This window comes from Pan paniscus, chromosome 23 (assembly GCF_029289425.2).
Source record: "Pan paniscus chromosome 23, NHGRI_mPanPan1-v2.0_pri, whole genome shotgun sequence".
In the NCBI taxonomy this organism is placed as follows: domain Eukaryota; kingdom Metazoa; phylum Chordata; class Mammalia; order Primates; family Hominidae; genus Pan; species Pan paniscus.
Window position 1 is genome coordinate 37,359,829 of NC_085927.1, and position 72,089 is coordinate 37,431,917.

Genomic DNA, 72,089 nt, shown 5'->3' on the forward strand with positions numbered 1-72,089 from the left:
AAGAGCTAAGGTATCCAATCATTCCAGTTTGCCATAAGCAAGATCCCAGGCCCTGTCCTCATGGAGCTGGGAGTCTAATGGGGGGAAAGAAAAGAAACAAGTAAGAAAATAAAATAGTTACCCATGATAAGTGATATGTTGGAAACAAAGAAAGAAAGGCCACAGAGTGGCCCAGGAAGGCTTCTCCAAGGCCTGACAAATGTCAAGTGTCCAGCCATTTGAAGAGATGTGTATGGGGGTTTGAGAGAGAGAGAAGTGGGAGTTCCAAGAAGACGCAGCAGCAAGTGCAAGTGTCCTGAGACAGGGCAGAGCTTGGTGTGTGAGATGTCAGAAGCCTGGCATAGACTGTGTTTGTGTGTGTGTGTGTGTGTGTACACAAATGTACACTTGCATGCCTCTGCTGAGGGCAGTGAGAGGAGATGGGGTCAAGGTTGAAGTAGTGAGCAAAGTCCAGACCATGCAGAACTCATAGACCATGATAGGAGTTGGAATTTTACTCTGAGTATAATAGAAAGCATTAAAGTGTTAGCCCTACTATTCCTTTCCCTAATTTCTCAAGTCAAATACATTGCTCATTACTTGTCAGTCATCCTCCTTTTGAAATAGATTCATTTTAGGTCTGTATATCTGCCACTAAGTGCAGCTATAGCTGCTTTGCATAATTTTTTTAACTAATAAACTTTACTGTGTTTTAGGATCACAGCAAAATTGAATGGAAACAACAGAGAGCTCCCATATGCCCCCTGTCCCCCACATATGCACAAGCTCCCTCACTGTTGAAATCCCCCACCACTGTGGTACACGTGCTACAATAAATGAACCTACATTGACACATCATTAGCATCCAATGTCCATAGTTTACATTAGGCTTCACTCTTGGTGTCAGACATTCTATGGATTTGTACAAGTGTGTAATGACATGTACCCATACCTGTAGTCTTATACAGAATGGTTTCTCTGCCCTAAAAATCTTCTGTGCCCCACCTATTCATCCGTCCCTGAGCCTACCCCATAGAAACCACTGATATTTTTAACTATCTCTACAGGTTTGCCTCTTACAGACTGTCATATATTTGGAAACATACAGTATGTAGGCTTTTTAGACTGGCTTCTTTCATTTTGTAATATGCATTCAAGTTTCCTTCATGTCTTCTTATGGCTTAATAGCTCATTTCTTTTCAGTGCTGAATAATATTTCATTGTCTGAATGTACCACCGTTTACTCATTCGCCTACTGACGGACGTCTCAGTTGCTTTCACATTTTGCCAATTCAGAATACAGCTTCTATAAATATCCATATACAGGTTTTCTGTGAAAAGTTTCTACTCCCTCAGGTAAAAGCCAAGGAGTTCAATTGGTGGATTATATGATAAAAGTATGTTTTGTTTTGTAAGAAACAGCCAAACTGTCTCCCAAAGTGGCTGTACCATGTATTTGCCTTCCCATCAGCAATGAATGAGAGTTCCTGTTGCTCCATATCCTTGCCAGAATTTGGTATTGTCAGTGTTTTGGATTTGGGTCATTCTAATAGGTCTGCAGTAGTATTTCATTGCTGTTTTAATTTGCATTTCCCTGATGACATACTATGCAGAACATCTTTTCATAGCTTATTTCCCACCTATACCTTCTTTGGTGAGGTGTCTGTAAAGGTTTTTGGGCCACTTTTTAATAGGGTTGTTTGTTGTCACGTTTTAAGAGTCCTGTGTATATTTTGGACAGCAATCCTTAATCACATATGTCTCTTGCAAATATTTTCTCCAAGCTCTCTTAACATTGTTTCTTGCAGGTAGAAAATTTTAATTTTAATTTTAATGAAGTATGTCTTATCAATTATTTCTTTCATGGATTGTGCCCTTGGTGTTGTACTTAAAAAGTCACCACCAAACCCAAGGTCATCTAGATTTTCTCCTATGTTATCTCTAGGAGTTTTAGAGTTTTGCATTTTACATTTAAGTCTGTGATCTATCTTGAGTGAAGGGTAAAAGATTTGCATGTAGATTGACTTTTTTTTTTTTTGCATGTGGATATCTTGTTGTTCCAACACCATTTATTGAAAAGAGTATCTTTGCTCCATTGCAATGCCTTTGCTCATTTTGTAAAGATCAGCTAACTATATTTCCATGAGGCTACTTCTGGGCTCTCTGTTCTCTTCCATTGCTCTAGTTTTTTTCTTTCACCAATACCATACTGTCTTGATTACTGTAGCTTAATAGTAAGTCTTAAAAGTCAGATAGTGTCAGGTCTGTTTGTTCTCCTTCAGTATTGAGTCGGCTATTCTGGGTCTTTGGCCTCTCCATATAAATTTTGGTTTTGTTGTTTTCTTTTGTTTTTCTTCTTGTAGAGACAAGGTCTTGCTATGTTGTGCCCGAGCTGGTCTCAAACTCCTGGCTTCAAGCATTTTCCCGTCTCAGCCTCCCAAAGTGCTGGAATTACAGGTGTAAGCCACTGTGCTCACCAGTTTATATAAACTTCATAATCAGTTTTCCAATATCCACAAAATAACTGTCTGGGATTTGATTGGGTATTACATTGAATCTTGATGGATCAACTTGGGAAGAACTGACATCTTGACAATATTGGGTCCTCCTATCCATAAACTTGGAATACCTTCCCATTTATTAAGTTATTATTTAGTATCTTTCATCAGAGTTTTGTGGTTTTCCTCATATAGATTTTGTACTTTTTTTTAGATTTATACCTAAATGTTTTATTTTAAATGGAAATAATATGTTTTTCATTTTAAATTTCCTTTGTTCATTGCTGGCATTTAGAAAAGTGATTGACTTTTGTATATTAACCTTGTATTTTGTAACCTTGCTATAATTAGTTCCAGGCATTCTTTTGTTGATTCTTTCACATTTTGTACATAGACAAGTCATGTCATCTATGAACAAAGACAGCTTTATTTCTTTCTTCCCAATCTGTATGCCTTTTATTTTATTTTCTAGTCTTACTGCATTAGCCAGGATGTATATTGAAAAGGAGTGCTGTGAGGGGATATCCTTGCCTTGTTCCTGATCTTAGTGGGAAAGCTTTGAGTTTCTCACTGTTAATCATGAGGTTAGCTGTAGCTTTTTTTTAGATGTTCTTTATCAAGTTGAGGAAGTTCCCCTCTTTTCCTAGTTTGCTGAAAGATTTTACTATGAATGGGTATTGAACTCTGTCAAATGCATTTTCTGCATCTATTGAAAACAAATTTTTTTCTTCACCCTGTTGATGTAATGAATTACACTAATTGATTTTTGAATGTTAAACCAGTGCCACATATATAGAATAAATCTCACTTAGCTGTGGTATATAATTTTTATATGTTGTTGAATTCAATTTTCTAATATTTTGAGAATTTTTACATGTACATTCATGAGAGATATTGGTTTCTAGTTTTCTTGTAATACTTTTTCTGGTTTTGGTTTTAGGGTAATACTGGCCTTATAGAGTTAGTTAAGAAGTAGTTACTCTGCTTCTATCTTGTAAAAGAGGTTGTAGAGAATTGGCATAATTTCATCCTTAAATGTTTGTTAGAATTCACCAATGAGTGTATCTGGGCCTAGTGCTTTCTGTTTTGGAAGGTAATTAATTATTTATCCAATTTCTCTAATAGATACGGGCGTATTCAGATAGTCTCCTTCCTCTTGTGTGAGTGTGTCTTTCAAGGTATTGGTCTCTTTCATCTAGATTATCAAATCTGTGGACATAGACTTGTCCATAATATTTCTTTATTATCATTTCCATGTCCGTGGGATATATAATGATGTTCTTTCTTTCATTTCTGATATTAGTAATTTATGTCTTCTTTCTTTTTCTTAGGCCAGGTGGAGACTTATCAATTTTATTAACCTTTTCAAAGAACCAGCTTTCGGTTTCATTGATTTTCTCAATTGATTTCCTGCTTTCAATTTTATTACTTTCAGCTCTAGTTTTTATTATTTCTTTTCTTCTGTTTACTTTAGATTAGATTTTCTCCTTTTTTCTAGTTTCCTAAAGTAGAAATTTAGATTATTGATTTTCAATCTTATTTTTAAAACATGCATCTATGCTATAAATTTCCCTCTAAGCACTGCTTTCACTGCATCCCACAAATTTCGACAAGATGTATTTCCATTTTCATTTATTTCAAAATAATTCTTAACTTCCCTTAAGATTTCTTCTGTGATCCAATTCTATTTTAGAAGTACGTTGTTTAATCTTCAGGTATTTGGGGATTTTGCAGCTATCTTTCGGTTATTTATTCCTAATTGTGCTCTGAGAGCAGACATTGTATGATTTCTATTGTTTAAATTTGTTAAGGCATATTTTATAGCCCAAAATGTGGTCTACCTTGGTGAATGTTACATATGAGTTTGAGAAGAATGTGTATTGTGCTATTGCAGGATAAAATTGTCTATAGATGTCAATTATATCCTCTTGATTGATGGTGCTGTTGAGTTCAAGTTCAACCATGTTCTTGCTGATTTTCTGCCTTCTGGAACTGTTCCTTTCTAATAGGGGGGTGTTAAAGTCTCCAGTTACACTGGTGGATTTATCTATATCTCCTTGAGGCTCTATTGGTTTGTGCCTCATGCAGTTCAATGCTCTGTTGTTAGGTACCTCTGTATTAACAATTATTATATCTTCTTAGAGTATTGACCTATTTATCATTATATAATGCCTCTCTATTCCTGATACTTTCATTGCTTTGAAGTCTACTCTGTCTGAAATTATTATATAGCTACTCCAGCTTTCTTTTGATTGGTGTTAGCATGAGCTACCTTTCTCTACTCTTTTCCCTTTATCCTATATATCTTTATATTTAAAGTGGGTTTCTTTTGGACAACATATAGTTGAGTCTTGTTTTCTGACCCACTCTGATAATCGTTGTCTCTTAATTGGTATATTTAGACCATTGACATTTAAAGTAATTATTGATATAATTGAATTAATATCTATTATATTTGTTACTATTTCCTATTTGTTGTCCTTAGTTTTTTGTTCCTAATTTTGTCTTCTACACTTTTTCTGACTTTTGACGCTTTAGTTGAGCACCTTATACAATTTCAGCCTCTCTCCATTCTTAACATATCGGTTATACTCATTTTTCAAGAGTTTGCAACATACATTCACAACGAATCCAAGTCTACTTTTCAATAACACTATAGCTCTTCACTGTTAGTGCAACTACCTTGTAATGACAAAATATTCCAAATTCCCCCCCCGACCCTGTATCATTGAAGTCATTATTTTCACTTATGCATATGTGTGTGTGCCTGTGTGTATGTAATCAAATACATTGTTGCTGTTATTATTTTAAACAAATTCTTATCTGTTAACACAATTTGAAATAAGAAAAACAGAAGTTTTCATTTTAATTTCAATTATTTATTCTCTGATGCTCTTTATGTAGAGCTGAACTTCTGCTACATTATCATTTTCCTTCTCTCTGAAGAACTTCTTTCAACATTTCTTTCAAGGCAGGTCTACTGACACCAAAATTTCTCAATTTTTGTTTGAGAAAGTATTTATCTCTCACATTTAAAGGATAATTTTGCAGGGTACAGAATTCTAGATTGGTGGGGTTTTTTTCTGTTATACTTTCACTCTCTTCCAGTTTGTATGGTTCCTGAGGAGACATTGGATGTAATTCTTACTTTGCTGCTCTATAAGTAAGGTGTTTCTTCCCTCTGGTTTCTTCAATAATTTTTCTAATTTTTGACTTTCAGAAGTTGGAATATATGTTGAGGTGTTAAGTTTTTTGGCATTTTTCCTGTTTGGTGTTCTCTGACCTTCCTGGATTTATGTTTTGATGTCTGACATTAATTTGGGAAGATTCTCCATTATTGCTCTAATATTGCTTCTGTTCTCTTCTCTTTTATTCTTCTGATATTGTCATTATGCATATGTTATTTACACCTTTTGTACCTGTCTCATAGTTCTTGGACATTCTGTTATGGGTTTTTTTTTTTTCAGTCTTTTTTCTCTTTGCTTTTCAGCTTTGAAAGTTTCTGGTGTCATATCCTCAAGCTCAGATATTCTTTACTCAGTCATGTCTGGTCTACTAATGAGCCCGTCAAAGGCATTCTTATTTCTGTTAAAGTGTTTTTTATCTCTAGAATTTTTTATTCCTTCTTAGAATTCCCATCTCACTGCTTACTTTGTTCATCTCTTTTTGCATGTTGTCTACTTTTTTCATTAAAGCCCTTAGAATATTCTAAAAGGCTTAATATCAGTTATAGTTTTTTAAAAATTCTGTTCTGATCATCTCAACATTCCTGCCATATATGATCTGGTTCTGATGCTTGTTTAATATCTTCAAACTGTGCTTTTTCTACTTTTTGTATGCCTGTAATTTCTTGTTAAAAGGTGAACATAATGTACTGGGTACAAGGAACTATGATAAATAGCCCTTTAGTAATGTGGTGGTAAGCTGTGTGGGGAGAAAAAGTATTCTATAATCCTGTGATTAGGTCTCAGTCTTTTGGTATGAATTTCACTAGTGCTGCTAAGTTATTTTCCCCTCTTAGGTGAGACAGAATTCCTAGAGGTAGGTGGATTTGGGTATTTGCCTTTCCCCACATGGAAGGCTAGAGCCAGCTGGAATAGGATATTTTCCTTTCCCCAGATTGGTTCGGTTCTTCTGAGGACAGGACTTGCTAAGAACAATCAAAATGGCAAAATGGGTCCTTTTCCACATACTCTGATGGAAGCATGGGAATATTTTTTTCCTATATTTACTATGAATTTACTATGAGAACCTGGCAAACTTCCTGGAGGTAAAACTCACAAACGTGTGGTAGCTCCCTATAACTGGATCCCCCAGGAGTTTTTAACTCTCAGATTTGTCCACACCAAGCATCCAGAAATTTGTCGATTCCAGTTTAGGTTTTCCATCTCTGGCACTGGTTCCCACTGAGGTTTCTGCTAATGGATTTCTGCTATGATAAATTGTGATTCTCTGTATCCACCTGTTCATCGCTCCAATTTTGGGGGCAGTGGTTTGCTCTGTGGTCTCTTTTCCCCCGACATGTTTAACAAGTGTTGTTAACATTTCCTTGTTTTCATTCTTTTACTTGTTGTTAGGACAGAGCAGCAATTTTTAAGCTCCTTACATGCTGGATTAAAAGCCAGAAATCTGTAATTGTTTTCTCTGTTTTTAAACATCATTCAAGACTAAATATTTGTGGTTAATTTCATTACAATGTCTTCTTTAATAATTGAATTATTTATACGTGTTTTAATACCTAAACATATGATAAGGAAAAACTTGTCTTTTTTTCTTTTTTTCCATTATGGTCAATGACAAAATGTGGATTATTTGAAATATACTGAGACTAGCCCTGTAGTCTGGTAAATGGTAAATATTCTATACGTAGTTAAAAATGTTTTGCATTCTCTAATCACTTCAGGCACACATCTATAAACACCAGTTTATAGAGTTTCATTACTCACAAGTTTCGTTATTCAAATTTCCTACGTCCATATTAACTTTTTGTCTCCTGGATCTATCATTTTCGGAGAGCTATGCTAAACATTTCTCATTACAATTATGAATTTGCCTATGTCTTCTGTCAATTTTTTAACATATACTTTGGGGCTTTGTAAGAGGGGACATATAGGTTCAGAATTGTCTTGCTGGCACATTTTGCCTTCCAACTTTACATAATGAGCCTTTCCCTAATGATTTCTCTACTTTATCTGATATTGCTACAGTATTTCTTTTCATTTAATATTTACCTGGTTTGTCTTTTTACATTCTTTACTTTCAGTAACTGGTTTTCTTTAGTCTTAGGTGGGTCACTTGCAAATAATATATACGTGGCCAGGCACAGTGGCTCACACCTGTAATCCCAGAACTTTAGGAGGCTGAGGTGGGTGGATCACTTGCTCTCAGGAATTTGAGACCAGCCTCGTCTTTTGGTGAGACCTCATCTCCACAAAAAATACAAAAATTACCCGGGCATGGTGGTACGCACCTGTAGTCCCTGCTACTCAGGAGGCTGAGGTGGGAGAATGGCTTGAGCCTGGGAGGCAAAGGTTGCAGTAAGGTAAGATCGCACGTCTGTATTCCAGCTTGGGCGACAGAGTGAGACCTTGTCTTCAAAATAATAATAAGAAGAAGAAGAAGTGGATTTTTTAAAAACTTTGTCCTTATTTAATCTAAATAAATGTATTTTCAGAATGACTTCTGATATATTTTAGCCTGCTTCTGATCCTCCCTACTCACTTCCTATTGTGTGATATTTTCCTTACATCCTCTCCCTTCTCTCTTTTATTTAACTCTACTGATTTAGAAGTTATTTGTTCTATTTTATTCTTCCAGTGCCAACCCATACATTTTTAACATGCAAACTTGTCTTGAATGCTAAGATTTATCATTGTTATTATCTTCCTGTCAAGCAATATAAGAATTCTAGAACTCCTAACTCTCTCCTTTCTTTCGTAACTGATATTTTAGTTTCATTTTTTTGAATTCTCTTAAACCATAGACATTATTATATCTATATTCTCTGTGCTGGTTTGGATTTCTTTAACATCTTCATCTATTTCTTTGCTCAGTGTTGCTTCTTCCATTCTATTTCTTCTCCCTACATTCCAATTTCTACTTATATCCTTTGGTAATTCTTTTAGTGAGTGTCTCTGAGAAGTAAGCTCTCTTCATTTTGTTTTAGAGTGTCTATATTTAACCTCCACCCTTTTATAATGGTTTAGTTGTGTGAAAGAAAAGAAAGAAAAGTTTAACCTGACAATCAGTTCCCTCAACACTTTGAAAATATTATATTTGGCCTCCCCGCATACACTGGTGCTAAATAAAAGTCCACTGTCAGTCTGATTCTTGTTCCTTCGAAGGCCACTTGTCTCTTCTGTCTAATAGTTTTTCAGATTTTTCCCTCTGTCTTTGGTGTTCTGCACTTTTATCAAGATGTGCCTTGGTCAAGACAGTTTGTTATTGATTGATTCATTCATTCATTTCTCTATTGAGAAGAAGGGCTCTGTGATCCACCAATCCGAAAACACACCTTTCCTCAGTTTTGTCTTTATCTCTTTGACTCATGCTCTCTGCCATCACCATTTTTCTGTTCTTTTGGAAGCCCTATCACACTTAAGTTGGATTCACTCATTCTGTCATCCATGTGTCTCAGTTGCCTTTCCATATGTCCCATGTCTTTATTTCTCCCTGACGTACCCAGGATAGTTTCTTCAAGCATATCTTCCTATTCATAATTTCTGTCTTCCCTTGTGTAATTTGCTGTTGGTCCTATCTATTGAGATTTTAATGATTGTGAGTAGATAAATAAATACATAAGGAGATAGATAGATAATTTAGAATAATAAATACTCAAATGCTCCTTGTTTCTTTTTCAAATCTGCTTTTTTTTTTTTTTTTTTTTTTGAGACAGAGTCTCACTCTGTCACCCAGGCTGGAGTGCAGTGGCACGATCTCAGCTCACTGCAACCTCCGCCTCTCAGGTTCAAGCGATTCTCCTGCCTCAGCCTCCTGAGTAGCTGGGATTGCGGGCACGCACCCAGCCTCAAACCTGCCTTTTATAGCATCCTCTTTGTTATTATATTTTCTTGTACTTTTTAAAATCTTTTTAATCCTCTTAAATATCACTTTTAAAAAATCTCCTCCAGACTACTCTATATGTTTGAGTTTTCCAGGTACTGATTTTTCATTAATCGCTCCTGCTGCTGGCCCTCCCCTGACTGATTTGTTTCCTATGCTTCTCTGTGATTCTGCTTGTGAGCTTGTCTTCAGCAGAACTGACTGTTCCGGGGGATTCTAGTGTACCCTGAATTACAGTACAATCCACAGTGAGGGCTTTCTGGCTTCCTACTTTGCAGTTCAAGAGACTTCTATTGTCCTGGGCCAGTTCTTATGTTACCATCTTATTTGTGGTTCCCACACTACAGAGGAAGAGGGCATCTGTACTCCACATCCATGCATAGGGCAGGATAAGGTTTTGACTTCTTTGGGGGAGATTTTCTTCTCTTTTTATGGTCCTTTGCCACTTTTTTTTTTTGTTTGAGACGGAGTCTCACTCTGTCACCCAGGTTGAAGTGCAGTGGATCAATCTCAGTTCCCTGCAACCTCCGCCTTCTGGGTTCAAGCGATTCTCCCGCCTCAGCCTGCTGAGTAGCTGGGACTACAAGAGCACGCCACCATGCCTGGCTACTTTTTGTATTTTTAGTAGAGATGGGGTTTCACCGTATTGGCCGGGCTTGTCTCGAACTGCTGACCTCGTGATCCACCTGCCTCAGCCTCTCAAAGTGCTGGGATTACAGGTGTGAGCCACCGTGCCTGACTGATCCTTTGCCACTCTTAAAGCCCCATATTGTGAAGTTTCTGCCTGCTGCTCTCGGCTGGAGGTAGGGGTGAATTATTTCAGTCTATGTGATCCAGGAGCACTTTACAGAGTGAGGGGGAGGAGGAGGGCTTGTTTCTGAGCCCTTTGCTTTGTGACAGATCTGGTTGCCCATGGTGCTAGGACCCCAGACCCCAGCCTCAGGATTTGTGTCTGCTCTGGCCCTGAGGCTGGGATCTGAGGTCTTAACACCAGCCTGCTACTCTTAACGTCAGCTTCTCTCACGGCCCCGGCTTGAACCTCTGTCTTCTGTCTTTGTTTCTGAATCCCGGGGATGTTCCTTCTTTTGTTCACACTGGGAAAATTTTTATAATTGTGTTTATTATTTGATTATATTGTATTCACAATTCTATGCATTTGTATTGAGAGAGGGGAAATGCTACACCAGCTCAGGCAACCATGATGCTGAAAGTCCTCCATGATTTACTATTTCTTTAGTGAAATATTTAAATTGATACATCACATGCAAAATCATTAAAAAGGTACACGTCATAAGGTGCAGCATGATTTACAGCTCAAAGAATCCTCATTTAAGTCAACACACCTGTGTAACTAGCACCCAGACTAAGAAGTAGAAAGCTATCAGCACCCTAGAAGCCACATTTGCACCCCACTTTACTCAACCCCCTCAAAATAATTGTTACCCTGCCCATTAACCCCCCACAGTAGCTTTGCCTATTCTTGATTTTTATAAAATGGAAACATACAATATGTTCTTTTTTGCATCTCACTTCCTTTACTCAACCCCCTCAAAATAATTGTTACCCTGCCCATTAACCCCCCACAGTAGCTTTGCCTATTCTTGATTTTTATAAAATGGAAACATACAATATGTTCTTTTTTGCATCTCACTTCATTTACTCAACATTGTTGATATGGCTTGGCTCTGTGTCGCCACCCAAACCTCAGCTCAAATTGTAATCCCCATGTGTCGGGGGAGGGGCCTGTTGGGAGGTGATTGAATCATGGGGTGGACTTCCCCTTTGCTGTTCTCATGATAGTGACTGAGTTCTCATGAGATCCGGTTGTCTGAAAGTGTGTGGCACTTCCCCCTTTGCTTCCTCTGTCTCCTGCCACCATGTGAAGAAAGTGCTTGCTTCCCTTTCACTTTCTGCCATGATTATAAGTTTCCTGAGGCCTCCCAATCATCCTTCCTGTTAAGCCTGCAGAACTGTGAGTCAATTAAACCTCTTTTCTTCATAAATTACCCAGTCTCAGGTAGTTCTTTATAGCAGCGTGAGAACGGACTAATACAATTGTGTGTTGAGATTCATCCAAACTCTTATGCACAGTTGTAGATCATTCGTTTTATTACTGTGTAGTATTCCATCATGTGAATAGACCATAATTTATGTATCCATTCTACTACTGATGGGCAGTGGATGGCTATTACAAATACTACTGCTATAAATATTTGGTGACCATATGGGCTCATTGACGTTGGGTGTGTACCTTGAAGTGGAATTGCTGGCTCATAGGTAAGTGCATGTCCAGATATACTTGCTTAGATCCTTCTTGCCCTCTCGTACTTGTCTATCTCCCCAGCTATGCTTAAGGGCCTCGAAGGCCAGGTCTCTGTCAGTATTCACTGCTCTCTGCTCAATACCTTGTACACAGTGGGTGCCTAGTAAATGCTTGCTGCGTAAATAAAGGCATCAGTGAGCCCAGGTGGCAGATCCAGGCCTGCCTATCAATCTCACCCCACCCCTACCTGCTCCCCCACACCTGGGGAGTCAGACACAGAAGGGGGATGACGTCTGGAGGGTAACCAGCCCTGCATATGAGGAGGACAGGGTTGGGGGATTGGGGACTGGTGCCAGGGGCAGGCACTTGAGCAGCTGAGCAGACCCAGCCTGGCACTGGCTGCTGGTGTCTCCAGCCTTGGACACATTCGCAATGCAGAGCCCCTCACCTTCCCATTGGGCCACAACATCTTTTGAAATAGCCAAAACGTGTGACCTTCAGCCATGCCACAGCAGAGTCTTGGCCACCAGAAAATTCAACTGGACATGTACCTTTGCTTAACGCAGGATTTCAGGGAGCCTAGAGAGGAGGTTTTTGTTCCCAGTCTCCTATCGTTTTCAGAAATGTCGAAAACGCTGACAGGTCTGGGAGAGGAAGCAACTCCCCTTTGAGCTAATCAATATAAGAGCCTCAAGGTGCCTCATGCCTGTGTCAAACATGGGGCTTTCAGCATCAAAGTGCTTGCAAGACTTGGTGAGTTCTTTTTTTTTTTTTTTTTCCTGTCTTTTTGGTCTGTCAGGTTGTAAGGACACTGTACCTTCAATACATACCAAAGTCACAATGTGTCTGGTTCCTGATCTCCTGCCATGTTCTCAAGAAAGTGTGTGTGTGTGTGTGTGTGTGTGTGAGAGAGAGAGAGAGAGAGAGAGAGAAGGAGAGAGGGAGGAAATGGGGAGGAGAGAAGAGGAGACAGGCAGGGTAAAGAGGAGAATAGAAGGAGAGAGAAAAGAAAGACAGACATGGAAACGAAATAGAGCAGGAGAGAGAAGTGGTAAGAGAAGGGAGAAGAAAAAAGTGAAGAATGAGAACAGACAGACAGGAGACAAGGAACAAAAAATTAGCAAAATGGCCAGAGAAAAGAAAAAAAAGATTGAGAAATAAAAGAGAAGCAAAGAAAAAGAGAGACAGAAAGGAGTGAGAAAATGAAATAGGCAAGCAATTCTCAAGACAGAAAATGGGAAAGGGAAGAAATGACTGAGAATGAGAGAAAGATAAAAAGAATAAAAAGATGAAACAGAAGGGAAATGCCTCAAGGGCCATGCCCAAGTGACTCAGAGACACCCATGTTTTCTCATGACCCTTCATGATGGCAGTTGTCAGGCAGACCCCAAGAAACCCTGAGACCAAACAGCAAGGGGAAGTAGCCAGGCTCCAGTGAATTAACCTTCTCTGCCCTTCAGCATGGAATTGGGATGACCTGAAATGCAGCTGAAAATTCATCCTGAGCTCCCCAGCAGCCCCAGAGAGGAGCTGAAGCAGCAGCTCAGCAGCAAAGAACACTAGGGGCTTTGCCTTTCTGTGGAACTGAGAGTGTCTTCAGGTTGGCTGGGTTCACACCCTCCTGGGTGCCAGGACCCCACTCTGTCCATATGAGCCTCTCTGCGTTCATTCCCTGGGCCCACCTGAAACCACAGGGTCCTCAGAGTGAAGGTGGCCTCTCAGCTTCCAGGAGATCTAGTGTTGTCTGTATTTTGCCATGTGTGAACTTCAAATGATTTCAGGGACATATTATGTTCCCATTTGAAAGATACTTCGGTATGGCACCTCTATTACCTAAGTCCTTAGTGCATTGTATGAAGCACAGTGGACAAACATTATGCATAAATACCAACCAAACTGAGCATTGCAAAGCAAAGAGAAATCTGATTCATTGTTTTCTACTTTTTCAAATAATATTCGTACCCCATAACATTTGGGAAAATAAGTTCAAAAACTTGTTTAGAAAAATAAGAAGAATCATACCATAGACTAACACAATGGGAATTCAAAAGAAGAAAAAAAAAGATCAAAAAAATGGATAAGAATGCTCTGGGCCTCTGTTCCAACATGGCCGAAAAGGAACAGCTCCAGTCTGCAGAGCCCAGCATGATCAACACAGAAGACGGGTGATTTCTGCATTTCCAACTAAGGTAACTGGTTCATCTTACTGGGACTGGTTGGACAGTGGTACAGCCCATGGAGGGCAAGCTGAAGCAGGGTGGGGTGTCGCCTCCCCTGGGAAGTGCAAAAGGTCAGGGGATTTCTCTTTCCTAGCCAAGGGAAGCCATGACAGACTGTACCTGGAAAAACAGGACACTCCCACCCAAATACTGTGCTTTTCCCAAGGTCTTAGCAACTGGTAGACAAGGAGATTCTCTCCCATGCCTGGCTTGGTGGGTCCCATGCCCACAGAGCCTTGCTCGCCGCTAGCGCAGCAGGCTGAGATGGAACTGCGAGGCAGCAGCCTTGCTGGGGGAGGGGTGTCCACCATTGCTGAGGCTTGAGTAGGTAAACAAAGCAGCCGGGAAGCTCAAACTGGGCGGAGCCCACCACAGCCCAGCAAGGCCTACTGCCTCTAGACTCCACCTCTGTAGGCAGGGCATAGCTGAACAAAAGGCAACAGACAACTTCTGTAGGCATAAACATCCCTGTCTGACAGCTCTGAAGATAGCAGTGGTTCTCCCAGCACGGCGTTTGAGCTCAGAGAATGGACAGACTGCCTCCTCAAGTGGGTCCCTGACCGCCATGTAGCCTAACTGGGAGATACCTCCCAGTAGGGGCCGACAGACACCTCATATAGGTGGGTGCCCCTCTGGGACGAAGCTTCCAGAAGAAGGATCAGGCAGCAATATTTGCTGTTCTGCAATATTTGCTGTTCTGCAGCCTCCACTGCTCCCAGGCAAACAGGGTCTGGCGTGGACCTCCAGCAAACTCCAACAGACTTATAGCTGAGGGACCTGACTGTTAGAAGGAAAACTAACAAACAGAAAGGAATAGCATCAACATCAGCAAAAAGGACATCCACACCAAAACCCCATCTGTAGGTCACCAACATCAAAGACCAAAGGTAGATAAAACCACAAAGATGGGGAGAAACCAGAGCAGAAAAGCTGAAAATTCTAAAAATCAGAGCATTTCTTCTCCTCCAAAGGATTGCAACTCCTACCAGCAATGAAACAGAGCTGGACAGAGAATTATTTTGACAAGTTGACAGAGTAGGCTTCAGAAGGTCAGTAATAACAAACTTCTCTGAGCTAAAGGAACATGTTTGAACCCATTGCAAGGAAGCTAAAACCCTTGAATAAAAATTAGACGAATGGCTAACTAGGATAAACAGTGTAGAGAAGACCTTAAATGACCTGATGGAGCTGAAAACCATGGTACGAGAACTTCATGACGCATGCATAAGCTTCAATAGCCAATCTGATCAAGTGGAAGAAAGGGTATCAGTGATTGAAGATCAAATTAATGAAATAAAGCAAGAAGAGAAGGTTAGAGAAAAAAGAAACAAACAAAGCATCCAAGAAATATGGGACTATGTGAAAAGACCAAATCTATGTTTGATTGGTGTACCTGAAAGTGATAAGGAGAATGGAACCAAGTTGGAAAACGCTCCTCAGGATACTATCCAGAAGAACTTCTGCAACCTAGCAAGGCAGGCCAACATTCAAATTCAGGAAATACAGAGAACATCACAAAGATACTCCTTGAGGAGAGCAACCCCAAGACACATAATTGTCAGATTCACCAAGGTCGAAGTGAAGGAAAAAATGTTAGGGGCAGCCAGAGAGAAAGGTCAAGTTATCCACAAAGGGAAGCCCATCAGACTAACAGTGGACATCTCAGCAGAAACCCTACAAGCCAGAAGAGAGTGGGGGCCAATATTCAACATTCTTAAAGAAAAGAATTTTCAACCCAGAATTTTATATCCAGCTTCATAAGTGAAGGAGAAATAAAATCCTTTACAGACAAGCAAATGCTGAGAGATTTTGTCACCACCAGGCCTGCCTTACAGAGCTCCTGAAGGAAGCGCTAAACACAGAAAGAAACAGCCAGTACCAGCCATTGCAAAAACATGCCAAATTGTAAAGACCATCAATGCTAGGAAGAAACTGCATCAATTAATGGGCAAAATAACCAGCTGACATCATAATGACAGGATCAGATTCCCACGTAACAATATTAACCTTAAATGTAAATGGGCTAAATACCCCAGTTAACAGACACAGACTGGCAAATTGGATAGAGTCAAGACCCATCAGTGCGCTGTGTTCAGGAGACCCATCTCACGGGCAGAGACACACATAGGCTCAAAATAAAGGTATGGAGGACGATCTATGAAGCCAATGAAAGCAAAACAATAGCAGGGGTTGCATTCCTAGTCTCTGATAAAACAGAATTTAAACCAACAAAGATTAAAAGAGACAAAGAAGGCCATTACATAATGGTAAAGGGATCAATTCAATGAGAAGTGAGAAGAACTAACTATCCTAGATATATATATATATGCACCCAATACAGGAGCACGCAGATTCATAAAGCAAGTCCTTAGAGACCTACAAAGAGACTTAGACTCCCACACAATAATAATGGGAGATTTAAACACCCCACTGTCAATATTAGACAGATCAACGAGACAGAAGGTTAGCAAGGACATCCAGGACTTGAACTCAGCTCTGCACCAAGCAGACCAAATAGACATCTACAGAACTCTCCATCCCAAACCAACAGAATATACATTCTTCTCAGGACCACATCACACTTCGAACAACCCCATCAAAAAGTGGGCAAAGGATATGAACAGACACTTCTCAAAAGAAGACATCTATGCAGCCAACAGACACATGAAAAAATGCTCATCATCACTGGCCATCAGAGAAATGCAAATCAAAACAACAATGAGATACCATCTCATGCCAGTTAGAATGGCAATCATGAAAAAGTCAGGAAACAACAGATGCTGGAGAGGATGTGGAGAATAGGAACACTTTTACACTGTTGGTGGGAGTGTAAATTAGTTCAACAATGGTGGAAGACAGTGTGGCAATCCCTCAGGGATCTAGAACTAGAAATACCATTTGACCCAGCAATCTCATTACTGGGTATATACCCAAAGGATTATAAATCATGCTACTATAAAGACATATGCACATGTATGTTTATTGCAGCACTATTCACAATAGCAAAGACTTGGAACCAACCCAAATGTCCATCAATGATAGACTGGATTAAGAAAATGTGGCACATATACACCACAGAATACTATGCAGCCATAAAAAAGAATTAGTTCATGTCCTTGGCAGGAACATGGATGAAGCTGGGAACCATCATTCTCAGCAAACTATCACAAGGACAGAAAACCAAACACTGCATGTTCTCACTCATAGGTGGGAATTGAACAATGAGATCACTTGGACACAGGGCGGGGAACATCACATACCGGGACCTGTCAGAGGGTGGGGGGCTGGAGGAGGGATAGCATTAGGAGAAATAATATAAATGACAAGTTGATGGGTGCAGCAAACCAACGTGGCACATGTATACCTATGTATCAAATCTGCATGTGGTGCACATGTACCCTAGTACTTAACATATAATAAAAAATAAAAATAAAAATAATTCAGAGGAAAATGGAATCAGCTTTAAAAAAAAAAAGAATGCTCTGGCATGAGAAATAAAATCTCACTTGGAACTTTCTAGAGGCCTGGGGAAAGGAATAAAAATAAAATTAATTAAAAAATAAGTTGCAAACCCTTTTCAGAAAATTTTCTTAATGTTGGCCAAATATGTCCTTACTCTCCATTTTGAAATAAATGTATCAAATGGGACTTCACTTAGAGACTAAAGATTGAATTTATGAACAATGCCTTCAAAGGAGCAACATTCGTAGTACTGTTTTAAAATGGCATCACTTCAGTAAATACAATTCTGCAAAAATATATCCTTATGTGATCTAATTCTGTTCCTTGCAAGTATTTGCTAGAGTGCTTTTTCTTGTTGCTTTGTTTTCAGTTGCTGAACAATCTTAGTTTTGCGATTTTGGGGGAGAGACTGAAGACAAACTGTTAAGAAACAGTGAGAAAGACACATATTTGTACCTAGCAGTTAAAATCTTACTTAAGGATTTAAAATACATTTTATAGTCCAGGTGCAGTGGCTTATGTGTGTAATCCCAGCACTTCGTGAGGCCAAGGTAACTGGATTGCTTTAGCCCAGGAGTTTGAGGCCAGCCTGGACATCATAGCAAGACTCTTTCTCTTAAAAAAAATTTTTTTTAATTAGCTAGAGGCTGAGGCAGGAGGATTGTTTGAGCCTGGGAAGTCAAGACTGCAATGAGCAATGATCACACTGCTGCACTCCAGCCTGGGCAACAGGGTGAGACCTTGCCTCAAAAATAAGATAAAACAAATCTTATAATATATGTAAAATAAAATATATTATGTAAAATATATAATAAGATATATATGTGGACATGTATTTGTGTAGATGTGTATGTTTTGTTCTTGAATGTTGCAATTACTCATTCATTATGGAGAACTCGATTTTGAACAAGGAAAGGAACCTTTCGTGAAAACACATATTAATCCTTCAATTAACTCTGCATAATGATAAAGGCCTTTGGCTGGGCAGACCATACACCCTAGGCCTGCTTCTCCCTGTGCCAACCATGCCGACTCCAGGCAAACGAGTTCAACCTGAAGCCCAAGGACGTGCGAGCAGAAGTCGGCTAAGTGTCTTAGAGCAGGTGTTTTACCTTTAATAACTCCATGGCGTAATTATGCAGGAATTTGTCCAAGCCTTTTTGAAACTATTTATACATTCAGCATTTACCAAATCGGGGGGGGGGGGGTGAAAAAAAACAGAGAGATTTTAATCTCATGCGATTTTTTTTTTTTTTTGTCCTAAAATGACTTAAAGAGAAACGGGGTGGGTTAGTGGCAAATTGTCCTGCGCTGAGAGCATGCTGTGTGCCAGGCACCACGCTGGGGGCTTCATAAACAGCCTCTCATTTAATCCTCGTAACACCCCTACATGGTAGGGATCACCATAACATTTCACGGATGAGGAACTGGGCTCAGAGAGGTCCTGGCAGTTGCCCAAGGTCATTCAGCTTTCACAGATAGGGTTTGAAACCTGGTGTGTTTGCTCTCAAAGCCTGTGGCTTTTTGCCTGACACCAGCTGTTCCCTGGGTGCCAGAGGGAACAGCAGCACTGCCTCCTTGTAACAGCCTCGCGGGAGCTGAGGTCATGTGTGTCGTCTCAAGTATCTTCTGCAAAAAGTACCTTCCCATCTAAATTCTCTCGCTTGTCCTGCTCACTCCCCAAACTCCAACCCAGTTTTCCTGGAGTTTTCAAAGACAGAGAAGTTTGGGAATATAAAGCTGTATGTTGAAGGGATCTCCCAGCTCTGAGAGTTTGTGAAATACTCAAGAAACCACAAGGACTTTCATAAAAAGGCAATTTCTGTAGCACGCGGTGGGGGGGTGAAAGCCACGATATTTTCCCATTCCTTGTCTTCAGAACTTGATGAAAACATGAAACCATCCACAGGCAGGAAGCAGAAAATGATCATTTCACAGCAGGGGGCTGCTGCGGCTGTACACAGTGCGTTGTCAAGTGGGAGGGGGGCCGTCTGGGCTGGTGCCTCTGAGGGATGGTCTCTCCACCGCCTGGCAGGGCCGCTTCCCTCTGCGGGCCCTAGCACCCCCATGATCGCTGTCTCCGGGACCTCCTTGCTCTGATGGTCTCGGATACCCTGAGTTCCCTGGGTAAAGTCCAGGCTCTAGGTGAGCCATGCGCTTTGCTGTGGGGGCGTTAGGAGTTAAAGAGGCCAAGCAAATGCCTTCTGATTTCTAGCAGGAGAGGATGTTCAGGGATGCTAGCAGCCCTGAGTTCATGTGCTGCTCCACTTCTTACTAACTGTTTGAACTTGGGAAACAGCATACCTCTGGGAAGGAACATTGCCCCTCCACCTGCCGCCACTGGGCAACAGGGGCAAGCCTCAGACGCTCGTTCCCACCTCAGACAAATCGTTTGGGCTTCTGTCTTACAGGAGGGTCAGGTTTCTGCAAAAGATTGTTTTTGCAAAAGAAGCAGGTCCAGCAGCCACTGGTGCCACAGAGGAGAGAAGGATTGGAATCCACAGGCTGTGTGACCTTGAGCAAGTCACTTTACCTCTCTGTTTCCTCCCCTGCAGGATGGGAATAGGGACATCTGCTGCATTTGGCTGTTGGAGAAACACGAGGAAATCATGGACAAGTGCCAGGTGTGGTGACACTCGTCTGTAGTCCTAGCAGCTCAGGAGGCTGAGACCGGAGGATCCCTTGAGTGCAGGAGTTTGAGGCTGCAGTGAGCTATAATGTTACTACTATACTCCAGCCTGCACAATGCAACAAAACCACATCTGTAATAATCATCATCCTGATCAGAGCAAACCCTACTCAGTGGCTCACCCCAGCGTGTGATCCTATGGGTTAATTCCCTCCTATACATGAGGGCTACACAAGCTCAGATGGGCTTATTCTACTGAAAATTCAGATAAACATGGAGAAAAGGTGGGAAGGCAGGTGGGCTGGAGAGGTGCAGTAGGGCAGTCCGGAAGAAGAGGAGCAGCACGTGGTGGAAAAAACTGAGATGAGCCCTAAGTCTCAGCAGGGCCAGGTCACTGGCTTGTGACCTCTGCAGTCTCTCAGAACCCTGAAGGCCTGGAGCTCTGTTTAATGCTCTGTCACCTATGGTCATGAAATTCTTATTATGGGATAAGATCCCTTGTCCAAACAAGGGTCTCTGCATTGTCATTTTGCACTGGGCCCTGCAAGTTATTTGCTAATCCTGAGTCTCAGCCTACGTAGCCCTTCTATGACTGCATTTCGGCTTCCGCATCTGCAAAACAGCTACATTAGAAGGGGACCGAGCGAGGCTAAGGGTGATGCCTGCCCACCTCTGAGAGCCTTCCTGAGCTATTGGTAAGCACTTCCCTATGCCCAGCGAGGTGCTTGACACTAAATAAATGTTAAGCACCCCAGTGAGTTTTAGACTCAATGATGCCCAAATGCCTAGCTGTAGAATAGTGAGGAGTTAAATCAAAGGAATTTGGAGCCAGGCAGACGTGGGTTCAAATCCTAACCCTTCCACTCACTGGTCATGGGACCTTGGGCAAATCCCCGTACTTTTCTGCAACAGGCTGACTTCATCGCTAAAAGGAGGATGATAATAGTCTCTCCTGCCTAGGTTGTTGGGTAAGCGGGGGAGTTACGTGAAATTATGTGTGTTAAGTACCATGCTGGGCATTTAAACAGTAACTGCTAACATTCGTTTACTTACCATCTGAACACGTACTTTGTGCCAGGCACTGTGCAAGTCTTTGAGGATACAGTGGTAAACAAGACAGTCACAGCCCTGACGTGGAGGTGGAATGTAAACAAAAAAGCAGGCAAGGGTGGCAGGTGCCTTCAGATGGTGGCACACACACTCTAAGCATCTTAGTAGAACAAGGGCAAAGAGTGGGGCTAGGCTGCGGGGCGTGTGACAGTCCCTTCCCATTCAGAAATTAAACTCTCTGTGAGCTACAGCCAAGGATTTCAATCCCACTCTCCAATGCATCTCTGTTGTAGAAGAGAATTATTTTCCAGAAATTCCCAGATGATTCCCCCACCTCTGTGTCTGGAGATGGTGCTAGGTTTCTCCCATCTCCAGGAAGGCAAATGACCTCTCCCCCAGAACCCCAAACAAATTCCCCTCACCAGGAGCCCTCAGACACCACCCTGGAGCTTGTGAGCGCTAAGAACGAGCAGAAAGGGAAATGAACAAATTATCTTGATAATTTGTTTAAGAAGGGGAAAAAAAGTCACCCAAGAAAAATGATATCCAATAAGACGGTGGGTTTCTAATGAATGTATGGGTAATGAAATAAACCCGTTTAGGCCACGCTTGGCCCTGATCTTCCCAGGCCTAGATTAAAAAATGGAACATCTGTGATGATTTAATTTACATCTTAATAACAAACAGGCCTCGAGAAACCCGCGGATAAATGCCTTTTATTGCCGGCGTATCTTTTGCAGTGCAGCTTGAATGAAAACTCTGGTAATTAATTGTTTTAAGCGATTCTATTAAAAAGTGTCTGCAAGTGCTGCGTGCCGAATGTTTATGTGGGCCCGGCTGCCGACAGGAATACAGACAAGCCCAGAGAACAGGCGCAGAATGAGGTACCTTATTTTTTCCCCCACATTCACTGCCTTAAAGACACGCAGTCCTTTTATTTATTGTTTTCAAAAGAGTTAGATGCAAGGCCTGCTAATTTCTCTTCTATTATTTTTCAAATCTTAATTGTCAGTCTTTGAATTGACAAAATGAAGCTCCCCTCTTTATTCTGATGTTTACTTAACTCTTCTCCAATCCACACTGGGAACAGCACCCAAGATGCTTCTATTCCGAACACACTGGGATTCCTTATCTGGAAAATGGGGACAGTACTGTGACCCATCCGTCTTTTTTTTCTTTTTTTTTTTCCCAGCCATTTGGAACTACTGGAAGGTTCTCAGACGTAGTGTAGATTCTGCAGTGGCTGAGTTTTGCAAGTCAGGATTTTCTGTTGAAAAATCATTCCCCAAATTAAGCATCTCAGATGTGCCAGACCAGGTGCTGGGCTCTGAGGGTGGAGCTGTGGTTTCTGTCATTTGTGAAGCTGACATTGGGGAGGAAGTGAGTGGGACAAGTCAATAACTGAGCAATAAATAAGCATCTCAAACATCCGTGGTCTTGGCCCTGGCTGCACATTAGAATCCCCGGGGGAGCTTTCAAAGCGTAACCCAGGCCCCCATGCACCTCTCAGAGGTCCTGATTTAATTAGTCTGGGGTGGGGCCCGGCCATCAGTATTTTTAAAAGCTCCCAGGAGGATCCTACAGGCAATCAAAGTGAAGAATCAGTGGCAGGCAGAGGCTCCAAGGACATTTCCAAGGCAGTCCAGTGCCAGGAAGAAAAGAAACAGGGTCTCAAGAGGGAGAATGTGAGCAGCAATCAGGACAGCCTCCTTGAGGTGGTGACATTCAGCCCTGTGCGGATCTGGGGAATAGCATTCCAAACACAGGGAACAGCATGTGCCAAGTGCACTGAGTGGGTTTCAGGAACAGAAAAGTGGGTGTTCCTGGAGATGCATGAGATGGGAGGTAGGGTAGGAGATGAGGCTGGAGAACGCAAGAGGGCAGAGTGAAGGAGGCTGGATTCCTTTAGGGTAGAAGGCAGACTCCCCCTGTAGGGGAGTGACAGGATCCATCACAGAGTATGTGGCTGCTGTATTGGACTGACTGACTGAGGCTGGACTCTAGAGGTGCTAGAATGGCCAAAGGAGGCCAGTGGGGAAGGCTCTGGTCCCATCCCAACAGGTGATGGTGGTAGCCAGGAGCACCTGCTGTGGGGAAGCCAGGAGACAGTGCCTCCCCAGACAGCTGCCTTCCCCCAACCCCAGGCTGGGTCAGAGACTGTCTTGCACCCGTCCCTCCCAGCCCCTGGGCGAGCCTCGTCCCAGCCCAGAGCACAGTGAAACATAATTGCCTGGCTCTGTACTGGAACGGGGAGCGGTCTGAGTTCCGGATGACAGGTGGGTCTCATCCCTTGAGGAGCTCACCCTCTCGGCCCCAACCCAAGGGCCATCTGTGTGTGGGAACCCCTCCCCACATTTGAGTCTCCCCAGCTCAACCTCGGACCCAGTACCCACCCACCGCCCCACCCCCTACCCACAGGGCATCAGTGCCTTTTGCGTCCACAGAGGGGAGTGAGATTAGCCGATGAGTTTAACGGACAAGCTCAGGGTCCGTTGCCTGGTTTCTAGATTTCACCTTAATTTCTTGCTTCTGAATATTTTTCAATTCTATTTTAACTTTAAGAATATTCTTCCCATAAACAGAGTCTTTACAAAAGTGGAAATGTATCTGGTTAACAAACATATGGGGAAAAGCTCAGCTTTGTGGGAATCAGAGAAAAAGACATTCAAGTGAGGAGATGCCGTTTTCACTTAATTTTCTAACAGCACATTGTTGCTGCTGTTGTTCAGGTTATGTGTCCATCACCTGAACCAGGATGGGTGAGAAGGGCCCCCTCGTTTGCTGCTGGTGGTGAGGGCAGCGCGTCTTTGAAGCAACGTGGTGCTACACCTCAAGCTCTTTACAAACACGCGTTCCTCGGACCTGTGTCCCAGCTTCTATGGAACATTCTAGATATTGAAGAAAACGACACACAAGGAACGATGCTCCCTGTGACATTAAATATGAGCCCTCAAATGGGCAGCGACCTAAATATCCACCCAAGGGAAAATGAAAAATGAATTATGACTTGTCTATAGGAGAGGATATTACACAGCCGTTCCAATGTTGACAAAAATGAATAACAACATGGAAACATAATTGTAACATAATAGTAATTGAAAAGACAAAAGAGAACAAGACACAAAATGACACAGCAAATATGATGCCCAGTATTAAAAGGAGAAAAAGAAAAAAAAGAATGCAAACGACTCTGAAAACAACAAAGCAATAAAATACCCTCTAGTTGCATTGATGGGAACGGGAATTAAGACATCTCTTCTGTTTGGTTTTGTGATGTTTTTTTCCCTATGTAGTCCATCCTTTTTATTCCTTATAATAAATTATGGGGGCCGGGCGCAGTGACTCACGCCTTTAATCCCAGCACTTTGGGAGGCTGAGGCAGCCGGATCACGAGGTCAGGAGTTCGAGACCATCCTGGCTAACACGGTGAAAACCTGTCTCTACTAAAAATACAAAAAATTAGCCGGGCGTGGTGGCAGGCGACTGTAGTCCCAGCTACTCGGGAGACTGAGGTAGGAGAATCACTTGAACCTAGGAGGTGGAGGTTGCAGTGAGCCAAGATCATGCCACTGCACTCCAGCCTTGGCGATAAAGTAAGACTCTGCCTCAAAAAATAAATAAAAGAAAAGGAAAGAAATTATGATGTTTTCCCCACCACTTAGCCCCTTTCCACACAGAGCATAGAGGTAAAAGGCTCAGTCTGGAGCTGAAAACTGGTTCCTGCATTCATCAGCCTTGTGACTTTGGACGAATTACTCCCTTGTCAGAGCCTCAGTTTTCTCATCTGTAAAATGGGCCTAATCAAGCCTTGAAAGGCCATGGTGGGGCAATTAGGGCAAAATCAAGGTATAAGGTTCTTCCTTGCTTCTAACCTGAGCATTGGTCAGCACATATCAAATGACTGGCAATGTTATGATCATTTTCACTAAAATTAGACATTTCTGATCAAAGGCCATTCCGTTTTGTGCATGGAAAAATACACAGCTTTCTTAAATATTTATAATGGCTCTGAATCTGGGCCACAGACTAATAAAAGTAAGCCATGCTCAAATCCATGTCTCTTCCACACTTGCCCCGGCACCCCTGCATACTTCCTGGCAGAGAAAAGGATCCCTCTTCTCCTGAAGTCCTTGGTCAACCACGTGATGTCTTAAAGAAGCCCCTATTGAATGGGGACCTGGGACTGAGAGACGGAGTATATATGTAGGACCAGGCAAAGCTGTCCTAGAAGTCAGAGGTCTGCGTCAAGAGTCCGAGACCAATACCCTCAGTTTCCTGAGCTGTGAAATGGGCAGATTGGTCTAGATTGTTTTTTCCCAGCCTCTATTTCCTGGATGTGCATCTGATTCACCCAGCCCAAAATAATGCCCTCCTGAAAAAAATTAGTTTATTATTAAATGTGTTTGAGCATAAACATCCCCTCCAAGATTGTATTGTTATTGTTGTTTGGCTGCATAACTTTTTTTTTTTTGAGACAGGGTCTCACTCTGTCACCTATGCTCTCAGCTCACTGGAACCACCACCTGCTAGACTCAAGGGATCCTCTCGCTTTAGCCTCCTGAGTTGCTGGGACTGCAGGCGGGCACGACCACTCTTGGCTAATATTTTTCACATTTATTTGTAGAGACAGGGTCTTCCTGTGTTGCCCAGGCTGGTCTCAAACTCCTGAGCTCAAGTGATCCTCCTGCCTCGGCCTCCCAAAGTGCTGGGATTACAGGCATGAGCCACTGCACCCAGCCACATAATAATATTTATCAACCTGTCAAGAAGACTTTGGGAAGACAAAGCACAGATTACACACATGTGTATTGAGCACCTGGTGTGTGTCAGGCAGAGTGCTGGGTGCTGAGGACATAGCGGGGAACAAGACCCATAAAAAAATCCCTGCTCTTGAAGAAGCAGGCAAAAATAAACAAAATTAACATCGTAAATAAATTATAGAGTTTGATAGAAGGTGATACATTAAAAAAATGGCAAACAGGAAAATGCAGGGACAGGATTGCGATTTTCAACGTGGTCTGGAGGTGTGTCCCTGAGAAGGGGACATTTGAGCAGCAACTAGAAGGAGAAGAGGGAGGTGATTGTGCAGGTAACTGGAGAAAGAGTGTTTCAGGCAGGCGTTCTCAGTGCAAAGGCCCTGAGGTAGAAGTATGCCTGGCTTGTAAGAGACCAGGGGCACTGGAGCAGAGGGAGGGAGAAAGAATGAGGACAGAGAGGTGTCAGGGCCACAGCAAGAATGTTGGCTGACATCCTATGTGTTTTATACTGGAGATCTATACATTATGCTCCTCTTCCATCCATCCCCTTCCCGCCACCACGTGTATCCGTGAAGCGCAGCCATGCCAAAGCTGAGATGGCCAGGAAGGCTTCCTTCTCTACACCCACGCCCTTGATGGAGTCCCCCACACCCTGCAGGACCTGTGTTCCTGTTCCCCGTTTACAGACGGGCAAATCCAGACTGGCCAAGCTGGAAGTCTCTTGCCGCAGCCTCAAATCCCAGACTCAGGGAGAAGGCACAGACTCCTATCTAAGTGGCTCCATTGCAAGGCCAGCCCATCGTCACCGGCCACCCCTCAGAGAGACACGGGCTCCGTGACAGGGAGCCGGATTGGGGGGAAGACAAGTAACTTCTCTCCTCTCACCTGCATCTCCTGGGGACGCTCAAAGCCATTTTAGGAAAAATTAGAGTGCTAGAGTGCTTTACTCAGTGGGAAGTCAACGTATGAGCCTCATTATCCCAAGAGGTGGTGCAGGCTAAAAATATACGTTGGTTCACTGAGGGTTTTCACTAAAAGCAGGGATGACGGATTCAGAGAGTGCTGTGAAGGAAAGCTGGGAGAGGGAAATGGCCTAGAAAGAGCAAGCCACAGAGGGCAGGTGGGCCACCTGTAACCCACACCCCTTTAGGAGCACTCAGGAGGCAGCCCAGGAGAGGGGATTGGCTGACTTTGGAGCCCCAGCTTCAATGTGCGCATGCCCTGGCCAAGGCTTCCCAGCTCTCTGACCTCAGGCTCGTCTGTGAAATAAGGTGAGCAGTAAGCCTCGCCTCATAGAACTGACATGACGATTAGATGAGGTAATGCATGGAACCAACCAGCACGGTGTCTCTTAGCAGTGCATGTGTTTGTTCTTGTTCAGCGTCTGTCTCCCATAGGGCTGGAATCCCTGAGGGCAGGGCTGGTGTCTATCCATCCATAGCCTGGCACATTGAAGACACTCAGAGCATATTTGTGGATCTACACATCAGCTTCCCGCCTGGCCACAGGTATCTATCTGGGTCCTGGGCCAACTTCTTCATCTTCCTCAGGGTACTACAGTGGTCCTAGCAAAACCACATCAGCCTGGGGGAACCAAGAGGCGGGTCTCTTTCTCTATCTGGCATCTCACGCAACTAGTTCTTTGAGGATGAAGCTCCAGCCAGCAGCAGCAAGAAGAAGAAAGACTCTCAAGCCCTCAAAATCTGAAAAATGACTCCCAGTCCAGACAGACCTCATTGTCTGCCGCCTGCCCCCACAACCCAGAGTAGACAAGAAATAAAGTTTGAGGAGAGGGGGCCTTTGAAACCGACATCACCAACCCAGGTTTCGTTAACCCTCCCATTCTAAAAATTGTTCATTTCAGTGGGGTGGAACTTTTTATTCCTACAATAAAAGAACAATGAAGAGGATAAAAACAACTGCAGACAAGGTGGCTTCATGTCTCAGTGCAGTGAGGCTGATGGATTATTTCCTCGGTGACAGGGACAGGAGGAACAGAATACGAGCCACCTGTGTCATTTGTAATTTTGTAGAAACCGTGCTTTTAAAAAGTAAAAGGAAACCGTGAAATTAGTCTCAATAATATGTTTTATTTAACCCAACTTAACAGAAATACCATCATTCCAATATGCAATCAATCAGTGTTAAAAATGTTGAATTCAGAGAGTTGACATTCAGTCTTGGTACTGAGGCTTTGAAATCCAGTGTGTATTTTATAACACATCTCCATTTGGATACTATGGTTGAAAATGTGGATTCATGTGGATCAGTGATTCCAAACATACTTAAACGTTTCCCAATAACTGCATTTTTAAAATTTAAATCACTAAAATTAAATGTAACCCATTTTCCATTTAGGAAAAAAGAAAAGTGCAGCTTGCCACCAGCACAGTGTTCTTGGGGTGAAGAAGAAATGGGTTAATTTAACATTCAGTTCCTCAGGTAGGTACCACCAGCCAGATGCCACGTGCTCATTGGCCACATATGACAAGGGGTTACCCAAGAGGACTCTCAGGGGCAGGGAAGCTCCCACCCCACCCCCCACCCCCCACCCTACCCCTGAATCCTGCTTTCCCTATCTTTTAGTGTCTCCTGCCCCAACCCCCCAAAAGGCCACAGTCCAGGAGAGGTTTGTAGCACTAGACAGCCTCTGGCAGGAGAGGGTCAGGCTCCCTACCCACCCAGGAAAGCTCTCTTTTTCCAGGCCCTTCCACGGTGAGCCTGTACAGGCATGCACACAAGCACACACACACGCTCACAGGCAACACGAGTGCACGTGCATAAACACACACACACACCCCGCCTCTCCCTGAGCTCAGTATAGAAAAAAAAATGTATGAGAAAGCAGGCCCATGTGCAGAAGACCAGAGCATTTAGAGGGTCTCTCTGTGGGGTGGAGAATGCAGCCCCTTCCCCCAAGGCAAGCCCCTTCTTCCTACCAGACAACCCCTTCACCTGGCTTCCTCTCTTCCCCCCTCTGAGTTCTGTCTCTTGACATGGCTGTCTTGAGCACTGCCCCACGCTCCCGCCACCTCGGGAGGTGCAAAATAGTGCTTTGTTGGCCAGGGGGCGGAGGAACCCATAAGAGAAAGAAGGAGGAAGGGTGGAAGGAGACAGACAGAAGGAGGAAGGGTGGAAGGAGACAGACAGACACAGACAGAGAGGCAGAGAAACAGAAAAAGGCCAAGACACTGGTGACCAACTTGCCACAGGGACCGAAAGGGTCTCATGGGATGGGGGACTTTCAGTGCTAAAACTGGGGAAGTCCCCTGATCAGCTCACCAAGAACCACAGACAGCAAGAAGTGATGCTTGCCTGGATGCGAGGGAGAGAGGCAGGGAGGGGGTCACAAAGGGGCTGGCAGGTGCCTCCCTCCAGGCCATGCTTATGGATGGCATTGCCTCTGAGACCTGGGGCTCCAATCCCATAGGCCTCAATGAAGCTCAAAGAACCACCCCCCCACCACACACACAAAATGCTCTTGTACGTGACATTCCTCTTTGAACAGAGACAGGAAGGGAATACCTGTCCCTCCCTAGTGCCACCTCCCCTCACCCCACCAAGTGCTTTCAGCAAAGGAAACCACAGAGATTTCTCCCTGCCCCTTCAGGGAGCACAGAGACCTGTTCTCCACCTCCACCCGCCCTCTGCCCTCTCCCATCTGGGCCTCTCTCTCACACCCCTTCCCAGGTAGTCTTGAGGCTCCCCCTTTGAGTTTGCAGAATCCCAAACCCCACATGGAATCAGAAGCGTCAGTGGAATGGTGTGATCATCTCCCTGCATGAACCTGTGTGGTCTTCGGCAGGTGACTTGGCCTCTCTGAGCCTTCATTTCCCATCACAGTGGGGGTATAGCAGAGCTCATGGCATCACACCCACGCCATCATTCTATTCAATCCTCATTAGTATCATCCCCATTGTAGAGATGAATGGGCTCAGAGAGAACAGGTGGTGTGCCCCAGTCACACACCTCAAACTTGGCAGAGGCAGGATTTAAACGCAGGTCCACCTGGATCCCAAGCTGTAGCTTCCAGGCATGATTCTACAGGGTGACCTCCATGAGAGGCTGCTCTAACCTCCAGCAATAATTCTAAATTCCAGGATGCCTTCGGCGCGAGAGTCTCTGACTATAGGATCGTGGCTTCCTTTCAGCCTCCGCCAACCCTAAGCCATCTATTCCAAACCCAAGCTCTTAACCACAGACCGCGCCCTCCCCTAATGAAGTCACTCGCTAGGTACCTGACCCCTCCACACTCCCAGGTCTCCCCAGCTCAGGCTGCTGTGCTCTTCATCTTCCACCTGTTCAGCTGTCACCAAATCTCCTAGGCTGAAATATCCCCAGGTCTAGATGCCTGGTGATTTTTTTTCCCTTTTTTCCCTTTGCTTTAAAATGTTAACCACGAATGGATTTATTTCAAACCAAATCACCTTTCCCCGTTTCCTGGGGAAAGTGTGACAGTTTGCAAAGCCTGTAATTCTTCTCTCCCGAGTTAAGATTTGCTCGAGAGAAATGGTTTTCCCCCAAGTCGCACAAAGAATGCACAGAAGAAAGGAGGGGGCATTAAAAAAGAAAAGAAAAGAAAAGAAAAAACATTTGTCAGATTTGGAGTGCAGGCACTGTGTGTGTGTGTGTGTGTGTGTGTGTGTGTGTGTGTTTCCAGCAGTTGCTATTTCCCATAACTTTATTTTCACTAGTTGGTACAATTAAAATCACAAGGAGAAGCCGGGTGTAAATCAAATTTCCTTTAAATTTCACCAGAAAGATGTACATATGACTGTCTTTACTCAGCATGCACCAATAAAAGATATGTGGTCGCCTTTGGCAGGAGAGGCAGAAATAAGCAATTTAGGATCTTAAAAGATAAAAGATAATAAAAGTAATTAAGATAATTAACCACCCTGAAGAGAGAAGAATTTACTGCTGTAAATTTTGTATTTTGTTTCGCTTGGCAATATCACAGCTGCCACTCTGCTTAATATACAGCACATCAAGTATCTGAGAGTCTTTTGCTGTCAAAAAACATATATAATAAAAATTTTTTAAGAGAAAAGAAAGGAGGGGAGAAGGATGGGGATTGCAATTATGACACTTTAAAAATCTGGTTAATTGAGCTTAGGGCCAGGTGGGTCCCACAGTGAGGTGGCTTACACTGGCCTGTCTTGCAGACCTGGGAATTATTAATCTTTAGTCTCTCCACGTGTGATCTCTACAGTCATGCAAGAATCTTATCTGCGGCCCCTGGCAGACCTATCCCTCCTCTTGACTCCCAGTGTTACCACCTCAAATCAGCCCTCATTGTCCCCTCCCGGAACAGTTAGCTGGTCTCACTCCCGTAATACTGTCTTCACGAGCAAGGAAGAGATTACACCGAAATCTCAATATGACTGTGTCCCTCCCTGCATACCTCTGTCTCAAGTCCCCACAGGACCCTCAGGAATAATCCTAATTCCTAGTTTTATATTCAAGGTTCTCCAAGATTAGGTCTCTGTCTCAGCCCTGAGTCCCCTACCCTCCTTGCTATGTTGACACTGAGTACCGTCAAGCCTCCCTGAGTGATGTGATGTTTCTCTCCGCCAGACCCTTTCCCACGTGAGCCATCTGTCAAATTCCTGCTTCACCAGTCAGCTCAAGTGTCATTAGTTCATGGGAAATGCCCATGGCTGATCTCTTACCCCGAGACCCACCATGGGCACCCCACCCTCCTATGGCACTCGGGCCATGCACATGCACGGTAATATTTATCTCCCTTTGGCACATAGTCTATTCACTTGTCTCCACATTTAGTTGAACAGCTATTTCATCCCTACTATGGGCCAGCTACCGCACTAGCTATTGTAGATTAAAAGGTAAACTCATGCATTCATTTAAAAAATTGCTTATTGAGCACCTATTACATTCCAGTCACTGTTCCAGGTACTGAAAATAAAGTGTAGAAATAAAGAGACAACACATCTTATGCCTGTAATCCCAGCACTTCGGGAGGCTGAGGCGGGCAGATCACGAGGTGAGGAGTTTGAGACCAGCCTGGCCAACATGGTGAAACCCCATCTCTACTGAAAATACAAAAATTACCTGGGTGTGGTGGTGGGCACCTGTAATCCCAGCTACTGGTGAGCCTGAGGCAGAAGAATGGCTTGAAGGAGGTGGATGTTGCAGTGAGCTGAGATCGTGACACTGAACTCCAACCTGGGTGACAGAGCAAGACTCTGTCTCAAAAAATAATGATAAATATATAAAATAATAAATATATAAAAAATAATAAAAATAAATAATAGTAATAAAAAGAGACAGCACATTTGCCCTGGTGGAACTGAAATTCTAGTAGTAGACAGAAGAGGCAGGAGACAAGAATCCAGGAACAAATAAATATGTACTATGAGAAGCAGTGATAAGGGCTAAGAAGAAAAATAGAGTGAAGAAAGAACAGAGAGTTTAGAGTCAAGCAGAGGCATGACAGAGATGAGGGAATGAGGCCGATGTTTAGCTGGGAGCACGGCGCTCTTGGCAGAGGGCTCAGTGAGTGCAAAGGCCTGGAGGTGGGACTGAGGCCGGGGTGTGGGAGGGGCTGCAAGGAGACTAGAGTGGCTGGAGCAGATCAGTGAGGGTGATAGTAGGAGGGCAAATCCCAGAGGACCTTGTGGAACATTCTAAGACTCTGGCTTCTCCCCAGGAAAAGGAGGGTCTGTCTTACTTTCCAGCTCAGCTTGTGCTGCTCTGGGGGCGGGGGGTGGGAGGGAATGCAAGGTGGGGAAGGGAGAAGGGAAGAGACCAGGGAGGAAGCTTTTGAAGCTATTCAGGCTACAGAGGATGGTGACCTGTATGGGACATTGAATGGCTTGAATATCTAGCACCTGCCTGGAGCATGGGAGACTTTCAATTTGGGTGTTTGCATAAGAGCACGCATGCGCGCATGCACATAGACACACACACACACACACACACACACACACGCACACACACAATCTAAACCTGTATAGCCTGGAATTTAAGTGATGAGCAGGGCAAGGTCTTATGGCACTGAGACAGCACATTGTTGATTTCTTACAACAAATATATATTGTGCACCATTTGTCGAACCCACAGTTTAATAAGAGAGCCTCTCTCATCTCTTGCACCTTTATATCAAATACGGATGCATCACAGGTGTTCTTGATCTCTTTATTGAATGAATGAATGAGACTCGTAGGAGACACTTGTGAACAAATAGGTATAATGAGATAGCTCTAAACCAGAGAAACAAAATAGAAGCAGAGAGTATGCAAGTGCTGCAGGAAAAGATAGATGGCTTCCCAAGGAGGCAGCACCACCCTGGCCCACCATCCACGCCAGGCACACCCCATTTCTAGGTGTCCCTCTAGCCTTTTACCTCCAAGTCCCTCCTCTCGGAGACCCAGTAGCTGCCTTCCTGTCTGCATCCCCACGGAGACACCTACCAAAAGAGCCCGTCGAGCACCATGTAAATCTGGACCCAAATGAGGCGGGTGCCTCAAATCTCTCAATAATTAGACTTCAAGTGGCCCCCATAACTCAGCAGCTAATTACCTTGCTGGCTCTGTCAGCTCGGCCCTCCGAGGCAACCAGCCCATTTTCCTGGCAGACTGGCCCATAAAAATCCCTGAAAGCACATGGATTTACTGTATTTATTTATTGGGATTTGGAGAAATATACCTGGTACCCAGAGGCCTTGGGATGTGGGGACATAATATTGAAATGTAGGTTGTTAAAATGAGGGAGAATTATAAGTAAGAGGCAGCAGGACCCAGCTCTCCCAGGTAGCAGGAAAGAGGCCACTGGTAATTAGGGACCAGATTTGAATGTGATGTGGAGAAGCCATATGAAAGTACCCCCAGAGGAGGGCAGGCATGGCCCCTGGTCCCCAGTTCCATTTGCCCAGCAGCCTAATCCCATCACAGGGCCTTTGCACTTGCTCTTCCCTCTGCTGACACTCTGTTCCCTAGACGCCTTGGCAGCATGGCTCAAACCATCGTTTGGTGAGTTCTCAACTCAAATAGTACCTGCTTGGGGAGGCCTTCCCCAAACATGTGTTTTTGTTCTTCTGAGATAGAGTCTCACTCTTGTCGCTCAGGCTGGAGTGCAATGGCGCAATCTTGGCTCACTGCAACCTCCACCTCCCAGGTTCAAGCGATTTTCCTACCTCAGCCTCCTGAGTAGCTGGGATTACAGGCGCATCACCACACCTGGCTAATTTTTGTACTTTTAGTAAAGACGAGGTTTCGCCATGTTGGTCAGGCTGGTCTCAACCTCCTGACCTCAGGTGATCCACCTGCCTTGGCCTCCCAAAGTGGATCATGTTTCTAATTCTGTCCCTTGTCCAGGCTCATTAGCCCCTCACCTGTTTTAAGTTCTTCACCGAATTTAACCCATGCACCCCCCGCAAAAGTGATTTATTCATCTATTTGCAGACTTGGCTATTATTTTGTTTCCTCCAGGAGAATGTGTCTCCTTGTCCATCTCCATCATCTTTGTATTCCAATGCTGGGCGCTGGGCCAGGTACACAGTAGTGACTCAGGTATTTGTTGTGTGAGTATAGGATCAGATGTTACAGACTGGGGACGGTGGCCTCTGGCTTTTGTTCATTCCCCTTCTTCTGACTGCAACACCCTTCTCGGTCAGTTCAAAGCATTATTTCATTGGATTTCACAGCCACCCAATGAGATGAGCATTCTTCCTATCCCCATTTTAAAGGTTAGGACATTGAGGTTCCAAGAGGTTAAGGAATTTCACTGTGAACTGCGGTTGTTCAGGAAGAAAGGCATAGCAGTAGAGGTTGAACCAGGTGTGACTGTCTCCACAACCCCTCTTGTCAGCCATTGCTCAAGGGGTGGTGAGGGTACAGTGCCTGGTCTTGGATAGCCACAGCCCTCCAACGTGCAGGGTCAGAGCCATCTGAGGCTCCACAGATATGTGCTGAGAGGGCGCCCTTCACACTTCCAGCAAAGAGAGGCCCTGGGAATCATTTAGTCCACCCTCTCATGGTACATATAGGGAAATGATGGTTTCCCCATATTGCCCCCATATTGCCTGAGGTCACAATGTGTTTTTGTGGCAGAGCAGGGACCAGCATGAAAGTAGAATTTGGAGTTCCACCAGCCTGGATTGGGCTCCTGGGCCCTGCCCATTTCCTTAACCTCTCGGAGACTCAGTCTTCTCATCTGTAGAATGAGGAGAGTCAGGTCAGCCTGGAGGGAATAGTGATGAGAAAGCACACATGAAGCACCCCCAGGCACATAGTAAATGTTCAGTAGGTAATGACAGAGGGCACGTATTGAGCACATTCTTCAGGCGAGACCCCACGCTAAGCACTTTACAGGCGGCATCTCATTTCGTCTTCACCACAGGAGTAAGGAAGTTAGCATCCTTAGTTCAAGTTTACAGAGAGTAAGTCAAGCTCAGAGGCATTAGTCACTTGCCTGAGATCATACAGCCACCCAATGGGAGAGCCAGAATTTGAACCTGGCTCGATCTGACCTCAGAATCTGCATTCTCTGTCATCCTACTGGAATGGTGGTTTCCTCATATATAAAATGGGAAGAGCCAGGCCAGTGGTCATCTTGCAAACCACTGCTGTATGCAAGGCTGACATACAGCTGAATAGGGCATAGATGGGTAAATGGAAAGGAGGATTGAAGGGTGAGGGGTGGGTGGGCAGATGCATGGATGGATGGGGTGGTGGATGGGTCAATGGGTTGATAAATGGGTGAATGGAAGAGTGGATGGGTGGATAATAAATAGGTAGATGGGTATCTGAGTGGGTGAATAGATGGATATTTGTGGATGGGTGAACAACTGGATACTGGGTAGGTGGATGGATCGTTGAGTGAGTGAGTGGTTGGATGGATGAATGGATGGATGGATAGATAGATGGTGAGTGAATTGATGGATAGGTGGGTGGGTGTTTGAGTGGTTGAATGGGTGGATACACAGATATTTGTGGGTGGGTGAATGGATAGATAATGGATGGGCAGATGGATAGTTGAGTGAGTGAGCAGATGGATGAGGGATGAGTAGATGGCTGGCTGGATGATGTGTGGGTAGATGGATGGTTGGGTGAGTGGATGGATGGATGAATGGATGAATGAGTGGGTAGATAGATGGGTAAATGGGTATGTGAGCAGGTGAAAGAGTGGGTAGATGAATGGATGGATATTGGTGTGTGGTAGAATGATGGTTGGGTGAGTGGGTGAGTGGATGCATGGATGGATGAATGATGGGTGGGTGAATGAATGGATGTATGGGTGGGTAAGTGGATGAATGTATGGATGGATAGATGAGTGAATGAGTGGGTGAGTGGGTGGGTAGGTAGATGGTTGAATGGGTGGGTGGGAAGATAGGCAGGTGGGTGAGTAGTTGGATGTGTAGGTAAATGGATGGATGGATGGATGGATGGATGGATGGATGGATGGATGAATGAGGGTGTGTATAGTTCAGTGAGTAGGACGGTGGATAGGTGAGTGAGTAGATGAGAGGGTGGGTGGATGGGAAGAAGAAAGATAAAAGTTGAAATACTCCCTGCATGCCCAAGTGTTGTTTCTCCCTCTGAAAGGCCATTCCTACCTCTGAATGGCAACTGTTTCCCTCCCATTTCTTGGTCACTACAGGCATTTCATGCACTGTCAGGTTCCCAGAACTTCAGCTGGGGTCCCACCATGTACATGCCTCTCTGCACGCGCGCACACACACACACACACACAAACATGCACACACACACACAGAGAGAGAGAACAACACAAAGGCTCCTCCCACCACAAATGCTCTGGAGGTGGTCTACTGGACTTCTCCTATCTCAGCACAAGCCCCAGAGCCAAAGGAGTTAAACACCTGGTTTTGCAAAACAAATGATTCATTCTATAGCATGTCTCTCCCAAACAAACCTAAAGGAGGGAATTATATTCTATTTTCTATGCTTCATGTCCAAAACAAATGTTATCTACTCTGAGTTCCTCCTCCTGTTAAGTTCTTCCCCATTGGGAATAGAGTTCCAGTGGCCACCCAGGCCGAGGTGTCTGTACTTTCCCAAACTGAGGGATCTCACTGGAATTTTCTCTAGAGAGTCAGAGAGATCTAAGACCAGCTGTATGCCTCTGGATTTCACACTCACCTCACTGGGCCTTGGTTTCTGCCCTGGATTCCAGAACTAAAGGGCTGACAGTCTTGTTTCTTTCTTTCTTTCTTTCTTTTTTTTAAGAGACAGGGTCTTACTCTGTCACCTGGGCTGGAATGCAGTGGAGCAATCATGGTTTACTGCAGCCTCGAACTCTTGGCCTCAAGCAATTCTCCTGCCTCAGCCTTCCAAAGTGTTAGGATTACAGGCATGAGCCACCACACTCAACCACATAGATATCATGTAGATAACATATGCCTCACCCATGTCATAGGAGTATCAATGTGGACCAGCTCCCTGAAAACCCTGTGTTTTCTGGGGGGCAAAATGAGATCTCGTAGAAAGAGCACTAAGGCAGCCCTAGGTCTTAGTTCCCACCGCTCCACCTAACTTGCTATGTGACCTTGGGCAAGTGAGTCACTCACCCTCTCTGGGCCAAAATTACCTTACTTAAAAATACCTAGGTTGGTGTAAACCAGTAGTTCCCCACCTTTTATGGAATAGACATCATTCTTTCTTTTGTTTTTCTTTAAAATTAATAATCCTGGACTAAGGATTTATATATATCATCACATATAAGCAGTGCCATGCCAACCCTGAGAGGCAGCATTTTATACCCCCATTTTACAGGACACAAAACAAAGGAGGAGAAAGAGTTGAAGGCCAATGGTGCATGGACAGAGTCCACACTCAGATTCTGTGTAAATATAACTCTGCTGCAATAATGTGATTGCCCCAGAATGCATGTTGAAAACTTGCTTCTCTATTCTGTAACACAGCATCGGTGTCTCTCCATGTCATTTCATGCTTCTGTCTCTGCACAGTCAATAGCAGCATTGTGTTTCAGTGTGTGGGTGCCCCCACGATAATCCCCTCTCCATGGGCATTTAGGTTGAGTCTGAATGAAAATCATTTTAAGGGCAAAATATTTTCCAGTCCTTCCCAGGGCTGGGACAGGAGGTCTTTTCAGAGTCTGTGTTTGGAGATTGTTACAACACAAACCAATGGGTATTTCCCAAGTAATGATAAGAACTCAAGAACTATGCATCTCAGTTGCTTCCATCATTGGAGCAATGGGCAGCTATGTGGGTGAGTCTTGGGAGGAAGCTGGAAAGCAAACAGACATGGATGTCCCGACTGTCACCTCTTCCTCCTCTTCTTCTCCCCACTCTGATTCTCAAAGCCCATGCCTGGCCCAGGACCCACGACCACCCGCCTAATCCACTAGCAGCCCTGCTTCAGTTCCCAGCTTGCAGGAGCATTTGGAATGAGCCAACCACCAGAGACAGATCCTTCCAATTTCTCTGGAATATCCACTTCTAACCCCCAGAGGAGAAGAGTGGCTGCAAAGAGAAACAGCCTGGCCCTAAAAGTGGGATTTTAATGCTTACACTGCATTAAATGCTTACACTGCTTTCACTCACTGGATAATCTTGAGCAAGGCAGTTTATCCTCTGCAGGCCTCAGTCTCTTCATCTGTAAATTGGGAGTAATAATAATTTTTATCAATAACCACCCTCTCCACAGTCCTGGGGCCAGCCACATGACTTAGCATCTCAAAGCCTCAGTTTATGTGCCCATAAAATGGGCTAATAATGACAACAGGCCTCACTGTGTTACTCTGAAACTTTTTTCTCTCTCTCTTTTTGAGACTCTGGAGTCTCACTCTGTCACCCAGGCTGGAGTGCAGCGGAGAGATCTCGGCTCACTGCAACCTCCTCCTCCCGGGTTCAAGTGATTCTCCTGCCTCAGCCTCTGGAGCAGCTGGGATTACAGGCATGCACCACCGCGCCCAGCTAATTTTCGTATTTTTAGTAGAGACGGGGTTGCACCATGCTGGCCGGGCTGGTCTCCAACTCCTGACCTCAAGTGATCTGCCCGCCTCAGCCTCTCAAAGTGCTGCGATTAGAGGCGTGAGCCACCGCATCTGGCCAGTCTGAAACTTCAATACAGTCACAGATACCAGAGGCCAGCAAAAGTTTTCAGTAAAGGACGAAATAGTAAATATTTTCAGGCCAGATGTCCTCTGTTGCAACTTCTCAACTCCGCCACTGTGGCATGACAAAGAGCAACGTTAGATGAAACGTAAAAGAATGAATTTGGCTGTGTTCCAATCAAAATGTATTTATGGACACCGAAATTTGAATTTCATATATTTTTTATGTGTCATGGAATAGTATTCTTCTTTTGATTTTTTTGCAGTGATTTAGATATGTAAAATTACTTTTAGCTCACAGGCCCTGTAAAAACAGATAGCTGATGTAGTTTGCAGACCTCTGATACATACGTAAGTAACACTGTGCCTGGCATGTAGATCGCAGGAAATGTTCAGGTTTTTCCTGTCTATTTCCACTTAAATTTAGAACTTTAGAGGCCACTTGTCCGGTAGTATTTCCATTTCCAGAAACTCATCCATCAGACCCCTCAGAGTTGGCTGCTTGCTTTCTGAATATCAACTTTCCAGGATAGAGTACTTGCTTTCAGCCCTCAAATCACTCTTCCATCTGTGACCGGTCTATCAAACAGCGACTTTACAAGGAAACAGATATTTATAGTGAACACATTTCAGCACTTCTTTACAATTTTTATCTCCCTAAATGCTCATATCATATCCTATTATAGAAGCTGTTGTTATTGTCCCCATTTTGCAGATGAGAAAAATGAGGCCAGAGACGGGGAGTTATTTACCGAAGGGCTGCACTGCTGGGACCCAGGCAGTCTAGACCCAATGATAGGTCTCTGTGGTGGCTGAGGTCTTTCTCCTTCTGCCAGCTTGGAAGTCAGGGTGCCATCCACCCCCTGACACCCCCAAACCAACACCCCAGAGATCACACCCTAGGAGTTCCACCTCGTTGCACCCATTCCCCATGATTCAGTGAAGCTGAGCTGTTTTGCAGGCAAGAACATCATTCTTACAGGGAAGAGAGGTTCCTCTGGTGATGGTAGGGATTCGGGCGGGGGGAGCGGGGGCGGGCGTTGGCAGGCAAGAAATCAGCACATAAACAATTAAAATAAGATTTAAAAAATATATATTGCTTCCTCTGCACACGCGAGCTGCAGATCGTGGCGGAAGATCTCACAGAGGCTCAGCGCTGTTCTGTCCCTGGAACGTGGAACACATTCGGCTAATTGAAGCCTCGATGTAGTGTGGCTGGCGGGTGGGGGGACTTCAGGAGTGATCCATCTACCCTGGCAGGCTCATTCCGGGAGGCGAGCGAAGGAGGCCTCGTAGAGCTCCGTGCAAGACTAATATCTCCGCAGTACATGGAACGAGAAGCAGGAACACCCTCGTTTGTTTTTTGGTATTTTTTTATAGGACTGACGTGGCAGTTTTTCCCCTGATTTTTCAAAGCCACACTTACTTACTGCTCTTTGTACCTCTTGAGAGAAACGGGACCCCCAAATCTTTGTCTGCTTCACAGAGTGATGGGGAAGATTAGAAGATAGAATTATCGCATTTAAAAAATATTAAATTCTCTGTGTTTTATATTTACATGCAATTAAAACAAATTATAAATGCACAGAAGGGGATAAAATGCAAAGGTCAAATCTGTCCCCTTGGAAATAGTAATCCATCCATCTGCCAAGTGTTTATTGAGCACCTACTACAAGCAGGGCAATACTGAGCACCTACTGTGTATTAGGCTCTGGGGATGGAGAAGTGAACAAAACAGCAAAGTCTTTGCCCCAGTTCCCACCCTCAAAGGTAATTAATGTTAACTGTTCCCTGCATTACCTTTCTAGCAATGATTTGTGAATAATCTCTCTCTCTCTCTTTTACACACACACACACACATGCACACGTTTATCTTTTTGAAATGAATTAGATCATACCAGATATACTAATCTGTACTTTGGTGTGACTTTTTCTTTAATTTAATAATATATTTGGGGCATTCTTTTCCATTTTAACAAATAAAAAATCGACCTCATTTTTGTCTAAATAGCTGTGTGATACTTCAAAGCGTGCCTATAGCAACATTTAATTAATCCCCCGTTGATGGACATGTTCATTGCCTCTGGCTTTTAGTCTGTTGCAACCAATGTGGCAGTGAACATCCCTGAGCAAAAGGTCTGTTATCATAAATAAGGAAGGAGCTCAGAGATGACCTACGTGGTCGTCATTCATGTTGCTCACTTCATATGCCCTGTTCTTCTCCAGGACTCATGGTAGAACTCCACTTCCTTGCCCACTTAGAGAGAGGTGTGGCTGCGGGACTGGCCTTGATGCCATATGTCATATTGTGCATGGAAGCTTCAGGATGGTGGTCTTCTGCTCTCTTTTCTTCCTGGGACAGCGACCCACCATACTCCAGAAGGTGACTGCTCTACCCCCCAAAGTTCTAAACTACAGGTAATGGAAATGAGCAGCATATCCTCCAGCCAACCCACAGTGGACATGCAGTGAGAGCCAGAAACAAACATGTTGTTTTGTACCTTTGGGATTTGGGGGCTGTTTGTTACTGCATCATAGCCCAGTTTATTCTGACACATACAAGCTACTACAATTCTTCTATTTCATAGACAGGGACATGAAGGCTACATTTATTGCCTCCAGTCCCTGAAGTGTAAATCTTGATAGCTCCCCACCGCCCACATGTTAGAACGCAGGCTCCTTAGCATGTTATTCAAGGCACTAGTTATTTTACAACAACCTACTAACCATTTCAGTCTTATTTCCACCAGGTTTATCCTGTGCCTCAGCCACATATAAGAATGGCCCATAGCTACACATTCTCTAACTCAATTCATGCTGTTCCCTAGTCCTGGGCTGTGCTTCCCTGCCTTTGCTTCAGAAAGAACTCCTACTCATTCTTCAATACCAGGTCAAAATGGTGCCCATCTATCAAGGTTTGCCTGGCCCTCCCAGACAGCTGCTTCCTCCTCAGTGCTTCCCTAACACCTTAAAAAGCCTCCCCTATGGGGAATGTATCACACTCCTTCCTGATTTTCTGTTTATATGCCTGTTTTCCCCACCCCCAGATTGTGAGCTTCTTGAGGGCATGGACATTATCTTATTCATCTCTTCCCAGTGCCCAGCACAGGGACTGGCACACAGTGGGGTGCTTGGTAAATGTTATTATACCATGAATGAATGAATGGAAGGATGAATGCATGGATGGATGGATGGATGGATGGACGGATGGATGGATGAATGGATGGATGGATGGATGGATGGATGGAGAGATGAATGGATGGATGATTCTTGATCTTCCAGCCCTGTCTACTTACTGTGCTAGTCTCTCCTTCCACATTCCTTCCAGCATTTCATTGCTGAATAGCAAGTGCATGATTTGTGAGTATAAATTCTTGCCCTCAGACACAAATGGGCAAAACAGTGATGATGAATAGAAGGTTCAGGATGCCAAAGTGATCCCTTTAAATATATCAGCAAGGTCTTCATGGTAAAACAGTGAGGCCAACTGGCAGTTCTTCAAAAAGTTAAACATACCCAATGGCCCAGGAATTCCAGTCCTAGGTATATACCCAAGAGAATTGAAAACAGGGACTCAAACAAATCCTTGTTCACAAATGTTCTTACCAGCATTATTTATAATAGTCATAAGTTGAAAATAACCCAAATGTCCATCAACAAATGAATGGATAAACAAATGGTGGTCTATTTGCACAATGGAATATTATTCAGCCATGAAAAGGAATGAAGTACAGATTCATGTTACAACAAGGATGAGCCTTGAAGACATTATGCTAAGAGAAAAAAGCCAGTCACAAAAGGCCGCATATTGTATGATTCCATTTGCCTAAAATATGCAGAACAGGTAAATTCATGAAAAACAGAATGCAAATACTAGTGATTGCTGGAGGAGGAGATGAGGAGTGACTGCTTAACGGGTGCAGGGGTTTATCTTGGAGTGCTGGGAATGTTCTGGAACTAGACAGTGGTGGTATTTGGACAACATTGTGGATGTGCCAAAGGCCACTTTAAAATGGTTAATACTGCGTTATGTGAATTTTATCTTAACTGTTTAAAATTTAAGTAAGATAAACCAATAAGACAGCTGGTGCATTTCTTCCCAGCCTCCTTCTTGGATGCACCGTGATGGACCAGAAGTGAGGTAGGCGGGCATCCTGAGCAAATGGACCCAGGCACTGAACCACCAGCAGCATGGTTCCAAGGAAGACAATGCTTCCTGGGGGCAGGAATGTCCCTCCCTCAGGGTCTCTGTGGGATCCAAATATATGAGGGAGGTAGAATGGGAAAGACAAGGACACAGATAGATAGATAGAGGGACAAACATAGAGAGACCTGGAGAGAGGGAGAGAGAAACAAAAAAAGAGAAGAAACAGAGAAATAGGAAGGAGGAGAGAAGAACAGGGGGTCTTAGATGAACTAAGCCAGCCAGGAGGACCACGGAGACTCTGATTACTTCCTGCTGGGCAATGGTTGGGTAAGGAGCTAAGAAAAAGGCAGAAATTCACTTATTAATATTTTTCTCCTGGTGTCAAATCCATTCCACAGGCCAAATGGAGGTCCAGCCTCAGGCCTTTATGTGGGACCTGGGGAAGGGAGGCCACCTCACTGGCTCCTGCTTGGGGAGTGGACACTTTCAAAGGGGCTTTCTAGGATGAATGGAGGGGCCAGGCATCCCATGTCGTGTGGGCCTGCACAAAGCCTTTCCTCTTCTGAGCCTCATCAGCCTCATCTCTAATTACCGCAAATTGTGTTTTCCAAGTTTGCTGAACAAGAAGTGCAGAAAAATTCCCATCCCCTTGAAATGGGGCAGGTCTTTGCAATAGCATAGATGAATGAATACAGCAGAAAGGATGCAGCATGACTTCTGAGATGAGGTCAAGAAAGGTAATATGGCTTCCTCATGGCACACTCTCCTTGGAGAGTTGTGCTTGGAACCCAGCTGCCATGTTGTGAGGAAGCCCAGACTACATGGAGAGGCTGTGCTCGAGCATTTCACCCAAAAGCCCCAGCAGGCATCAACTACCTATGTAAGCAAACAAGCTTCAGAAGTTTCCCACTCCCACCCTTGGAGCCATCTCAGTCTGACGCTACATGGAACAGAGACAACCTGACCCTGCGGAACCCTGCCCAACTCACAGATCCGCGAACAAAATTAACATTTTAGGTTGGGTGTGATGGCTCATACCTATAATCCCAGCACTTTGGGAGGCTAAGTTGGGCAGATCACTTGAGCCCAGGAGGTGGAGACCAGCCTGGGCAACATGGCAAAACCCCACCTCCACTAAAAATACAAAAATTAGCCAGGCATGGTGGCACATACCTGTATGTAGTTCAGCTACTTGGGTGGCTGAGGTGAAGGTTGGATTGAGCCCAGGAGGTTCAAGACTGTGGTGGGCTGTGATCACAACATTGCATTCCAGCCTGGGTGACAGAGTGAGACCCTGTCTCAAAAAAATTTTTTTTAATTTAGTTAAATCATTAAAAATCACTTAAAAGTTTTTGTTATGCTGTTGTTGTATAGCCTCAGGCAACTGGATGGATAGGAAACCCTCAGTTGCAGCACTCATGGGCTGAATCGTGTCCCCCAAAAATTTATATGTTGAAGTTCTAAACTCCAGTAGCACAGAATGTTATCTTATTTGGGAATAGGGTCTCTAAAGCGGTAATTAAGGTAAAATGATGTCATTGGGGTAGGTCTTGATCCAACACAACTGGTGTCCCTATCCGCAAAGGAGATTAGGACACTGACATGTCCAGAAGGAAGATAATGTGAAGACACAGTGAGGAGAAGACGGCCATCTGCAAGCCAAGGAGAGGGGCCTTGAAAGAAACCAACTCTGCCCACACCTTGACATGGGCTTCTAGCTTCCAAGACTTGGGGAAAGAAATGTCTGTTGTTTAAGCCACTCAGTCTGTGGCACTATGATATGGCAGCCCTGGCAAACTAATACAACTATTGGACCCACTTTCCAGATGAGAAACAAAGCTCTGAGGGTTAGTGCCTCCCCAGGCTCCACAGCTGGCAAGCCATGGAGTCGGCCTGGAACCTTCCTACCTCTCAGGGGTGGCCTCATGTCCTAAACCTGAATGTAGCCACAGTCTATCAGAAATGACCCCTCCAAACCCCCAGGCTGCTACCAGAGCAGACATTACTAATTCATCCCAGAGCACTCTCACTCAGCCCAGATGTGGCCTCAGTCTCTCTAATCGATTCCCATGCAGATGTGGCCTCAGTCTCTCTAATCAAGGTTCCCATGGATGGGCCAGCAATGGCCAGAGGGACACTTTTCTGGGCACAGCTCAGTGGAGCCTTCCTAAGGCTGCCTTATTTGGGTCACTCTTTTTTTTGGGGGGGGTGTGCATTCTGAGGCTCTACGGGGGTCATTATGGTGCAAAGATTACCCCAGATGGCACCTGTGGTTAACTCACTAGCACAACTGTTACATGGGGTCTATAAGATAGTAAGTCAGGACTCTGCATAGAGAGTCATCCTGGCTCACATGACCCCCAGGGTAGGGCTGGGCCACAAAGGGGAAAATTACTGATAAATATTATCTTCAAAAAAACCCTCCTCCCCTACACAATGCTAAGCCATTGAAAGTTTATCAAAACCACAGCCTTGGAGTCAAGTGATTCTCATGCCTCAGCCTCCCGGGTAGCTGAGACTGCAGGTGCACGCCACCACACCAGGCTAATTTTTGTATGTTTTTTAGTAGAGACAGAGTTTTCACCACGTTGGCCAGGCTGGTCTTGAACTCCTGAGCTCAAACAATCCGCCCTCCTTGGCCTCCCAAAGTGCTGGAATCGCAGGCGTGAGCCACTGTGCCTGGCTTTTTTTTTTTTTTTTTTTTAAGCTCCCTGGTAATTTTCTCAGAGGCTGAGAACCCCTGATATAAACTTCACCGGAATCTGGGGCTGCAGAGGGGTTCCTGGGTTGGAGGGCTGCCATAGCTTCTTCTCCGTTTCTTGATGGGGCAAGCCTCCTCCTACTACAGGACCTTTGTGCAGGCTGGTCCTTCCACCTCCACAGTTTGCAGGCTCCCAATCCTCCCTTAGGCCTCAGCTTTAATACCTCCTCCTTCAGGCTGTCATTCCCTGATTACCTGCCTCCCTCCCTCTTCCCTCTCACTGTTCCCTCTTCATTCCCTTCCAATCTCTTGTAATGCTTCCTAAGTTTGCATTCCGGGGCATTTTTTGTTTGTTTGTTTACTGTATTTCTCCCCACTAAACAGTGAGCTCATGTGATCCATGACTATCTCTATGCCCTTCACCATTGGACCCCCAAGGCTGAGCACAGGGCTTAGCACATACTAGGTGCTCATTAAATATATAGTGAAATAATTTAATGGCAAAAACATGCATTCTCCTTCCTCTCTGAGCCTCACTGTGTTGTGAGGATTAAATGAGTTAATTGCTGTAAAGTGCTTAGAAAGTTCCACCTCGTGTTAATTAAATGAGCTGGCACTGAGCAAATGCCGAGCACATGGCCTGACCCATAGAACATTTTCATTGCTGGTGAATAATTACCATTATTATTATCACTGTCATTGTCATTGTTGGTATTATTTATCCTCTATTCAGCGCAGAGTAGGCGCTTAATAAAACTGTGAACTACCGAAGTGATGTAGCCTTGGACCAGCCACAGGGATGGAGGATGTGGCTGCTGGAGGAAGCCTCCAGGCCAGTCTGATGTGGTGAGGATAGCATGGCTCAGAGAGGGGAATGCACTGCCCCAACGTCACCCAGCAAGTCTAAGCAAGATCCAGCCCCAGAAATCTAGGCTTTCCTCTCTACTCATGGCCGCATGCCCTTGGGCATAGCTCTTCCCCTCTGGGCCCTTTTTACATCTGTGTAATGGGCCTGGGGTTGCAGCAGGGATAGGGAGGTTAGACACAGGTCGGACCCCAGCCCCAGCCCCCAAGTTTGCCCCATGGTGACATGGGTGGCCACTTGGTGGCACTGTGGAGTCACCACCGACTGGCGGCCACCCGAGGAGCCCCAGTCCAGTGCAGCTTGGCCAGGAGACCTCAGAGGGTGCTCTGGGCTGACCTCCTTCCAGGTGGGGAAACTGAGGCCCAGAAAGGGGCAGCCATGCCTTTACCAAAGTCATGCAGCTAGTCTAAGAAGACTTTAAAAGGTAGTTTATTGAACACCTACTATGTGCCAAGTTTGCAACTGTATCATCCAGTTTCCACAACAACCCAAAGGCAGGAGATAGTCTTTCCATATTCCAGATGAGGAAACTGAGGCACCAAGAGCTTAAGTGGAAATATGGGAGCAATGACAATCATGACAGTAGTGGTTAATATTGAGTAAGTGCAACACATGTAAACAATGGCAATGAGTCAGGCCAGTCCCACAACAAATCCAAGACTTGGACCAGTACTGACCCATTTTACAGAGATGGAAACTGAGGCTCAGAAAGATGAAACCATTTGCAGAGATCACACAGCCAGGAAGTATCTGCTGCCAGGACATGTCCCTGCCCAGAGGGAACCAGGCCTAATTCCTATCTACTCTCTCCCCCGCATTCCAGCCTCAGCCTCAGGCAAGCTGAGGCCAGCATAGCCAGACCTAGGCCTCCAGGGATCAGGGAAGGCTCAGCCTCTTCTCAAAACCCACAGCCTGTCTAGACCAGGCTCCTTCCTGTGGGCTGCCATCGGAGGTCTGGGTGACCACTGGAATTTGGGGGCATGAAGGCGTCCCTGCATCTCCCCACATCGCCCAATAGCCCCTGCTCCAGATGTGAGCAAGGGTTGCTGCTGTGAGTCCTGGGATGGTCTCCATGTCTCTTAAGGAAGAAGAAGCAGAGGAGAGGCGAGGAGGGAGACGTGGGGTGGGGGATACAGAGCAAAAGTGACAGAGAAATCATGAAATAGACGGAGACGCAGCGTAGAGACAACGACAGGAAGAGAACGAGAGAGAGCCAGAAAAACAAATTAAATCAAAACCGAACAAAACAGAGAGGGAGCGACAGAGCCAGAAAGAAGGGAGTGAAGAGAGGTGCATATTGAGATGGAGACAGACAGACAGATGACGGGGATACAGACTGAGAGAGAGACAGAGACTGGGAGCCAGGAAATCGCAGAGACAGACAGGGACAAAGCGGCGGGGTGCCACAGAGACAGGGAGAGATGCGAGGAGGCGCAGAAGATGGAGACCTGGGGTGAGACAAGGACCAAGGGGCACGAGAGCAAATTCTGGGGTAGCAGACCAGGAGGTCAGGCAGAGACTCAGCAGAGAAGGAAAGGCCGGAGGAGGCTGAGAAGAGAAAAAATGATCAGAGAGAGAGAAGCAAAGAGGAAGGTGACAACATACAGAGGGCAGAGGAAGGGGAATAGAGGAGGGAGGAAGACCAGACAGTCAGAGGGTGGAGGCCAGGGCACGACGAGGGTAGCGGCGGGATCAGGGGTCCTCCCACCCCGTGGACCCTGACCTGGCCCCTGTCCACTGGGCAGCCAGGGTCTTCCACCCACCACCTGCCTCCATACCCCAGAGCTTTTCCCTCCCAGCAGGGGCCTGGCCAGGGTCCTGGAGGGCAAAGGTCAGGCGGGTGGACTCGCCGGAGCCCCCAGGAAGGCATCTTTCATTTCCGCCTGCTCAGCAGGCTCCAAGCACATCGTTTGCATAAAACAATATTCCTGTGGGGGATGCTAATGCGCCCTGCTATTTTTGCCTCTCCTGGATTGTGGTTTGCATACATTTGCATACCCTGGGAGAATTAAGCAGGAATCATGTAAATGAGCCCACCAGCTTGGAGGCGAAGGGGGACCTGGGCTCCCTGCCTCCCGACAGGCTGTGCTGGCCACATCCTTCCCCTGGGGTCACCCTGGCAGGACAGGTTAACATGGAAGGATCAGCTACATGTCTCTCCCAACCTAAGACTGCTGTCCACTCCAGGTTTGGGGTAGCCAGAGGCAGTTTTCAAAAACCCAGATCTGAGCCTGTCACATCCTTCTTTAAACCTTCCATGGCTTTTGGAATCCTAGGATGGAGGCCAAACTCTCCCTCTCCCCCATAGCCACAAAGACCAACCCCTACCAGCCCCTCTAACCCACACTCTCTTCCTCCCCAGCCTCCACCCACAAGGGAACTTTCTCCCCTCAGGGCTCCCCTCACCACACTTCTGCAAACCACAGGGCCTTTGTACATGCTGTCCCCACTGGCTGCAATGTTTTTCCTTCTTTCTCTTCACTTCCTTACAGCTAACTCATCCTTCAGACTCCAGGCCAAGTACCATTTCCACAGGGACCCCCTTCCTGTCATCTCTGACCTTATCCCTCCATGAAATACCCTGTTAGGTAGCTGGAATTATTATCAATGCAATAACTTCCTTTGTGCCTGACTCCTCCATGAGACTGTGAGAGCCACTGCCCCCGACACAATACCTAGCGGTGCCGCCAGGTGTTCCTGGCCTTAGTTTAGGTTCCCAATTAATATTTGTTACATGAAGGTGGCAGACCCGCAAATTTAGCCTCGAACCTGGAGTCCTCAGGAGCCCAGCCCCCAACTCCAGTGGTACACAAGAAGTTTTTAAAAATATATTAATTGAGAACCTACAGCGTGCCAAGCACTGGGTAAAGTATTTGACATATACTGTCTTGGGGACGCCTCTACATCTCTACAAGGGAGGTGTGGAAATTGTGTGCATGTTACAGAAAGTAGGGGCTCTGGGAAGGAAGGCCACCAGGTTCAGGTCACACAGCATGCCTGTGGCAGAGCTAGCAGTCCACCCCAGATCTGTGTGCCCTAGAGGCCTTAGCCCGATCGCTGCACATTTTCCCCTGACCTTCTGGGTGACACCCACCCAGCACACACCTAAGTGGTCTCATGAAAAGGTTGCATGGATTTACACAAGCACATGCAGACTCACGAGAGAATTTGAGTGCACCAGAGCGCACACAGCTGTTGCCTGGCCTATTCGTAACTACATCATACCCAGTATGGAAGTCTATGCCTCACACCTGTGTGCTCCCATACTGACCTACATAGACTCGTGAGCACACACACACACACACACACACATACATCCCTCCAGGCCTGCACAGACTTTCACTTAGCCATTCAGCAAACACTTCGTGCAGAACCACGGCATCTAGACTCTATGTCAAGAGCTGGGGGTGTCAGGAAAATGGCATAGATTGACTGGATCTTGCTGGCCATCTTGGGGCTTCCTTTCTGCTGACTTTCCCTGAGGGTGCGTATCTGATCCACACACATTCGAATATCCGTTCACACTGCGCAGGCTCTATTGACACAGGAATGCATAGTTCACAGGGTGCAAAGGCGTGGAGATACACTGTCACACAAGCAAACGCACGGCCTTCTGCAAGCCCACAGGAAGCGACCACAAGGGAGCAGAGGCTGACTGATCCATCACCATCATTTTCAAGGGCAAACAACTTGACCAGGGTAATTCAGGAAGTCATTGTCTGCTACAGACCTAGACAGAGCTTGAGCAGCCACAGAGCTAAAAAGCCCATAAGTTTGACCCAGATAGGCCTAGGCTCTGATTGGCTCCTGCGCTTATAGGGTCACTTTCTTGCTGAGCCTAATTTCCCCTTCTGCAAAATGGGAATAGTAGACATTTTTTTCTTCAAAGGTCTGGGTGTGTTGGTTGCTTCCACTGTATCGGACATATGGTAAGGACCCAATAATAGGCACTCTATAATAATTATTATTATTGTAATTATTATTATATCCCTCCTTCAAGTCTCAGGACTCCTGTGTTCCTGTGCTCTGAGCTGCCCCACTGCTCCATCCCAGAAGTCTGATACTTCCACACTGCCTTCTCCTGAGGCCAGGGTCCTGTGAGCATACAGAGGGTAAGGTTGAGAACATGTTTAAGCCTCATAGCAGGCTGGGCGTGGTGGCTCACACCTGTAATCCCAACATTTTGGGAGGCTGAGGCGGGTGGATCACCTGAGGTCAGGAGTTCGAGACCAGCCTGGCCAACATGGTGAAACCCTGTCTCTACTAAAAATACAAAAATTAGCCAGATGTGGTGGTGCATGCCTGTAGTCCCAGCTACTTGGGAGGCTGAGGCAGGAGAATTGCTTGAGCCTGGGAGGCGGAGGTTGCAGTGAGCCGAGATCACACCATTGCACTCCAGCTTGGGCAACAAAAGCAAAACTCCATCTAAAAAAAAAAAATCTCACAGCAGCTGAGCAACACTTACCCAGAAAATAAAATGCTTTCCTTCCACAAAGTTCTGCCACTGACATCAAAGCTCCCACCTGCTCAACAAACCAATACCAGTTTAATTATTGAGAGCCATTTGTCTGCCAGGGCACCGTTTGGCCAGCCGGGGATTTGCAGAGGGGCCGGTGTGCACCTAGAGCAGGCCTCTGGAGATGGAAGAGAAAGGTGTGTGGACCAAGGAGCTGGAGGAGGGAACGATGGGCACCGAGGCAAGATCAGGTGATGCTTCACTGGCCTGCTGTGTCCAGCACTCCCAACAGACTCCCGGGATATTTTGGAAAATGGGGAAACTTTCTTTTCTTACCTCAACCCTCTCTTTGGGGGACAGTCGTTTCTATCTGAACACACAGCCGGCATCCTGCTCTGAGGCCGAAAGGCAGAGGTGTATGGGTTGTCCTTAAAGATCTCCTTGGTGCAATAACCCCGGGGCCACGTGCATTGTGGGAACAGGGAAATAATCCTTCCGTTACCTGAAGCTGACAGAGGGAGGAAATCTAGCTCTTTGCAGAGATGGCCACTTGCCATCTGGGGCTTCTGGGGATAGATGGGGCAGGCTGGGGAAGGAGCCTGGGCTGAGGGAAGCTCCCACTGACCCAGCCCACACAAGAGCCTTGTGGAGTCTCCTGGTTTCCTCCTTGTCAGGAAAGACCACTCAGGGCTGCCTATGGGGAGCAGAATTCTCCTAGGAGGTTGTCATTGCTGGGGGTGGAAACCCTGGTAGTCATGGCTCACATACCCAGATCCCCAATGTATCAAACCAAGAGAAGCAAAGAGTCTTCCATTGAATTGCCAAAGGGGTTCCAGCCTCCCCCAGTGCCTCCTAGTCCCCCATTGGAGAGCCAAGTGGGCATGAATGCCAGCTCTGGGCTGAACACACTGAGGTTCAAATCCTGATTCCACTCTTACAGACTGATTGATCTGTTCAGTCTCTCTGAGACTCAGTTTTCTCATCGGAAAAATGGAATAGTTCTCAGACCTACCTCATACGGCTATGGTTAAGGGTTAAACAAAACAGTGCAAGGGGCATGCTTGGCACATAATAAGCGCTCAATAAATGCATCTTCTTTATCACGGCCATTCTCGTCAAGCCTTGGGTTTACGCTGAGTTCACCTTGCGCAAGTTCTGATCCTGCTGTCAGCCTCAGTTTCCCCATTCGAAAAGTAAAGGGCTGGGCCCAAATGATCTTCTGGGATCCTTGCTGCTTTACCATTTCCGGTTGGAAATTCCGTCCCTTGAACTTCGTAAATTTCTCTGCCACCACAGTTGGATTCACCCTTTTTCAGGAGATCAGCCCCAAGGATTAAAAGGTTAACTTAAAAATGTGAATAGTGGCTCACGCCTGCAATAATAAATGTGAATAGTGGCTAATGCCTGTAATTCCAGCACTTTGGGAAGCCAAGGCAGGCGGGTCACTTTAAGCTCACAAGTTCGAGACCAGCATGGGCAACGTGGTGAAACCCCATCTCTACTAAAAATACAAAATAATTAGCCAGGCGTGGTGGCACATGCCTGCAATCCCAGCTACTTGGAAAATGGAGGTGGGAGGATCACTTGAGCCTGGAAGGCAGAGGTTGCAGTGAGCCACGATAGCACCACTGTACTCCAGCCTGGGTGATAGTGCCCGACCGTGTCTTTAAAAAAAACAATAGCAAAGAAAAAACCGCATTGATCCTCTATTAAGTCCCCTTCCTCACCCTGCCCACAACTCCCCAAAAACAACAGTAACAGCGACAGAAATAATGGCCACATGGACACAGAACTTACTACATGCCAGGTGCTTTTCTGCATACAAAAACCCCATGAGATATGACTAGTACCTCCAGTTTACATATGAGGAAACCAAGGCACAGAGAGGTTAAGCAATTTCCCCAGGATCGCACAGCTCAAAGATGGCCCATCTGGGATGTAAACCCAGCCACCTGGGTCTCAACCCCAATGCCCCTCAACCCAAAGACTCAACAAAGGGTAGAGTATCAGGCACATGACAAAGCCATGAGAGGAGGCGTTTTGGGTGAGTGGAGCCTTTCAGTGCCGTAGATCCTCTCCTACTCTCGGCAGACGCCCCAGACTGGCCTCACGGAACCACGTTAAGATGCCTGCCCAGCGCAGGGGAGAACAGCCAGCCTGTTGGTTTAAAGAAGATATTCAATTATCTCAGCCGCAGTGCTTGCACGTGCTCTGATGAGCTAAAAAGGGAGAATAAGGAGCACACGCCACGTCCTGTCGGAGATAATTAGAGGTAACATCACTTTTAAGTAAACAAGCCTGTGGCCAATTGTTCAAGATTGATGAAGTTGGTGGCCAGCATGGGCAACCTAGGAAGGGGACATCATCAGTCTGCCCTGAATACAGTGTCTGCACTTTGCAGAGATGACCTTGACCAAGGCCCATGGGCTGGGTTGGGTGGGTAGGGTGTGTAACTGGCAACCCCCGAGCCAACATCATTCCTGTCCCTGGGGCTGCTGGAAACTGCTGTAATGGAGACTTACGGGCGCATGTGTGGGAGGAGCTGCTTGTTCCCTCAAGGTAGGACAAAGGCAGATTTCAGGCCTTGCTAGACTGTGAGCATGAGCTGGGCGGCCTCTCTGAGACATACAAGGACCTTCATCTCACAACAGTTCCGGCAATGGTTATGAAGCCCCTACCATGGGCCATGGGGATACAGCTGGAAAGTGGGTTCCAGGCTGAGCAGGCAGCATATGCAAAGGCCCTGAGGCAGCAGTAGGCTTGGCACATTTGAGGCAATGCAGGAAGTCCTGCCTGGCTGGAGAGAGGGTTCCCAGGAGGAAAGCAGCTCTTCCAAGAGCTCAGTGAATGAGGCACTCAGATGGATCGAGTATTTCCTCTGTGCCCGGTCTCGTGTTCCATCTGCCCTCTGAGGAAGGTGCCAAGATGAATCTCTTACACATTCCAGATGAGAAGTCGGAACGTCAGAGAGGTGACATCATTGCCAAAGTCCCACAGGGAAAACATGGCAGGCTGGGACCTGTTTCCAGAGCAGCTTAACTGTTTCTTCTCTTCCTTTTTGTTCCCCGTCCCCCAACAGTCCAACTGTTCCTCCTTTAACACCACTCTCATAAGCCCAAACCCACCCATCCCAAGCCCCAGCTTTCCAGTGGGTCAGAGCTAGAAGTTACCTTGAAAGCCTAACAGATCCACCTTGTTCATTGCTCATAATGGGAAAACTGAGCTAGGACTGGGGGATGAGAGGGAAATAGAGGGCACACCCCTATGCTGAGAATCACGTATGAATTCAACTTCGCATCAGCCATCACACGTGCCATTTTGAGGCACCCACAATATAAGAAGCCACTGTAAGGAGATGCTGTAACAGAACCAACAGGCTGGTTTTCTATGGGCTAACGGGCATTATCCTTTGGTTTGCCACTTCCCACTCCAGAGCCACACCAAAACAGCATTTTGGAATTGTTTTTAGGGGATGCATGCCCTCTGGGATGCCCTTTGGAAACCCCTGAATCCACAGTCACTTGAGTTTGTGAAGTGCTGCTTACTCCACTCCCTTTGAGAATCCTAGTGTGTATCAATCATCTAAGGTTCTGATAAGTCCTGCTGCAAAGGAACAAGCTTATATTTCCCTAACTCAGCATGTCCAAAATTCATCCGAACATAAAATTCTTACAAACATGACCAGAATTGGGATTTGTTTCAGAAGTGATCATGAGAAATACTGGTCTTGATAACTAAGAGATGTTGAAACAGTCCTTCTGACCCTGGAGAAAAGAATTCTGAATACATTTTGGATGATGGGTGAGATGATGAAGTGATGGGGAAGGATTTAAAGAGTCAGAGGACTATGCAGAAAAAAAAGACCCAGAACAGGAAATAGTGGCTGCCTTCTAATCCCTGAGAGTCTCCCAAAGTTGACTGTGGAGAGGTTTCCCCCCTAGTTCCAGAGAACAGAGCTAGGGTAGGTAAGTATAGGAAAGGAGTTGGAGCTTGCACCTGAGACTGGCTGTCTTAACAGGAAATGAGTTCCCCATCACCAGAGGTATGCAAGGAGAAACTGGAAGACTATCGCATTAAGGCTGCTAAAGAAAATTCCTTCTACAATTCTAGAATTTCCAGGGCAAAGGAATGCGAACCAGACCCAGTCCATGCTAAATACCTCTCTTCTCTCAATAGCGGGCAGAAAGAAACCAGGCATGTCACATCCATCTGACATTAGGGAAATTCTTATAAATAAAATAGTTCCTATAAAAGCTGTATGAGCTCTCTCCAGTCCATCTCATCTCGACAGTAATAAAACCAAGCCCGTAACTCCAGCGTCGTCTTGCCATCTACAAGAGGAAACGCTTATTTTAAGAAGTATAAAAAGAAAAGTAATTTACAGTCTATTAACATTTTAAAAAGTGTGTTAGCAAGAAGGGGGAATACATTACTGGCTCGATGAGGGATCCAGAGAGATGAGGAAAGTGGAATCATATGAATTTCCCTTGGTCTCCATTTTAACCTGGAGAACTTCACATTCATTCCAAATCTCCTAGCAGCTGTTAGCTCATTTTTTTCCCCTTCCTTAAGAAGAAGGTTTGGTTGAGGAATGGTGGCCAGGAAGGATGCAATGAAGTAGGTCCATGAGGCAAGGCAGGGCTTAAATTCAGGAGTCAGATCTGGGTTCCCATATTGGCTTAGGTCCCCAGTTGTTCTATTTTGATACAAGGTTCCCAACTTCCATGAGCTTCAGGCAAGTTGTCTAGTCGTGGTGATAGTAAATCCCAGCGTCCTCTTTTTTAATACAAAATCTTAGCTTTCACTCAAGACTTGCAAGGGCTCAGTAACTGCAGGAGTGTAACTGACCCTGCCAGGTGTGTGGCACATAGTAGGTCTTCACCTAGCATCCGCCCCTTGTCCAGCAGAAAGGATACCATTTGCATTCCCAGAACTGAGCTGAGCCCTGGGTGGGGGACTGGAGCAGGCTGGGGATGGTTTGTTTTTTGTTTGTTTGTTTGTTTGTTTGTTTGTTTGTTTGTTTTGAGACAGAGTTTCGCTCTTCTTGCCCAGGCTGGAGTGCAATGGCACGATCTCAGCTCACCGCAATCCCCGCCTCCCGGGTTCAAGCGATTCTCCTGCTTCAGCCTCCTGAGTAGCTGGGATTACAGGCATGCGCTACCACGATCGGCTAATTTTGTATTTTTAGTAGAGACGGGGTTTCTCCATGTTGGTTAGGCTGGTCTCAAACTCCTGACTCCAGGTGATCCGCCTGCCTCAGCCTCCCAAAGTGCTGGGATTACAGGCGTGAGCCACCGTGCCCCGCCAGGGATGGATTTTAACCTACAAATCCGGAGAAATACATGGAAAGAATTATAGAAGGATGGACTTCAAGGGAAAACAAATCATTCCCTCCTAGGAATGCAGCCATACATGACTAGCCTGCAGGAGGACCTGGGGCCCTGGGGGAGATGCCAGGCTGTGGGCAGGGACTGCAGACCAGGGGCATCCCAGGAGGGGGCTGCTTTCCACGTGGTTGTCACTCAGAACTTGGACAAGGGCTGAGCCCTAACTTGGGTCTTCCCCTGCAAAGCATCACAAACAAGCCCTTCCCCTTTTCACATGCACACACACACAGACACACACACACACACACACACACACCCTTATATCCACACATGCACGTGCACATACCATAGCTTATACATATATACACAGGCACGACCAACAGTCACACACATGTGCACACCCCTACCCATCCCTTACCTACACATGTGCATGCACAAAATGTAACTTTTACACACACACACCAACACAATCATACCTACAGGTACACCACATGTCTATTCTTTATCATCCCACATAATGCACCACACCACCCCTCGTGCATGCTTCAAACGTGCATGGCAACACAATTGCCTATGTGCACACACATATGCATATGCACAGGCTTAACATCTGCACCTGCACACAAGCACACTCCCAGTTGCTCGCATTTACACACTTACATGTACACACAGGTGATATACCCACATCCTAATCCATGTCCCGCACTCACAGCCACGTGCCCAGCACATGCATATGTGAAACACACAGGCATGCCACACGCACACACACAAACACACACATACACACAAATACATTCATGCAGCAACCTTCCCACCCTCCCGCCCCCTCCACAAGGCATCTCACATCCCGGCCCCCTCTGGCACCCCCGGCCTGTGTTTGTGCAGCTGTTCCCTCTCCCTCAAGTGTGGGGAGGGGGCAGGATGAGCAACATCAGGGGAGGGGGCAGGCCACAGTCAGCCCTAATCAAGAATTTCACACCCACCCCCCTACAGCGACCTGGCCCCTCTGCAAAGCCCCCACATCCAGTTGGAAGAAAGCCCAGAGCTGGCTTTGTTAACAGGCTCCCTAGGACAGCAGGGGGCCTGCTCCCGGAGCGTACCCCCTCCCTGCTCAGAGGCCAGGGCTCAAAACTTGCCCATCTTGGCGTGTTGGGCAGGGGGTGGGGGGCTCTTGAATGCCTGAATCCTGCTTCCCCCAGCTGGGTGCCCAGCCAAAGGCTGGCAGGCACCAAAAGGGCCTCTCCCCTTATCACCCTTCCCCAGGCCTTATCAGGTCGGGGGAGCAAGGCAGGAGCTGTGGGCCCCAGACACATCGGGCTGGCAGGCTGGGGTTCCCAGTGAGGCTGAGCACGTCTGATTTTAAGATCTGAATCTTGATAGGCCCATTCTCAGAAATACACGCCAGCACCTCCCCTCCATTCTCCAGCCAGCTCGGCATCCTCAAAAATGCCTTGTGGCCTCACTTCCTGGCCTTTGTCCAAGCTCTTCCTCACTCCTGCCAACCACCAGCACCCTCTCAAAGACATTTCTCTCTCCTTAGCATGCACGACTCTTACACATCATCTTTCAAGACCAGAGCAGGTGCCTCCTCCTCCAGGAAGCTCTCTCTGACTCCCTCCTGCCTCCCCAGGATTTAGTGGGCAGGTCGCTCCGTGCTCCCCCTGGCTGCCTGTTCTTCCTCCATCTTGCCCTTCTCACACTGCTGAGCCTCCATCACCATAGCAACTCCAAAACTGGCCCAAGGCCTGGCTCAAGGTAGGTATTTGCTGAAGGAAGGAGGGATGGGGTGGAACTCTGTTTCGGAGCCTCATATCCTCGAGGCTCCTGAAATGAATTAGGTCCCTGATCTTAATTTAAGAGTTAAATAATACCACACATATATTACAAAAGTTAGGTAAATTTCCCCTTCCCTCCTGTCATTACCTAGAAAGCTGCCAACTTCTAGATTGTAATTATGTACATGAATAATGAAATTAGCATATCTATCAGCTCACTCCCTGCTCATTATGTACAGGGAAGAGCCTGTGTGTTTCCATCCCAAATCACCCTCTTCTGGAGGCCCGCTGGGCTCCAGGCTCTGCAAAGACCCCAGGGGAGGGGCTGCATGCCTACTGCACACCTGGGAGCATCTAGAAGCCCTGAGAGACCTTCCTGGGAGGGGTGTTCACGTCTGATCAGCCTTGAACTGCAACTGATGGGTGGGTGGGAAGCATTGGTTGAAATTGGCATGGCAGGGGTAGGGCTATGGGATGGGGGGTAGCCCTGCCGTTGCAGAGGGAACTACCTCAGTTCCCGGTTCACTCCACATGGCTGTGGGCCAGTGGGCGGGCCTCTCTGGGGCTTCTTTCACCTGTAAAGTGGGGATAACATGTAAGTCAGCAAATGCACTCCTAAAAGCAGCGTCAGGACACAGCAAGCTTGCATTGAAATTCTAGCCCCGCCATACGTCTGCTACATGATGTCTTCTCTCTAGGCCTCAGTTTCCCCTTCTGCAGAATGGGAACAACGAAGCAAGTGTAAGGATCCCATGACATTCCTTGTGCAATGTGGAGCATTGTGCTTGGCACAGAGTGAGTGCTCCGTAAACATGAGGGATTGTGGCTGTTGATGTCAAGACTGGCGTTTACCTTAGGCCTGAGGTGGACCCTCTCTCCTAGTAGAAATTCTCGTCCAATAATTGCATGGGAATCATCCAAAAAGTAGGACTCGGGCTTGCCATGTGTCTATACTAGGCATCCCCAACTCCTCAGTCTCCTGGAATTCAGTGGGAATGCCAAGCTCTGGGCTCTCCCCACTCAAATCTGTCCAAAACATCTTCCACGTGGGGAGGAGGCCATGGACAGGTGGATAGGGAATGACTCACCAAGCCCAAGGGTGCCTGCGTGTATGTGGTGTTTACTTATTCACTTACACACACTCATTCACATTTTCATTGCGGGATCCCTATGGGCAATGTAAGAGGCAATAGGGAGCCAGTGAATGCTTGTGAGCAGAGGAGGGCTGAGTTCAGTCTGGCTTTGCAAACTTGCTGAATATATGAATGAATGAATGAATGAATGAATTAACAAGGCAAATCTTTTTACTCCAACCCAGTGCCGGGATTCAGACAGGTTACTTGGGGACCTTAGTCCAGACCCCCTTGATCCTACAGAGAAAGGCTCAGGGCCTCAGCTAGGAATACCCTCACTCCCTGACTCTACCTACCCAATGCTGCAGGGCTGGCTGACTCCTTCCCAAGCCCACTAGCACCCCTTCATAGCTGGGCACCTTCACAAGCATCAGTGCTGTCCCTGGGGCCACCAAGAAAGTCAAGGCCTCCTCCCAGAGCTTACTGTCTAGAGCTTTGCCAGCACAAGCTACTAAGCTTCTTTGCCCCGTCACTCTGATTGGGGGCAAACTGTGGCCCATTCCATAGATTAGAAATGGTGGGATCAATTCCAGGGCCTATATGGAAGCTTCTAACTCAGACCCATGAGGCTGGGCATCTTCAAAAGAAGAAGCTACACATTACTCATATTTTACAACTTCTTGCCCACCCCACCTCTATGCCTGGGCAGGACACACCCTGCTGTAAATAGATCCATGTTGGTAATAATAATAATAATAATATGAGCTAGGAAACCAAGCAGTTCTTACCTGCTCCATGCACTTTACATGTATTCCTTCATTTAACCCTTGCAAACTTAGCATAGTGGCTGGCACACAGTAAAAGCTCAATAAATGTTTGCTGAATATATGAATGAATGAATCAATGAACAAGGCGAGTCTCTTTACTCTGGCCCAGTGCTGGGATTCAGACAGACCTGGGCTCAAATTCTGGCACTGCCACTTACCAATCGGTTCCCTTGGTCAAGTCACTTCCCTTCTTGGAGATTTTAGTTTTCCTGTCGGTAAAGTAGGCGTGATGATATCTTCCTATCAGGTTGATGTGAGATTTCAATGAAGCTCCGCATACAAAATGCTCGCATGACACCTAGAGCGGCCCAGAGTAGAAACAAAAGGTTTTTGTTATTGCTATTGTTGTGGATGATGTCATTGTCTCCATCTGTCCACTCGACTTGCAGTTATGGGTCAGGAATTCAGAGACCAGAGGTCACACATTGGTGATCTGGAGACCTTGTCCAGCTCCCAGATGTATTTTGTTTGGCTAATACAGCACTTCATTGATTTTTTTTTTAAATCTAATTAGTTGCCAATATTTAGAGATGGAGAGATTTCGCGTAAAATACAGTTTGGGATCTCTCTTGGAATTTCAGATGTTTGGACCACATGAGAATTATATTCACCCAGAGCAGCTGGGCTTCGCTAGAGCTGAGAAGAACCCACCCCCTTATTTATTTATTTAGTTATTTATTTATTATTTTTTGAGACAGAGTCTCACTCTGTTACCCAGGCTGGAGTGCAGTGGCATAATCTTGGCTCATTGCAACTTCCACCTCCTGGGTTCAAGCAATTCTCCTGCCTCAACTTCCAGAGTAGCTGGGATTACTGTCGTGTGACACCACACCCGGCTAATATTTGTATTTTTAGTAGAGATGGGTTTCACTATGTTGCCCAAGCTGGTCTTGAACTCTTGGACTCAAGTGATCCTCCGGCCTTGGCCTCCCAAAGTGCTGAAATTACAGGCACCCGCCCCTTTAGAAAGGGTATGAGCTCCCATTCTGCCCCAGTCCCCGCCGCTCCCTGTTGCCTCACTCTTGGCCAGCTCCATTCATTTACGTAGTTTGCCTACCACTGGAGTATTTTCCATCTGGAAGCCCTGCTCTAGATTTTCTCTTCCATGAGATCCACCAAGAAAGCTCCAAGTCACAGTTAGCCAAATGGAGTTAAACAAGAAGAAGAAAAACACACACCTCACAGTGATGATGTGGCCACTTCTCCCAATTTCACAGCCTGGGCCCAGAATGGAGTCGGCACATCTCCTTCAAAGCTCCATCATTCTGAGGATGCTGAATGCCACTTTCCCACCCATGCCCACTGGGGAAGCCCACAGAAAGCCCCCTAAATAGCCCTGATCCCTCCAGGAAAGGGGAGGGCACGCCGAGAAAATGGCTCCCATCTGACCAGCCTGGGCACAGCTTCTTGACTCTAATTGGGGATGTGGTAATTAGATGATGGCAAAGTACACCCCAGGCTCAGCTTTCAGCCCCAGGTCCCACCAACAGGCCATCCCACTTGGAAAGTTTGCCTGACATTCCTGAGCCGGGCCGCCTTGCCAAAGAAAACTCAAGCGAGGCTTGTCTTGGCATGGACTCAACCCCTAGCCTCAGCAGGAAAACCAAAAACATTTACACAGCTGGGCCTGCGACGCCCGCTTCCCTCAAGAGTTTGTCAGGGCTTGGATGGCTCGGTAGACTCGGGGGGCACTTCTGAAGGGGACTGTGTTCCCGAGCACGGCCAGGCATGGCCGGCCAGACAGAAAACACCACGGCCACCCCCGGGAGGTGGGAAAGAAGACGCAAGAAAACACGCTCTGGGGAGCCGGAGAGGGGCTACCTGGGGACTGGGTTTTCATCTATTCGTTGATCACTGCACGCCTCCCCCCTCCAGCTGCAACCACATCTGCACAGGTCATCCCGGCCAGCTCACCACCCGACCTGTGCGTATTGGCCAAAAAACAATCCAAAGAAGCTGCTTATGGCACGCGGAGCGCCTGGGGCCCCATGCTGACAGCTCTAAAGGACCGCCTCTTCACTGCTCTCTCTTTGCACTCAACTTCCCCATCTCTTTTCCTGGCCGCCTTTCCATGGCATTCTCCGATGCTCTTCACATTCTCTGTCCTGGGGGCACCCCAATGAGGCCCATTTGGCCTCCTGGTTCTGAATGTCAGGGACTATGAACAGGAAGTCCTGGAGCCAGTGGTTCAAAGCCAGGAGCTCAAACACATTGGTGAACACACTGGGGGTTGCCAAGTTATCCGCTAAGTCCCTCGTGAATCCCTCTGGTCCTTCCATCCCAGTGGTCCCCACTGCAGTCCAGGCCACCATTGGTGCAGTGGTGACTGCAGCAGCCTCCTCTCAAACCCTCCCACCTCCACTCCTGCCCTCAGAGTCCATTCTCTGAGCTAAGGATAGCACAACCTTTATTATTCTCTCAATTATAAAACATTTAAAAACTACAGCAAAATGCAGAAAATATGACTTTGCATAATTTAATGATTCACTATCAAGCAAACACCTATGTAACCACCAGCCAGCGCAAGAAACAACCTAAAGCACTTTCTCTTTTTTCTTTTCTTTTTTTTTTTTTGAGGCGGGGTCTCGCTCTCTTGCCCAGGCTGGAGTGTAGTGGCATGATCTCTGCTCACTGCAAACTCCAGCTCCCAGGTTCAAGCAATTCTCCTGCCTCAGTCTCCTAAGTACCTGAGATTACAGGCGTCCACCACCATGCCCAGCTAATTTTTGTATTTTTAGTAGGGAAGTGGTTTCACCATGTTGGTCAGGCTGGTCTCAAACTCCTGACCTCAAGTGATCCGCCTGCCTCAGCCTCCCAAAGTGCTGGGATTACAGGCGTGAGCCACTGCGCCCAGCCAAAAGCACTTTCTTGACTCTCTTCGATTCTACTCCCTCCCTCCCCACAATATTTCATGACTATCCTGACTTTTGTGGTCATGATTTCCTTGCGTTTTCTTCAGACCTAAAAACAACATAGTTTAGCCTTGTCTGTTTTTGGGTTTTATGTAAAGGGAATAGTCATAGTAATCATATTATTATTATTTTGTGTCTGGTTTCTTCTTTCCAATATTATACAGTGAGATTTCTCCATGTTATTGCACAGAGCTATAGTCTATTCATTTTCACCGCTGTATAATGTTCCTTTGTGTGAACATACCAGAGTTTTAAAATCTGTTTTACTGTTGATGTGGTTTGGGTCATTTCCAGCTGGGAGATGTTGTAAAACTAGAAATAGTCTTAGCCCAAGTACCTGGCACATAGTAGGGTTTACAGTCACAAACAGGTCCCAGAGTCAAGCACAAGTTCAAACAAAGCTGTATTACACAAAACTAAAATGGTTTGTTTTCTTGCAAGACTTGTCAAAGCCTTTAATGCTTTAAGGTGTCAATGTGCATTATGACACTCCACAAGCACCACCTCTGTGCTAGCTAGGCCCAGGTGATGCAGAGGTAAATAAATCTGCCTTAGGGAGTAAGTAGGGTGGATGGAAAGTATTGGCCTTAAAATCTGGTAATGGTTTTTTACTTCTTCCTGACTTGCTGTGCAGGCTTGGATAAGTTTCTTGCCATCTCTGGGCTTCTGTCTGCTCATCTGCAAAGTGTAAGTTTAGAAATTGTTACTCCCTAAGAGCTTTCCCCTCTGACATTTCAATACCCATGGACCAGTATTTTAATTGGCCAGAAAGATTCTAGAGGAGGGGATGCCTGGATCTTGAGGATTTGGATGAGTTGGGTGTCAGGGGGAGAACAGCATGACAAAATGAGTCTGGACTGCCTAGAGGTCATTTAGGGGGAAGTAAGGAGAGCAGCAAGGCCAAAATGGAGTGCTCATCCAGGGAATATAAGAGAGAAATGATTACAAAGATCAGCTCATCTCATTGCCAACCCACTTTCCATCCCTACCGCATCATGAGAACCATCAGAGACAGGCAGAGACTTTATAACCTAGAGCCTGGATTCTCCACAGGGGTGAAGTTTTCCCCTTGGAGGGCACAAAGTCTTACAGACATACATACAGTGCATAAACAGATATCCAATATATCTGTGCTATTAAGATTTCATTGGTGGGGGCAGGGAGTGAGTAGGGAAAAATGTCTAAAAGAGTTACTTAGGGGCCAATAAAAAAAAAAAAAAAGAAGTGAAGAAAAAAAGGTGAAGATGATCTATAGGTTGCCTATTCAAATGCACATAGGGGCCAGGCAGGAAACTTTGAAAGTAGATGGTATAGGAGGCAATAAGGAGTTGTGGGGGCTGTGGCAAACTGGCATGTCCGGACTAAATATATTATAGCCATTTTTCTTAAAGAGTCATTTTGTTCAGGCCAAACAAAACACATCTGCAAGTTGGATCAGGCCTGCCATCCACCATTTTCAACTCCAGATTTAAATGAAGAATCCAGTCCAGTCCCAGCTTCCATGACCAATGCAAACGCAGCACTCATTCTGGCCCAATGCTCATGGGCTGCTGCCATGTGAGGTGCCCCTGCTCACACACACACACACACACACACATATCCTCCCCATGACAGGACCAGCAGCCTTGTTCCACAGCATGCACACATGCATATTATGGGAATTAATGCTGTGTGATGCATAATTAATGATGCTGAATAAACATGCAGATTGGCAATCACCGATTGACTGCCATGATCAGATTCCTGAACAAGGGCTAATTGATTGGCTGCCTGTAATCATCATATTCAACACTATTTTCTTCAGCACATGTGCAGACAGATCCTTGTGAAAGGGGCCTATGGCCCTGTCTGTTTCAAAAGACACAGACCCTATGTTTGAAACTTTGATCATTGCTCCAAGCAAGGAGGCTTTGGCTCCTGGGCTCTTTTTCATCAGCGAGCACCAATGATGTACCACAATGGGCCAGGTATTTTACAGTCATCGAGGGAAGTGTAATTATCACCATTTTGCAAATGTACACAGAATCAGGGTGCCACGGCTATCAGAAGGGGGAGCCAGGACTCCAAACCAGTCTGTTGATTCCAAAATCCACCCTCTTTCTTTTTCCAAATAGTTTCTGACCTCCTAAAGTTGATGGCACAGCAGAGGAGAAAAGGGATTTATTTACTCATCAGTTCATCCCAGACATTGGCAATACAACAGTGAATCAAACCAGCTGCCTCCCTGGTGACAGCTATGTTCTGGTACAGATTGCATTTTGAGAGTCCCAGAGATGGTATCTCTCCATGAGTGCCTCATAGAGGAGGTGATGTCAGAGCAGGGTTTTGAGGAATGGAAAGCATCTGCAAAGGAGATTATGAGAGAGGCTCATGGCAAAGAGCAGCAGCAAATGTGTGGAGGTGGGAAAATAAAAGGTGTTGCCTGAGGAGAAACAAATGAGCCTATTGGGGGTCTTGTGGGGAGACCCCCCACAAGACTTATCTATCTTCTAGGAAGATAAATATGTATAAGGAAAAGAGCTCAGGGCCATCTGGTGGGATCCCTGAATACCAGGATTGAAGGGAATGGAATGGGGTAAGACTGGGACCTGAGTCCTCCAGAACAGAGCAGATGCTGAGTGTCAGGGACTTCCTTGGGTCTCTGCTGACTTCTGCTCCATATTTATTTCCTCTTCCCACCAAGAGCACCTAGATGTTTTCTCTGGGGGAACATCTCTTCCTCATTTTCACCTGTGTGGCTTAGGTGGGATTGGCCCCACCCTTCCCAAAGAGTAGGACCTGCTACTTGATCAACTTTTCTCATTCTCCGGATGCAGAGATTGATATGAGATCATGGAACCCAATCAGGCCCACGACATGAAAAGAGATTGTGCAGAGACATCAGAAGACATGGTTCTCTCTTAAGTAAGGGTTACCAGAGGGTCATCCATGACCTTTCAGATGGGACAGAATGAGGATATGAGGCCTGATGAGGCCACATCCATTATCATGAAGGGAGCCTCTGGTTCAAACTATACCTGAAGGCTATTCTACACTGGGGCTTTTCAGTTATAGAAACCAATAAATTCCTTTTTTTGTTTGTTTGTTTGTTTGTTTGTTTAAGCCACTTTGAGCTGGGTTTTTTTGTTTGTTTTTTATAACCAAAGACTCCTAACAGATATAGGGAGATTTTACTTTTTAGTTCCTTTTGGAGAAATGTATTTAATTAAAGGTCAAAGCACAAAAGACCTCGGAGTTCTCTCCATTGTTGAGAGGAGGAGAGGGTGGCGCACAGTTCGGTCATCTCAGCAAGATCTTTTGGTTCTTGTTTTGTCATTTGCCACTCCTTCTCCTGCCCTCTCCAACATCTTCCTTCCCTTCTCCATCGTCTTCCTCACCCTGCACATCATTACCAAGGCTCTGCTCCTCTTTTTCCAACCACCCCTGGAGGACCTGCTCATAGCAAATGACCAGGGCTTCGGTCACTTACACCCTACTGATGAAAAGTCATATTACATTTTGCAGTTGAAAGGGCTTCACAGTCATTCTCTCATCTACTGTAAATTACATGTGGTAAAAGTATAAAATGAGCTTAGGACAAGGCCCACCCCATGGCAATCCTTGGATACATGCTTATAGCCAGCCTGACCCACATGGTGAATGTTAAAACATGGTAAAAATACAAAACTGGCTGGGTGTGATGGCAAATGCCTGCAGTCCCAGCTACTCGGGAGGCAGAAGCAGGAGAATCGCTTGAGCTTGGGAGGTGGAGGTTGCAGTGAGTCAAGATCAAGCCACTCCACTCCAGCCTGGGTGATGAGTGAGACTCCGTCTCAAAAAAAAAAAAAAAAAAAAAAAAGTTCAAGAGATTGATTGATTGTACCACATGGTGACTATGGTTAATAACGATGTAGTATATTCTTGAAAATTGCTAGAGCAGATTTTTTTCTTTTTAAGACAGGGTTTTGCTCTGTTACTCAGGGTGGAGTGCACTGGTGTGATCTCAGCTCACTGCAGCCTCAACTTCCCAGGCTCAAGTAATCCTCCCACCTCAGCCTCCCAAATAGCTGAGACTACAGACATGCACCACTATGCCCAGCTAACTTTTTCTACTTTTTGTAGAGCTGGGGTCCCACTATGTTGCCTAGGCAGGTCTCAAACTCCTAGGCTCAAGCAATCTGTCCTCCTTAGCCTCCCAAAGTGCTGGGATGACAGGCGTGAGCCCACTGTGCCTGGCTGCTAGAGTAGTTTTTAAGTGTTCTCACCACAAAATATTAATAGCTGTATGACATAAAGCATATGTTAATTAGTTTGATTTAGCCATCCCACAATGCATACCTATTTCAAAACAATACACTGTGCATCATATGCAATTTTTATTTGTCAATACGAAATAATAAAGCAAAGTGAGATAATGAACATACATGCTCTAAAAGTTGGCAGGACTTGCCAGTGCCTTTACTATGTTCATGTGCGTTGACCATCCAGACTGAAGAAATACATGTGGCATTTCCCAAACTTATTTGTTCACAGAACCACTTAGTGTTCTGGGGTACACGGTTTGGGAAACAGTGGCTTGGGATGGTCCCTGATGATTTCTTTGGTACATTACAGGCTTTCCCACTGGCCAACTGGTAGCCTCTCAGCAAGATGCATCCCTTTGCTGGACCTCAGTTTCCTCCTCTGCAAAGTAGAGAAGAAACCCAATATAAACATAGCTGGCAGTGCCCAGGTGAGGATGAGAGGTGCCCAAAAGCATGAGTCCTGAAGGGAATATGCGGTTGCTCAGCCACTGTGAATTCTAGGCCTGATCCCTCTTCCCTACCCCTGCCCATCTTGGAAATATATAATGACAGCTAAAAGCAAAGTCACCAAAAACATCTGATGAGAGACTGGGCTTGAGCGTTCCTGCCATCCACTGCTGTCTCTAAATATCTGTAGAATCTCCACATTTCAATAACTCACTTGATATCTTCACAGGGAAAGAGTCAGAGAGAGGACTCACAGCCACAGGCTAACAGTTACTATCACTTGTTGTGGTGTTGACAACAAATGATCTCCCCGCTTTGTGTTTCCTTATTTCCATTTTTTTAAAATTATTCTACAATAATAAACATAAATAAATTGTAAATTTGTACCATGATTTAAACAGTGCTTTGGGACCTAGCCTGCCCTGGGTTCTGATTCTGGGGTAAACAGAACAGTCCTTTCCCTCTTGGCAGCCATTTTCTCACCTCTTAAATAAGAATGATACTCACTGTCATCTTTTGCTGTGTGATAAGCTATCTCAAAGCTTTGTGGTTTTGAAAAAAAATCAGTCTTGCTCACAACATTGTGAGTTCAGGGACTTGGGAAGGGCTCAGCTGGGCAGTTCATTTCTGACCTATGAGATATCTGCTGGGGCAAAATGAATTGGGGAATCCACTTCCAAAATACCTTCTTCACTCACTCACACATCTGGCACTTCAGGGTTCCTGGTCTGTCTGTCTGCCTCTCTCTCTCTCTGTCTGTCTGTCTGTCTCTCTCTCTCTCTCTCTTTCTCTTTCTCTCTTTCCCTCTTTCTCTCTCCTCACTCCCACAGGCATCTCATGTGACTTGGGCTTCCTTACAACATGGCAGCTCAGAACACATAGAGCAAGAGCTCCATGAGAGCTGGGTGAAAGCCGTAAGGCTTCTGATGATCTGGCCTCAAAAGTTCTAGAACATCATTTTCAACACTTTTTATTGGTCAAAGCAAGTTGCAAGGTTAACCCAGATTCAAAAAGAGGCATATTTCTCCCACTCTTAATGGTAGGAATGGCAAAGAATCGGCAGTCATTTTTAATCCACCACACCCACCTACCCTCCTGAAGATTCTTATGAGAACTGGATTTCAGATGTCTATGAAGGGCTTAGCTCCACGCCTGCCATTTGAGATTCTGAAAATGTGAATCTAATCAGATTGCCACCACACCTAGATTTGATCATCTAATTCTCTGACATCTTCACCAAAATTGCCAAGTTTCTGTGAGGTTGCACCTCTGCATCTCTCTGACTGCCCCACCCACCACTCCCTCCCTTCCCATCATTCAGTGTTCCAGCCTTCTGGCCCCTTTCCCCTCTTAAACATACCACCGTTCCTCCTGCCCCAGGGCCTTTGCCAACGCAATGTTTTCTGCCTAAGATGCTCTTCTGCCCACCTCCTCTGACCTGATTAACCACACCTCATACTTTTGATCTTCTGCCCAAAGCGTTGCCTCTTCCAGGAAGTCCATCCTGATTGCCTAACAGGTTGGTTCCCTTGCTATGTATTCTCTCTATTAAGCCCAGTGGCTTGCCATGAGAGTGAGGAGTACAGCTTATAATCACACAATCATTTGGGTTATTATTGAATTACAATGCTGTCTCCCCATGAGACTGGGGGTGTCTTGTTTCCTGCCATCGCCCCTCCTGCCCAGCACACAGCATGGCACCAGGACCCCATAAATGCTTGTTGATGGGATGACAGGAAGGAAAGACAGTCCATGCAGGAGGCCTTACCATCATTATTCTGCTGTCACCTACACTGTCCCCATCAACAGCAGTCTCAGGAACACATCAGTCTCTGCCCTCCCTTCTACCATCACTTGGGGGTCCCACTTGAGCATTCTAGATCCTCTGTGCCCCAGACAGCTCTGCCAACACTCATGCCCAATACATGCCTTCTCCTTTGGGGATGTCTGCCTGCCGTGAAATAGCAAAGACCACAGACCCCTGGGTGGAAACTCCTTCCTTTCTGCAGGGACAGCTGCTGAACAGGGCCCTGCACTGTGAGAGCCTGTGAAATCAGAAAGAGACTCTTTGGTCTGTCCTATGACCCCTCATAGTCTCAGGGCCTCTCCACCTTCCCTGGCCCTGACCCCAAGAGCCAGGATCCTTCTTGAAGAAGACCTTGTTTAGGCAGCAAGCAGGCATGCACTCTGCCCCACCCGAGGAGATACACTGAACACAGAACACATGCCCTTACACCGAAAGCTCCTTTTGTTGCACTCAGGAATTTGTTCATGGCTGCAGCTGCCATTGAAAGGGCACCTGCTATCTTCCAGGCACCTCCTGATCACCCCATGAAGTGAGTACTGTAGTTAAACCAATGTTACAGATGAGGAAACTGAGGCCCAGAGAGGGGAGGTAACTTGCTCAAGGTCATATGGTTTGCAGATGGTGAAAAACAGAAAATGAGTTCAGTTCTGTTGGGCCGGACTCTCCACCCATATGATTATGGCCTTTAGGGGTCCTGGAGAATTGAAGGGAACTGACCTAGAGTCACTATGAGAGGGAGGAAGGGAATAATAATGACAGGAAAAGCAGCATCCCCAAAATGCATCCCTGTGCACGCACATCCACACATACTCCTACATACATGCACGCTCCACACAGACTTACACACACTTACATGCTTATGTTCACACATTCGCCTTCACATGCAAACACACTCACACCCACTCACATGCTTAGCCACATGTTGACACGTTCACATACAATCCCACACTCACACTTGCATACACGCCCACGTGTTCACACTCGCATGCTCACACATACTCAAATGTTGAGACTCATGCATACCTATGTGGCTCCCAGAAGCATCCCCTGCCCAGGTCGGAAGCCTCACATTGGCCGGAAGTGTGGCGCCTGGTGCAGGACACAGCCCCTGGAGAAGGTCTTGGCTGCAACAGCTGACTCCAGCGCTGGACAGACACGTGCTCCAGGAAGCCGGGAGGATGCCCTCCCAGCCCTTCCACTGCAGTATCTGGGTAACAGGAACGTGTAGACTGAATCTCTGGGTCAGGTCCTCCAAGGAGGCAGAATAGGTTAGTGATCAGATCCCAGGCTTGAGAGTCGCTTGGCCCCAGGTTCAGCTCTGGGTCCCCTACCTTTTGGGGCAAGGTCCTTATCCCCACCTGGCCTCAGCATCTTCACCTGTAAAATGGTAATAACCAAACTATCCACCAAGAGGGTCTGAGTCTAAATGAGATGAGTCCTGTCAAGTATTTGGCTAGAGCAAAGTTGGTTAGAGCAAAGCTCTAACACGTAGAGATCTTGTGTGTTATTGTTCATCGCGATTCTTTGTATGATTATTTCGGCAGATGGTTGTTGTTATTTCGCAGTGCGTGATGCCAGAGATGAGGCAGAGAGTTGCTCCTCAAAGCAAGCTTTGGCATGGCTAGGAAATGAAAGGGGAAGAAGCTGGTGTCACCAGAAAACACAGAGATTGGGGCTATTTAGAGACGGGGCCAAAAAGCGGCCTTGGGAACCCTTTGGCATCCCCCAGGAGCCACGCCACATCACCAAGGAGAGGTCACATCTGTTCATTCCACTCCCTCAGCTGAGATCCAGGGTCAGGTCTCAGAAAAGATAGAAAAGACAGAGCCATCCTACCCCAAGAAGTGATTCTCGTTTTGTTCTAACAGGTTGCAGCGTAGAAATAAACAGAAACGTTGCCAAGAGTCTCTTGACGCCTCGGACGATTTCCTTGGGTTGTCCTTCAACTATGTTGAATAGGAAGAGGACGAAAGACACAATTAAAGCAACGTATGATTCGCCATAAATAATAAATCAATAACCATCGGTGATTCGCCCATCTCTCTTCAACTGGGTTTAAAACAAAAAATTAAATATAGAACAAAGGAAACTATAAAGGAAATACAAGAAGCAGTGGGAGAGAGATTTTCCTGCTGTTTCTTGCCTTTAAAAAAAAAAATACCTTCCAAGGGAATCGGTCTTGGCTGAGGAGGAGGGCTGGGTGGCTCCGTGGGGGGTCGTCATACCAGCAAGCCGCCTGACTAAACACTCCCCCGCCGAACCACAGATTTTGTGCTGCACAAAAAAGAATGAAACCCACCCAGAGTGGGGCTGGGGGCTGCAAGGGGAAGAGCTGAAGTCTGAGAATCTTGGACTGGACTTCGAACTCTGCCCTTTCACTGGCTTGTGACCTCACCTCGGGAATTGCTGCACTTCCAAGCTCTTCATTTGCAAAATGAGGGACCAGCTCTGTATCCCCTGGTGGAGGGGGGGCCAAGGGGGCTGTCGGGAG

The 72,089-nt window shown here is 45.8% G+C and overlaps 1 long non-coding RNA gene across 1 annotated transcript; it reads left to right on the forward strand.

Annotated features, from left to right (window-relative positions):
- The first annotated feature begins 26,866 nt into the window (after window positions 1-26,866).
- Window positions 26,867-27,989, forward strand: LOC117977510 (uncharacterized). Its single transcript, XR_004668685.1, has 2 exons — window positions 26,867-27,190; window positions 27,301-27,989. It is a non-coding gene; the product is annotated as an uncharacterized LOC117977510 (long non-coding RNA).
- Window positions 27,990-72,089: the final 44,100 nt, after the last annotated feature.